Below are 72,089 nucleotides of genomic sequence, written 5' to 3'. Positions count from 1 at the left end.
ATCTGGCAATTGACGTTGGATAAAATAATAAAATTGAATAAAAATCCTCGGCTGTTGGCATTCCCCGTGGACCTGAAGGTAATTATAAACTACACATTGGTCGTAACGTGAACGCTAGGGATTGAGCGAAAAGAAAGACTTCCTTGTTGTTACATACACGGAGCAATAAATAGATGCTATACTGTTTTCTTAACCTAATGACTTCAAGATATATATTACACTTGATGTACAGATCATGTTAAATTATTAGTTGCGCTTGTATTGGAAAGGATATCAGTTTGTAAGATTTGAAGTATGAAAAAGCAATTGATTAAGTGACGACTTGCCTCAAAGGTAGAATTGATACTCCAACTAGATTGACAAGCTATTTAAACAATTCAGAAAGGTTGAAGAAGAAAAGAAAATGGGTCCAAACAACATAATTATGAAATAACACACGACAATCAGCTAATGCAGACGCAAGTAATTACTTTAAATTAAATTTCCCCACACCATTTATGGGCATGTTTTGGCTGTACAATACACGCCATAAAAGGACAAAAATCCAAATTTGATTTCATATGAAATGAGCGGTTTTTGTTTGAACGTGTTAATCACCATGAAGGATACTTGAAACTTTCCTTAAACCCTGAAGATATTGCTGAATAATATAAACTTAAATTGACATATTATACTGGTATCTAAGGACTGATAAATGTGTAAATTAAAGGGATTGTAATTTGCTTTCAACAATATAAAATGAAACTCTGCTGAAACTCAGATTCTACTGGGTTGGCTGCTAATGCATAACACTGAGTATCAGCGAGAGTAAAATAAAAGAGTGTTGCATAAAAAGCAACACCGTCATGTGCATTTCTTCTTGATTTGCATTTGGTCGTTGTGCGGGGGTTTTCTTTTGCGAAGGAGCTGCACTGTAAACATTCATCACAGTTAGTATTCATTTTAATCTAAAGGGAAATCACTTAAATGATGCGCTGTTAAATGATGGTGCCAGGATCCCAACTATTAAAGTTTATCCAATATTCGCACTGATTCTTATTGTTGATGTGTCGTCACCATAATTCGGGATAAACATCTTGAACCATCGCAGTTATCTTTGGTAGAGTGAGTGAGTGAGTTAATATTTAACGTCACATCGGCAATATTTCAGCCATATCGTGAGGAAAACAATTTATACAATAAAAAGTAAAATAATTCACCGGAGGTGAATCCACTAACCTTCCGTACTCCGGCTGACCCTGTATTCACGTGACCACAGAGGTGGTCCTCTCGAACATGAAGCCAAGGGTCAAATGAAGCAATTTTCATATATTACAAATATGAACGTCAATGACATGCTGAACTTCATACAGGCGAGAAGTCATGCAGCATGTTATATACAGGCGCGTTTCTATGAATCTAAGGGATCTCCTTAACTATGCGTAGTAATTTACAGCGTCAAGTGCCAGGATCCTACCCTATTAAAGTTATTTCGAAACCAGCATTGTTGAACTTTCATATAGGCAAGGAGTCACATAGCACGGCACAGGTATATGTATGCGCGTATCATTGAAGGTTCCCTGCAAACAGTGGAAAAAACGTGGACTCGAGTTCAAGAGTGCCCTCACAATCTCTGTTGAAAAGGTAATTAGCTAATTACCTTAGACTTATTAATACGACCTTTCCGTCCGGTGTCATTTCAAATCCAAGTCCTACATCTGATCACGCAGCACATTCATGTAGGAAGGTTGTTACTGGGCAGAATTAGAAGACGAGTTGACAAGCTTATTACGACTAACGTCATCCTCCGGCTCTTGCCACTTCACACCATTGTTGTAGACATTTCCAGATTCTATGTCGGTTTACTTGGATGGAAACTACTATTGAAACTGCTTGTTAGAGGGCCTGTTTCATCAGAACCTTATGAATGTGGGTGGGATAAGTAGCAATGGTTTTCCGATCTTGAAGGATGAAAAGGTTAATGAAGAGATTATTAGTATCTTCCCACATTTGATGCCAGTGGTTGAAATATAATCACTAATTAATTACCTTTCACTGTTTTTTTTAAGTTCATTGGTTGCAATAAATGGGGTTTGACCTGAGAATATTCGACCTTACTTTAAATGCGGTTAAGTTTCACGTTCGGTCTGAAGAGACACTTACCGAAAATCATGAACATGATGTACATGATACAAGGTGCTCATATCGATTGATTGAGTTTAGTTTTACGCCGCAATATTCCAGCAACACCACGGCGGGGGACACCAGAAATGGGCTTCACACATATTGTTTCTCGAACCCGAGAATTCGGCGTGACGAGCGAACGCTTTAACCACTAGTCTACCCCACTGTCCTTTAGTTGCTCATACTTGATAATTTAGTTTTATGCATAAATAGTGTGTGAGTGAGGGCTTATATTTCAAACAGCAGGGGGTCACATATGGTCAATAATGTGTATACATTATGATATTTAACAGTGAATTGGGTTTTACGACACTTTTAGCAATATTCCAGCTATATCACGGCGAGGTACACCAGAAATGAACTTCATGGTGAACGTTTCAATGATAAGGCGATCGCTCCTATCTTGACATGACTGGTGATTCAAGGGGACAAATTGGCATTACAACAAGCCTCATCCTCCGGCTCTTGCAACTCCACACCATTGTTCTAGACATTTCCAGATTTTATGTTGGCATGCTTGGATGGAAGCTGCTATTGAATCTGCTGATTAGAGGACCTGTTCCATCAGAGCCTTATGAAAATCACAAAGATAAATAGACATGAGTGGGTGGGTATCTCAGTGGGCTAGCACTATAAAACCAGCTTAAATCTTGGCTAGTACAAGCAGCCGCACATACACATACACACGTATGCACGTCGTCATATGAGCGAAATATTCTCAAGCACGACGTTAAACCCATTTTCACCTCACCTCACATGAGTGGGTGGGTTACGTAGCAATGGTTTTCCGATCTTGGAGGATGAAAAGGTTAATGAAGAGCTTATTAGTAACTGTAGACATTTGATGCCCGTGGTTGAAATATTATCACTCATTAATGACCTTTTGCTGTTTTTTTTAAGTTAGCCAGAATTAATTAGTTGTCATTGGTTGCAATAAATGGGGTTTGACCTGAGAATATTCGACATTACTTTAAATGCGGTTAAGTTTCACGTTCGGTCTGAAGAGACACTTACCGAAAATCATGAACATGATGTACATGATACAAGGTGCTCATATCGATTGATTGAGTTTCCCAGAATATCATCAGTTGTCATTGGCCTTAGAATTTTCGACCGTATTTTAAATGCAATTAAGTTTTACGTTCGTTTTAAAGAGACACGGACCGAGCCGTTAAAACAGTTTAACATTTTAACTCAGTTTTGAGTGCTTTATGTATAACTGACTGCCTGGGTGGACTATATATTGGTACCTTGTGACTTGTGCCTTTGATTGTGAAAAGGGATGTACATGATACAAGTTGCTCATACTGATTGATTGAGTTTAGTTTTACGCCAATTTTAAGTTCCAGCAATATCACGCCGGGGGACACCAGAAATGAACTTCATGGTGAACGTTTCCAGGATAGGACTATCGCTCTTGTTTAGTAATGGCTGGTTAGTGCAAGAGGATCTAACGTTCTTCATCCGGGATGAAAACAATCATCAACACTGGGTAATACTTTGTGTACTCATGTGCTGTTTTCTTATTTGAGATAATAATAACGTGGATGGTGCTTTGTCAATGCTGATGTGTATACATTGAAGTCCGTGACCTCACTTCACATGTATTTTATAAGTTAGCTTAACAGATGCCCAAACCAGGACTTAAAGGGGTATTAATGAAATGTTGCAAATGTATGGCTGCCAATTTGCCAAAGCTACGCCAATTGCTATTTGATGAGTACGCATTCAAACAATCTTCATATCTCCCTGGATTGTTCACAAACCAAGATACAGTAAAGTTACCATCTTTTCCTATCGGGTACCCATTTACTGCTAAGTGAATAGAGGCGTATTGGAACAAAGCCTCTCAGAGACATCACACTTACCGTCTTTCAGTGTGAGACAGGACCGAATTCCTAGAACACCAGTTTTAAAGAACACGAAAACACGTGCCACATCACAATAAACTTTTCTGATGTAAAAAATAACCTTCTAAGAACTCCTGTAATGTAGACAAGTCAAATCTAACTTTAGGTGGCTGTAATGTCAAACTTGTTGGTCTTCAAGCTCTGTGAATGAGTAACAGTGTCGTGTACCACAGGACGAAGACCTACTTCAACTTCATTCAGACGACCACGAAGCAGTGTTACCGTGTCTTGCGGTCAAATCGGAATTGCGGAAACTTCATTTGGTCATCGTTTTCTTGCAGGGGGCGTTTGTCAATAATCCAAGAACACTTGGAGTTCGTCTTGCTATGGCGTCCACCGGAACCAATCTAAACTGTTGATAGAACCTTGACTGGTACCTATCAGACAGGATCGAGCGTAAATCAGATTTCACAGAGACTTGTTTCAATTAGATCTGATCCCTTCTCGTTCACAGGACTCTCGGAGGGATTAGTCAGTGAAACGGACCGGTCGAGACAACAATGGGAGACACTCCAGAGAATTAGCTGATTATTCGACCAACCTATTGCCTATAAATACACATATATCGTAAGTTCTATTCATCCGGCTGTTAGTGTTAACCTGATGAAAACGTAAATTCTGTGCGTTCGGCTATCGTTCGTAGGAGCATCCTGGCATACTACGGAACCAAAAAGGAATGCTGAATGAAAGCAGTTATCGTTGTATGAGGAGGTACTATAAATGTCTGGAGCTTCTTCGCATGTTACAATGCGAATAGTTATCGGTTCGACTCGTTTACAGGGGGCCCAGTTGTCAGGGACGCTGCCATTCGCTGTGCAGAGTTGCATGCCCTGGGTAGATCGTTGATTTGAATCACAGCTCGCCCTTGTTTCTATTTTCCTCTTACTGTATCCGTGCGCGTGGGTTTTACCAAAGCGTTTAATGCTTGATACCTACATCACTGCATGCTTACCCCCTCACCAAGATGACACAATGGAAAATAACGGGAATACTGTTCAAAGTGGTGTTGACCCCAAATCACTGGATCCATTTACTCTCATTCTTAACTACTAAGAAAATAGCAAACCGAAACATGAGTCTCATTCGCTTTGTTTTATAGAAATACGTCATATATGATTTACCAAGTACTTGCGATCAACTAGAGTTAGTGAGTCATTTATATAGTCGCTTTGGATTGTTACTGTATTCTTTATACTAGTAGTTTAATGTGAGAGGAGTGAGTGATTGAGTTTAGTTTTACGCCGCGTTTAGCAATATTCCAGCAACATCACGACGGGGACACCAGAAATGGGCTTCATGCGTTGTTGCCATTGGAGAATCGAACCCGGTTCTTCGGCGTGACAAGCGAACGCTTTAACCACTAGTCTACCCCACTGTCCTTTAGTTGCTCATACTTGATAATTTAGTTTTATGCATAAATAGTGTGTGAGTGAGGGCTTATATTTCAAACAGCAGGGGTCACATATGGTCAATAATGTGTATACATTATGATATTTAACAGTGAATTGGGTTTACGACACTTTTAGCAATATTCCAGCTATATCACGGCGAGGTACACCAGAAATGAACTTCATGGTGAACGTTTCAATGATAAGGCGATCGCTCCTATCTTGACATGACTGGTGATTCAAGGGGACAAATTGGCATTACAACAAGCCTCATCCTCCGGCTCTTGCAACTCCACACCATTGTTCTAGACATTTCCAGATTTTATGTTGGCATGCTTGGATGGAAGCTGCTATTGAATCTGCTGATTAGAGGACCTGTTCCATCAGAGCCTTATGAAAATCACAAAGATAAATAGACATGAGTGGGTGGGTATCTCAGTGGGCTAGCACTATAAAACCAGCTTAAATCTTGGCTAGTACAAGCAGCCGCACATACACATACACACGTATGCACGTCGTCATATGAGCGAAATATTCTCAAGCACGACGTTAAACCCATTTCACCTCACCTCACATGAGTGGGTGGGTTACGTAGCAATGGTTTTCCGATCTTGGAGGATGAAAAGGTTAATGAAGAGCTTATTAGTAACTGTAGACATTTGATGCCCGTGGTTGAAATATTATCACTCATTAATGACCTTTTGCTGTTTTTTAAGTTAGCCAGAATTAATTAGTTGTCATTGGTTGCAATAAATGGGGTTTGACCTGAGAATATTCGACATTACTTTAAATGCGGTTAAGTTTCACGTTCGGTCTGAAGAGACACTTACCGAAAATCATGAACATGATGTACATGATACAAGGTGCTCATATCGATTGATTGAGTTTCCCAGAATATCATCAGTTGTCATTGGCCTTAGAATTTTCGACCGTATTTTAAATGCAATTAAGTTTTACGTTCGTTTTAAAGAGACACGGACCGAGCCGTTAAAAACAGTTTAACATTTTAACTCAGTTTTGAGTGCTTTATGTATAACTGACTGCCTGGGTGGACTATATATTGGTACCTTGTGACTTGTGCCTTTGATTGTGAAAAGGGATGTACATGATACAAGTTGCTCATACTGATTGATTGAGTTTAGTTTTACGCCAATTTTAAGTTCCAGCAATATCACGCCGGGGGACACCAGAAATGAACTTCATGGTGAACGTTTCCAGGATAGGACTATCGCTCTTGTTTAGTAATGGCTGGTTAGTGCAAGAGGATCTAACGTTCTTCATCCGGGATGAAAACAATCATCAACACTGGGTAATACTTTGTGTACTCATGTGCTGTTTTCTTATTTGAGATAATAATAACGTGGATGGTGCTTTGTCAATGCTGATGTGTATACATTGAAGTCCGTGACCTCACTTCACATGTATTTTATAAGTTAGCTTAACAGATGCCCAAACCAGGACTTAAAGGGGTATTAATGAAATGTTGCAAATGTATGGCTGCCAATTTGCCAAAGCTACGCCAATTGCTATTTGATGAGTACGCATTCAAACAATCTTCATATCTCCCTGGATTGTTCACAAACCAAGATACAGTAAAGTTACCATCTTTTCCTATCGGGTACCCATTTACTGCTAAGTGAATAGAGGCGTATTGGAACAAAGCCTCTCAGAGACATCACACTTACCGTCTTTCAGTGTGAGACAGGACCGAATTCCTAGAACACCAGTTTTAAAGAACACGAAAACACGTGCCACATCACAATAAACTTTTCTGATGTAAAAAATAACCTTCTAAGAACTCCTGTAATGTAGACAAGTCAAATCTAACTTTAGGTGGCTGTAATGTCAAACTTGTTGGTCTTCAAGCTCTGTGAATGAGTAACAGTGTCGTGTACCACAGGACGAAGACCTACTTCAACTTCATTCAGACGACCACGAAGCAGTGTTACCGTGTCTTGCGGTCAAATCGGAATTGAGGAAACTTCATTTGGTCATCGTTTTCTTTGCAGGGGCGTTTGTCAATAATCCAAGAACACTTGAGTTCGTCTTGCTATGGCGTCCACCGGAACCAATCTAAACTGTTGATAGAACCTTGACTGGTACCTATCAGACAGGATCGAGCGTAAATCAGATTTCACAGAGACTTGTTTCAATTAGATCTGATCCCTTCTCGTTCACAGGACTCTCGGAGGGATTAGTCAGTGAAACGGACCGGTCGAGACAACAATGGGAGACACTCCAGAGAATTAGCTGATTATTCGACCAACCTATTGCCTATAAATACACATATATCGTAAGTTCTATTCATCCGGCTGTTAGTGTTAACCTGATGAAAACGTAAATTCTGTGCGTTCGGCTATCGTTCGTAGGAGCATCCTGGCATACTACGGAACCAAAAAGGAATGCTGAATGAAAGCAGTTATCGTTGTATGAGGAGGTACTATAAATGTCTGGAGCTTCTTCGCATGTTACAATGCGAATAGTTATCGGTTCGACTCGTTTACAGGGGGCCCAGTTGTCAGGGACGCTGCCATTCGCTGTGCAGAGTTGCATGCCCTGGGTAGATCGTTGATTTGAATCACAGCTCGCCCTTGTTTCTATTTTCCTCTTACTGTATCCGTGCGCGTGGGTTTTACCAAAGCGTTTAATGCTTGATACCTACATCACTGCATGCTTACCCCCTCACCAAGATGACACAATGGAAAATAACGGGAATACTGTTCAAAGTGGTGTTGACCCCAAATCACTGGATCCATTTACTCTCATTCTTAACTACTAAGAAAATAGCAAACCGAAACATGAGTCTCATTCGCTTTGTTTTATAGAAATACGTCATATATGATTTACCAAGTACTTGCGATCAACTAGAGTTAGTGAGTCATTTATATAGTCGCTTTGGATTGTTACTGTATTCTTTATACTAGTAGTTTAATGTGAGAGGAGTGAGTGAGTGAGTTTAGTTTTACGCCGCGTTTAGCAATATTCCAGCAATATCACGACGGGGGACACCAGAAATGGGCTTCATGCGTTGTAGCCATATGGAGAATCGAACCCGGTTCTTCGGCGTGACAAGCGAACGCTTTAACCACTAGGCTAGTCGGGCCGGTATGATGCTCAAGAATTAGATGACTCCACCGCTCTTATCCCCGAGGACTACTGGAGGAATATACATTGTTCTTAAATGTCTTGAGGGTTTCTCTTTGCTTATTAAACGCCGCACACAGCAATATTCCAGACATATAAAGATGCGAGTAAGTACTCGAGTCGATAACATAACGCACAATAGGATGGAATGCAACAAGCAATATCTATTCATTTGATCACATAGGGGATAATGTGTATGTCTGAGAATTTATCATGTACATGGCTGTAGTTTTCTTGGAAGTTGTAACCCATATAGTGACATAGATCAATACGTTCAACGAATAATATTTATTTATTTATTTATTTATCTCCCCGTCCCTACCTTCCTTCCTTCAGTTAGTTCGTTTGATAGTTTTTAGCTATCCGTGTAGTGACATAGATCAATACGTTCAACAGACAATAATATTGTTTATTTATTTATTGATCATCAATCCATCCATCCATCCATTCATTCAGTTAGTTCGTTAGCAAGTTAGTTTTAAGCTACTAAAAGCGGAATTTCCCGAGCTTTCTTCATACAAGTATATTCCGAGTAAGAATGGATATCTCAAAGAAAAACTTTACTTTTCGTGGGAGGCCATAGGCGCTGATTAAGTTGATGCATGTCATAGAATCCCTATAGCGTAGATCGTGGACATAATGCCAATCACTGGTTTGTTTGGGTAAGACTCCAATATTCACAGGCCGTCGAAATACACCTGAAATATTCCTAAGTGGTGGCTTAAACTAATCACAAACCCACAGGTATACTTGTACTCTAACGTTGGAGAAGGTGTAGAGAAATCACAAACATATTACTGTAATACATGACGACGAGAACTCTATGTTGGGAATGCTATACGCCTCCAGGAACAAACAGTTTTGTACATCGTGGCCGTGGGATTGTCCAGGACGAATCCAGACATCAATTACAACAGTGGCAGTGAGGTCGGACTGTCTCTTGACCACATAGTGACCATAACTGTGGGCATCGTGGAACCGATAATTAATACGGTTCTTAACCGATGGACAATGTGTGATACTTCACTGAGGCGCCTGTCAGGACGGCGTCTAGACGGACTAGACTGCGCCATCTGTAATTACTCCGTGGAGTACATCTATCCTTCTTCAGTGTTGTATGTAATGATGCTGATGGGGGATTAGGAACTGATACAGAAATGTCTTCATCATTTTCTAAGTCTGTTTGATAAATGGAGACAATAACAGCCTTGGCTGATATTTAACACAACCTTTGGAACAAAGTGCGCGGTAGCCAAGTGGTTAAAGTATTTGCGTCCACATGGGTCCAGTGTGTTAAGCCCATTTTTGGTGTGCCCCCAGCGAGATATTACTAAAAGCTGCGCAAAATCCAACTCAGTCGCTCACTTTAGAAAGTGGTGATTGTAACTTCCTTTGTGTAGCTATCTTTATGTGCTAGCGATTAGGTTCCTTGTTCTGTGAGAGTGGGTTCCAATACTGGATTGAGTTCAACGACAAAATATACTAGAATTGGTACTTTACCTAAAGCTTATAATGCTGATTATAACATGTATGACATATGACCAGAGAAGCACGATTTATGGATGTCAACTTCTTAATTGTGAATAACACGACGTTTCGGAATGTATGCTTACTCCTTCATCCGACTGACTGAGTTTGGTTTTACGCCGCTTTTAGCAATGTTCCAGCAACATCACGGCGGGGGACACCAGAAATGGCCTTCATCCGAAACGTCGTATTATTCACAATACAGAAGTTGACATCCATACATCTTGCTTGTCTTAATAATGTGCATTCCACTTCTAAATGCCCTTCAAAGATTTGACATATGATCATTTCCTAAAAAGCATTGTGTATTAATTGGTTGATATTTTTGTCGACATATTTCAAGTCAATGTATCATTACTGTACAGACCTTATTTTAGTCCGTACTGATGTGGTGCTGTGATCATTCTATCTGTTTAGCGTCCACATGGCATGGTGCTGAGAGAAGGTCAGAGTAATCTTAACGGCGTGTCATATACCTTTGATCCAATGTGCGTCAGTACGCTATGCAGGTAACACAGGTGAGGTCAAATGAAGTTCCATGGTGCGTTAATTATCACAGTATACTGACTCCGAGTCGGTCCTTGTTTTTATCGAGCTGACGCCGACGCCAAGACTTAGTAACAATACATTGGCTTTGTTTTGCTAAGAGCTCTGATCCAATGCTCTATCCACTAGATAACACACACGATCAGCCTTTTAGATTTGAGAAGAATGTCACACACAACTACAGTCCGTTTGAGACAGAATGATACCGATGAATTGCCATCTAACACAAAAACAAATAGACATAAAAGAATCAAACCAACGCGGACTGCAATAAAAACAACAGACCAACTCTAGAAAAAAAGAGCATAATTTTTGTCACAAAAATAAAAAAGTTGTTTAAGAAACTGTCATCATTTATTTGTGCGTTTTCCAAGTTTGTTTCAAGGGCGCATTGGCAACTAAGGGAACAGCGCGAAAAGCGAGATGCACGTGCATTAGTGACGTCAGAGACATGTGATTACTGCTGATTGACAAAGGGAGAGAAAATGAAAGTCTATAATTTACAAAGTCTATGATTTCTTCAAGGGTGAAAATGACAGGGGGTGACCCAAGTATGCAATTACTAAGTACATACAGCGCACTGCCTGTGCAGCTGGGGTTAGTGTCATCTCGCCAGCTCAAAAATTTGTTGAGAACCCGTTAACGCACGTGCATCTCGCTTTTCGCGCTGTTCCTTTATTTGCCAATGTTGCCCTTGTAACAAACTGGGAAAACGCGGATGACGTAATGTTTTCCTCTTTTCGACAATGCTGACATGACATCATGTTGGCGACATCACAATGACGACAATCGAATCAAGCAATAATCCGCTATAATCCTGAGAATTTCTGAAAATAAATGCCACTGAATATTTTATTATGCCAATGTTCCAAACCGAAGAAGATCAAAAGGAATCCATCCGATATTTATCATGCAACATGTATCAAGACGACTGCACTAAAGCGATAACCAATTGCCCAATTTTCTATCAAAATGCACATATTTATTCCAGTTATGAAATGAAGATGTCAGTGGAAGACAGATTTGTCCCTTAACTAGTACGCTGCATCTGTGGAGGTTCTTATTTTGAATGAATTTTGCTGCACCTAAAATCTACTGGAGTTTTTTTGTCGTTACTGTGCATGAATCCTACTCCGTGATCATTCAGAAGATATTCATAATTGAAACGTGATAATAGGTGTTGTAACTTCAAAATACAATAATACAGTGTATTTGCTAGAAGCTATGTTGGCGTATAAAACTGACGTCAAGATAGTTCACCCTCATGTATGGTAATCACTTGGACATTGCAGTTAAATGTCTCTAAATTATAACATGGCAGTTAAATGTCTCTAAATTATATGCATGCATTTATTTAGCATTTGGGAAAAAATAGAAAACCCCAGTATTATATAGAATTAAATCGGTGTCATGGATAAGAAACAGTTAATTCATAAATAAATAACCAAAACGTTTCAGATTATGAGAACCTATATTTAACAACATCGTGCCAATCTTGTGATTGGTATCATTACACTAAATAAAAACACTCGTAAAGACCCGGGTTAGAATTGGTCATCAGCCACCCATATTTGTCGTAAGAGGCGACTAACGTGATCGGGTGGTCAGGCTCGCGGACTTGGTTGACACATGTCATCGTATCCCAGTTGCGAAGATCGATGCTCTTGCTGTTGATCACTGAATTGTCTGGCCCAGATTCGATTATATACAGACCTTCGCCATTTAGCTGTGTGGCGTAAAACAACAAACAAATGAAAGTAAATACAAACTTTTATAGAACTTTTACCACAATTAATAGAAATCACTGCTGAAAGCACAGTTTATTGTAAATTGTATATCACGACCATGCGCTTATGAATCACTGTCAAAAGGTGATGACGCCAGGCCCTAATTGAAAGTTGAGCAGGTTTTGACTATCGACCCATTCGGTCAGTGCGCAATGACACGCAGTCAAGCACGTCACAAGCCTGATCCAATTGGTTTGACCATCATGGCTTGCTGGGGACCAGTTCTAATTCGGATCCCCCATGGGAATTCACAGCAGTAAATTACAGAGTAGAGGTCCTTTCAGTGAAGGATATTTGTCGGGATGTCGTAGCTTCCTGTTTGTGTATGGTGTGTTTACCCCATACTGGTAACAGTAATCCATGACAAGGATTTATATGGAATACAAACAGTATGACCTGTAGTTCACCCCAGCTTAATGATTGTATGCTAAATTGAGTGCATGTCAGACTAGTTGCTCTCTGCGGGCTGACAACTTCGCCGTAGTGTAGAATATTCATGACGCCATGCTAAATGGTTTGTTTGAATATTATACATCTCCAAAAGTATTAAATAAGATAGAAAATATAGATGCAAATTTGAATGTATATATTTGCAATTTCAGAATGTATTCAGATACGCATTTCCTGCCTATATTGAATACTTAATATTAATCAGTTTTCCTGCCTTTGCATGTGTTTGTGATGGGTCCTACCGGTGAGGGAAAGTACGCTGACCATTTAGCGGACACTGATTGCTGGTGGTTAATAAACACAAACTCATGATAAAATCTAATCAAAGTCGACTGAATGTAGCAGATATTTTTGTGAATGTGGATATGGTTGTGTTGCTTTTATCATTATGCTTTTGAGCATATCTTTATCTGAAGTGGAATTTTAAAAGCTTTAGAAAGTTGATTAATGATGAGATTCCAGTTGGTGAATACGTTATCAGGACATTTATTTAATTACTTATAACAGGGATGATTCATATCCCAACAACACTACATCAACATAATGCATAATTCAATGATTACTGTGCGTGCACTTTATTTATACACGGAGACAACAGATGTGACAAATGTATCACAACATCGTCGAATGTCGGTCAAACGGAAAATTAATAATTGTAACATAACTTGTACAACATTATCTACAAACCGAAACACGAGTCTCATTAACCTATTCAGACAATGACCTACTTTTCACCTGACCCGAATTTGCTCGTGTGAAAGTGAAAAGAGACACCACAAACAACTATGGTTACACTGAATTCCAATTCGTCATACGAAAATGGTATTTAGAGTTCATTTTATGTTTTAAACTTTAATAACATCGTATTTCGATATTTTATGGCGAGGTGTGGGGAGCATGACCTTAACTAAGACGTCACAGACTGCCCCTGTTTGATGAGGTCGTAAAAAGATTCACAATTCATCTGCGTCACTGGTTTCACCTGTCACCTTGCGCTTATTCAGTGTATTTTTGTAACGCACAATGTGATTTATATAGTATCGAACCCGTACCAGACCGCCAAACGTTTCTAGCGGCAGAGCCTCGTTTTGAGATTTCCACGATTTCCAGATTTCCGTTTGTCAGAGCACGCTGTACGACAGGGCACGCTGCACGACGTGTTTGCAAGGATTAGAAGGAGCGTAGTGTTGCAATATACAAGTGCTTAGATGTATAAAAATATACTGATTAATATTTATGTATCCAGTTGAATGAATTGGTCCCAAAATTCTGGACTGGTTATTGTGCTAAGTTGCGCATAGGACGGAACCCAGTCAGCAGGAAACGAGACTATTGTGTAATCAATGTTTTGACTTGGTAAAAATCGTAAACATGTTAGGCCATCGATAAGCTAATTTAAATGGGAATGCGACAGATTGAAGCACCAAGGTGAAATGCACAAAGTATTTTCCTGTTTGGATTTATGCAATCTGTTTTTCTATGCTTGTATTCAAATAAACAATTGTTTTGCCTCTGCATGTGTTTATGACGCGTGCTATTGGTGGGACAAGATAAATTCACCATTTTGCGAACACATGGCATCACCACAGTGACTGTCTAGTGTACCAGAACTACAGCCTCGAGCAACTCCTGCAAGTAAATGTCCAGCATTAGTCACTCATTGCTGATTTGTGAGCAGCGGCATACTCGCTGTTTGATTAAACTTCAAATTTTAATTCATTCATTCATGGGGTATATAGCCTAGTGGGTAAAGCGTTCACTCCTCACGCCGAAGACTCGGGTTCGATTCCCAACATAAGTATAATGTGTGAAGCCCATTTCTGGTGTCCCCCTGCCGTGATATTGCTGGAATATTGCTAAAAGCGGCGTAAAACCAAACTCACTCACTCACTCTCCAAGACCATATTAAAAAAGTATACTTGTCATTTCCTTGGCTATACCATACAAGAAAAAAGAGAATTAATCCCTCACAATTATTGCCAGTAATATAGATGTCAAGTTTCTAGTTTTGTTGAGTATACATTGAGGAACGTTTTCGTATTTATCTGTTTGTGTTCAGTGACTGATGTTTGACCCCCAATTATAATAAGTCCATGTCCGTACTGTATATTAAAGTAGTCCCCCGATGTATTATCCAAAGCTGTTCACAGCCGTACATCATAAAGAGATGTTCCCTGTCCATATAGTATAGCAACTTTAGAGTGAGTGAGTGAGTGAGTTGATATTTAACGTCACATCGGCAATATTTCAGCCATATCGTGACGAGAATATTTGATATGAAATGAAATATATGTATATTATAAAAAACTGCCGACGAAGGACAGTAAAACAACTAGAATATCACAGATATGTATGTAAAACTAGTACTTAAATCTTAAACGTTTTAACTATAGGGGGAAAACAATACAGTATAAAAATGGGCTATTTTTGCCATACAGATCATCATACCAAGGACCATTGGGACTTACATTACTTTTGCTACCTGCATGGACCCTAGTTGGATTTACACCATCCCTTCAGCCATTGGCGACAGAAGAGAAAACTAGCCATAAATTAAAAGCAAACATATTCTACGATTAAAAACGTGGCAAGCCTAAATTTACTCTAAATGTGTTGGGACAGCAACTTTAGACCTGGAACTGATCAGTAATCGGTAAGTTAAGCTAATGTTGGTATGTAGCATGCATTTCATGGTGAACGGTACAGCTATGCTGGGAAGCCAATTTCTGGTGTCCCCGGAAATATTATTGCTATTATTGCTAAACGTAAAACTAAACTCACTCACTCATTATGCTAATGCTGTTACGTAGTATGTATTTCGTGTCGACCTGTACAGTTATCGCCTATACACAAGAGAATGTATGAAAGAGTGTGTGTGGTTTTATGCCACTTCTAGTAAAATTCCAGCACTATCACACCAGCGGACACCACAAGTGAACTTCCTAAATTGGACCCATGTAGGGAATCGAACCATGATCTCCAATGTCACGAGCGAACGCTTTAACCACTAGGCTAACCCACCTCCCCATAATCAGTGGTTGATAGAAAGAGTAAAGGTGTTTAGTGACACATAATATACAATCTCTCTTAAATGAGCGAGCGACTTTACGCCGCTTTTAGCAATATCCCAGCAATATCCCGGCGTAGGATACCCTCACACATTGTGCCCATGTGTGCCCGCGTCTTCCGTGTGACGACCGACATCCAACCACTAGGCTACCCCACCGTCCCTATAATGACTGACTGACTGACTGAGTTTTGGTTTTACGCCGCTTTTAGCAATATTCCAGCAACATCACCTCGGGGGACACCAGAAATGGGCTTCACACATTGTACCCATGTGGGGATTCGAACCCGGGTCTTCGGCGTGACGAGCCAACGTTTTAAACACTAGGCTACCCCACCGTCCCTATAATGAATCTAAGGGATGGTGTTCCCTGGTTTTCCCACATCACAGGCCTTATATTTACTTAGCTATTAGGACGGTCATGAAAATAAGAACATATTCTCATACGTATGCTCCATGTGGACTATCCTGTACCAACATGTATGGTAAAATGAATATGAAATGAAGCCTCGAAAATCCGGAGTCCATAGTCTATTATTCACGGAGTCCCGATGAAAGGGTTTTTAAGTATAAAAGCGTACATTAAATGAGTTACATCGAAACTCGTCAACATCGATATATTTCTAAAACCGACTTTTCCAGAGAGTAGTAAATATTTATAAAGCTTGGATCAATGCTCGTGAACGTGTGTTGAGTAAAAGTGTAAATGGAGCAAACTCCGTACATCGAATTACGAGAATCGTTTATCACATCCCAAAGTAAACACTGATTCAATTATATAATGAAATGAAGCTTATATTTGTGTTTATAGATGGCCACTCTCAGCGCTTTAAATATCAAACGCGATCAGCATATTTTAACCGTCACTCCAACGCTGATCTGGACTGCCTGCGTCATTTTGTAGCGGTGCTACGAAAGAGGCTCCCATTTAGGTTATCCCCCGGGTAATCACTTGAGTAACGGCCCCGGAGAATACACCGGCGTCAGAGTATATTCTCGCTACCACACAAACGATTACAGCGACGGATTCAACGCCTAGCTGTACACCAGCTTTATCAACACGGCTCATAGCTTCCCACAGCCCTGGTTGCAATCTCAGGGACAAGCATCCCCCGTGTCAGCATCAGCAGCTGACGATGCTGGTCACAGCGACTTGGTTAAAATGGATTTAAAGTTGGGAGGTTTGAGTGACATTTTTCGCAGGCATTGGGCGAACTCTTTATAAACATATCAACTTATTTGTTCGGCCAATTCAGACTCTCCTATTGGCTCGGTTCACGTTGCTTGAAACTCACCCCGGATCTCATGTGATTGGATATTACATGCAAATACGAGAAGACACACCTTCCACGGAGGGAGGGTTACAGTGTGGTCACAATTACGTTATGCGTTCTGGATAACACAACTGTTTGGTTTGTTTCAGTGCTCGGCGTTGGGTTCGACGAGGAGGATACCTGTTGCTTGGTGGAAACATGTAGGAATTACTCAAAGAATTACAGGAATCGTATATAGTGATCAACATGTGGAGACATGCTTCAGGGGAAAATGCTATAATGGAACCATTCTGAATCTAGTGGAGAGTTGAGAAAACATGTGTTTCTTATATTCAAGGTAAATTGAATTTTTGAATTTTCGAATATGAGTTTAAAAACCTAAATTAACGAACATTTAATGAGGCAAAAGGATTGTTTTGGGTGTTTCAGTGTACAGTTGAATCAGAACACCAATCATTTACAATAGATTAAATAACATAAAAGTGTTTGCCCCTGTGGTTTACTAGAGATCGGAATTGATTAATTGTGTGCATGACATAGTTCACACAAGTCAATACTTGGATATAAGACACACTACAATATTGTCTGTAAACGTGAAAATCAGACACAACCTGAATGTCAGACACACTACAATTAGGTGGATACAGTGTGTAAACGAGGATGTTGCTCTCGCTACATTGTTGTGTGTGAAAACTTTGATGTCACACTAACTATAGTCAACTTCATCTTGTGTCTAAACGTGATGTCAGACATATTGCAATTAAGTGGATACAGTGTGTAAACGTGGACGTTGGTCACACTACATTGAAGTGTGTGAAAACGTTGATGTCACACAACTACCGTCAAGTTCACTTTGTCTCTGAGCATGGATGTTGACAAGCTACACCAAATTGTGTGAAAACGTTGATGTTTAACTATATAATGTTTACAAGTCAACACAGTGCGTAAACGTGGAAGTGATACATTACATTGTGCTATGTCAGTACGTGGATGTCAGATTCATTACCGTAAAGTCCCTATTGTGTGTAAACATGGAGATCACATTAAGTACAGGTTGGTGGGTTGAAACGTGAATGTCAGACAAACTACACTCTAAAATATATTTGGTTTGATGTCACACATATTACAGTCAAACCGATATTGTGTGTAAAAGTGGACGTTAGACAACTGCACTCAAATATACAATTGGTTTGATGTCACACATCAATATTGTGTGCAAATGTGGAAGTCAGACAAACCCTGATGTAATGTGTGAAAAGTGGATGTCACAAACTACAGTGGAACCAATGTATGTAAACGTAGAGAAAACACAAACTACATAATACTGTGTGTAAACGTGGAAGTGACACACAGCGGATAATGCACTACGCTTTACGTGTCCGACTATTGTGGAAGCAACAGGTATTCAGTGTGTTCAGTTATCAGTGATCTTTGTGGAATACCAGGGGATTAGCCAGTTATGAATTATCGGATATAATGGGATGCATTTGAATGCTTCATCTCTATCAAAGGTTGGAACAGTAAAAACATTGCCCACGGAGTTGATGGTATCAGGAAGTTTTTATGAACAAGGCAATATGAAGTATACCCCAGTGAGCATAAACCGTGTCCTGTGGGTGTGTGGAACGTATACATACTGAACAGTGTTAACTGAACAATGTCTGGAGTAAGTAGTGTGTCCGTTGTTCTCAACGCGAGCAACGTCAGTGACGTCGTTGTAACCAACTTCTCCATCGAAGACTACGTCCTCACCAACCTTGGCCCGAAAAACATGGGTAGCACAGCCGGCATCCTCCTCACCATCATCTACAGCCTCATCTTCATCTCTGGTACCATCGGCAACGTTTGCACGTGCATCGTCATCGCCCGCAACTCCAACATGCAGACGACGACTAATTACTACCTCTTCAGCCTGGCAGTGTCCGACCTAATGCTACTGCTGTTTGGTGAGTAACTGTTTGTGCCATTTTTTCTTATACTACTCAACTTTAAATAGGGATAACCTACCTTCCCGTGATTCTGGTTCGGGCAATTTGTCAAGTGTAAACGTATTTAATATAGAAACAAATATATATATATATATATATATTCAGGGTTCTACCTCGACTTACAAACATGGGGGTTCCTGGGACCCCCAATTACTACTTTTGGGGACCCTTGCATGTAATGTGAGGGCCCTGTGAAGTAACAGTGTAGAGAACTATGTTTTGATCATTCTTTAGGGCCAGGGCCCCGTTCCTCAAAGCGACCATAGCGCTACGACTGTCGTAAGTCTATGTTAAAGTATGGGAGTTACGATCATCTTAGCGCTACGACTGTCGTAAGTCTATGTTAAAGTATGGGAGTTACGATCAACTTAGCGCTACGACTGTCGTAAGTCTATGTTAAAGTATGGGAGTTACGATCATCTTAGCTCTACGACTGTCGTAAGTCTATGTTAAAGTATGGGAGTTACGATCAACTTAGCGCTACGACTGTAGTAAGTCTATGTTAAAGTATGGGAGTTACGATCATCTTAGCGCTTCGACTGTCGTAAGTGTATGTTAAAGTATGGGAGTTACGATCATCTTAGCGCTACGACTGTCGTAAGTCTATGTTAAAGTATGGGAGTTACGATCACCTTAGCGCTACGACTGTCGTAAGTGTATGTTAAAGTATGGGAGTTACGATCATCTAAGCGCTACGACTGTCGTAAGTCTATGTTAAAGTATGGGAGTTACGATCACCTTAGCTCTACGATCGCTTTGTGGAATGGGGCCCAGGAATGAATCATTTATCACGTGGACTGGTGGATGAAATGCTGCTCGCAAATGCTCTGAAAGACACATCTAAACACTCAGCAGAGTCATAGATGTGTTGTGGGTACAGTGAATGATATTGTGAAGTCCATTTTCTACATTGGTGCGTACTTGACGAACATTGGCGTGTCGCGTTAAACCCTGTTATATGTCATTGAAACATATGTATTTGACATAAATGATTATCCCTAACAAAGGTGAATAGTATTATGGTACTATCGTATACACCTTCTCGTCGGGCATGGAGGCAGACAGATGGACATATACGCGAATACACAGGAGTGAGTGAGTGAGTTTGGTTTTTCGCCGCTTGTAGCAATATTCCACCAATATCACGGCGGGGGACACCAGAAATGGGCTTCACACATTGTACCCATGTTGGGAATCGAACCCGGGTCTATGGCGTGACGAGCGAACGCCTTAGCCACTAGGCTACTCCACCCCCCACCCCCCACCACCCAATACACAGGAACATGCTGCAGTCGCTCATGATCATCACGTGGTATTCAATCTTCAACTGGATAAAAAGGTCGACAAATGACAACAGATGGTTTATTGGATGTCTTTTTTGTGCACTTTAAGCATGCAATGCATCCGATCTAGACCACCGTTCGTAAAAATAGCTATAATTATCTACACAGGAAACGCTTTGGGAAGAATCATACGTCGCGTTCACCTTGACTGGTTAGTTCACGTTATTGGAATATTTTCCCAAACCATCATGGATAGCCACCGTGTCTAAATAAGCGACGCAATTATTCTGTTAATAAACCTCCACTTTTACGTATGATCACGCAAGGTGGTTGACCTTGTGAGTAAGTCATTATATACGTCAGAGCTTGAGAGGCAACGGTGTTTCTATATATATATATATATATATATATATGACGTTACAGTTATTACACCAGTTGTCTCCCTTTGGTGATTGTGTCCTGCCCCTCTGGTAACACCCGTTGTGAGTGAAAGTAATGAAAGTGAAAGTAATGGAAGTGAAAGTAGTGACCGCTGTAGTAGTGTTTAGTATATATAGCGGGAGGTGGGGTAGCTTAGTGGTTAAAGCGTTGGCTCTTCACGGGGAAGACACTGTGTGAAGCCCATTTCTGGTTTCCCGCCTTGATATTGCTGGAATATTGCTACAAAAGGCATAACACCCCACTCACTCATGTTCGGGTATTGGTCGGAAGTCTTGTGGTTAAATCGCTGTCCGCTGACAGTGTTTATCCATTACTATCAATAGTAATGATGTCAGGTGTTCGCAGAAAGGGTCCCACCGGAGGCATTCGTAACAAACACATGCAAGGACAAGTGAATGTTCACCTCAGAACATACCCGTGAAGATCCGGATTAGAATTGATCTTCAGTAACCCATGCATGTTGTAAGAGGCGACTAATGGGATCGGGTGGTCAGGCTCGCTGGCTTGGTTGACAGAAGTCATCGATGCCCAATTGCGCAGATCGATGCTCTTGCTGTTGATCACTGAATTGTCTGGCCCAGATTCGATTATATACAGACCTTCGCCATTTAGCTGTGTGGCGTAAAACAACAAACAAATGGAAGTAAATACAAACTTTTATAGAACTTTTACCACAATTAATAGAAATCACTGCTGAAAGCACAGTTTATTGTAAATTGTATATCACGACCATGCGCTTATGAATCACTGTCAAAAGGTGATGACGCCAGACCCTAATTGAAAGTTGAGCAAGTTATGACTATCGACCCATTTGGTCAGTGCGCAATGACACGCAGTCAAGCACGTCACGCGATCCTTTACAAGCGGACTCATCTGTTGTACATGCCCTACCATTGGAACTATACACTATATTGCATGTGTCTGTGTACATATTAAGTTGTGTTGTTGAGAGATATTTATTGAGCAAATACGGGGCGGTGGGGTAGCCTAGTGGTTAAAGCGTTCGCTCGTCACGCCGAAGACTAGGGTTCGAATACCCACATGGGTACAATGTGTGAAGCCCATTTCTGGTGTCCCCCGATGTTGCTGGAATATTGCTAAAAGCAGCGTAAAACCAAACTCAGTCAGTCAGTCAGTCATCAGTGGGCAGAGGTCACATCAACGATAAAACGCCCTCTATAACATCCAAGGGAGACTACCCTTTACACGACGTTTGTTGCTGCTTGTTTTTCATTTCTTTAGGGTGCAGTTCAAAAGGTTAATGTAGGATGAACAGATTAAAATCCTCAAGCTTAAAGACATGTCCCCCCAGGACCAAACGTTCTTAAGTACGAAAATATTGACAAAGAAATTCTTTGTCAAGTTTGCAATGAGTCATAGGCTGGTGATAGGGCAGAAACTTCAAGGTCAAACTGCAACAGTCGTACACGTTTGTCTTGAACTATGATGTGTCGAATCATTTAATATGCTAAATTCAGATTTGGTTGATGGCAAACCGTATTCTAACCCCGATGAATCGAATTCCGTTATATCGAACTCGATGTGAAAAGATGTTACAACTGACCCTGATGGTTGAACTTATTTTTTAAGGCACAACATTTATCAAGCATATACGCGTGAAACATGAAAGACAGTGAGTGAGTGAGTGAGTTTGGTTTTTACGCCACTTTTACTAATATTCCAGCAATATGGGGCACCAGGAATGGACTTCACAGATTGTACCCATGTGCAGTATCGAACCCGGGTCTTTAGCGTGACGAGCGAACGCTTTAACAACTAAACTACTCAAACCATGAAAGCCAGAAAAGTGTTGATTTTAATAAATATATTGGATAAGTATATGTTTCCTGTTGTCTGACGGATAGGTCAGTCGCTAACACGGTCGAGGTGGTTTTTGCTCTGATTTAATGCCCACGACGGAAAAGCTGTAAATCTAAACCGAGCGGCAAAAGAAAGAACAGTATTACCTATTTTGTTGTTAATGAGACTTAAAAATGAAAACAATGTTTGGACATTTGGTAATATCCATTTACTCATCACTCATTCAACTCTCAACAAGTCTGTAAAACGTAAATTCTAGCTGTGTTGTTTCATGTACAAAGAAATTTGTTCAATAATGGCAGGGGTAAGAAATAAATTTGCAACCACCTGCCCCTTACCATGCTTATTTGTGTAACAGGAAAACCGACAACTTTTATCGATTTTCAAAGATTACACGTCTAAGACATCAATCAACAGGTGTGTGTCATGCCAAGTTTCTTGAATGTTTAAAAAATTATATATTTGAACAATAAAAACAAATTTAAGTATTCGTTGAATGATGACCAAGCGCCTGTAGAGTTCTCTTTTTCAGATAAAACGATGTTTTCATTTAAACTTGAACATATGCTAGCTTGAACTGAGAGATATTACTTTTGAGACTCCATAATAACATTTAATGGTTGTTCATTTACTTTAACGGTAAATTCCTTGTAAAGGTTTGGACACAGGTGCAACATATTTCTACAGCGATAAGTGGTCTTAAACAGTCGAGACAGATACAATGTATTGAATTTAGATTACTTTTCTTCAGTGAATCGTCTGGCATATAAGTGGGTGAGAATTTTCTATTAATTGTACAAGTCTTGACAAATACAAGCGATTACTTGGTCTAGACAGTAAGGTCTTCCCTACCATGTCTTGAGCACCACCAATAACTTATTACTACATATGAACTTGTATAGCGCACTGTACAGGCTTCGGATTGATACTGTGAAACAAATGCAAAGTTGACATGAAGCTCGTCATTTCGGAAATGAATGCGGCAAACATATTTCCATATTCATAAGCAATCTCTGAAAGATCCATGTACGAACCCTTCCTTATCATAAGCATCTGGTAATGAGACACAATCAAATAGTGATGACGTGGTGTTCTCGAAAAGCTGAGCGTATTCCGTTCTACCACTGATACCCCACCACAAACACATGCAAAGGAAAGTCAATTTCTAACGTGGAAAACACTAACACGAGGCAATGGAAATGGCTGCATTAAACATTATTTTGTCATTACTGCGTCAGATTCAGAAATGGACATCGCCTGTCCACGATCCAACCTCTAACTGTGAGCGATTTCCAGCGGTTTCTCACTAATGACGCATTTAGGTGCAGTGCGGATAACCGAGGTTCCTGTCTGTATACAGAAATACTCATCTTTACTATTTACAGTAAAGGGACTATAGTGATTACTTAGACTTACATCAAGTATGTCAAATGAATATATTGTACAGAAAAAAACGGTTCCTAAATAATATTTATGAAATATATAGAAATGGAGCCTAGAGATTTTCTTCGTTTTCAGAACCGTGCTTATGTATAGGAGAAACCACGACTACGAGGGTTTACTAGAGATTGTTCACAATGTTCACAATCTCTAGTACACCCGACTAGGAGTGGTTTCTCCTGCTTATCAACCGTTTTAGCGTAAATATCTTTTAAAATAATATATACGATCGACATCAATGCGCCCCGAGCAGAATAACATTGATGGGACAGCCCGCAAATGATGGAAGAGCCGGCGTCAACTGGGATGCGACTGGCCGCCAACACCTTGCCTTGCACGCGTAATGCACGTGCTACCCGTGTCCTGCACGTGCGCTGCCCGCAATACCCGTCCTGTGAGGACACACGTTTCATACTGACAAACAATCTCTTTTTTTCACAGCGATTCTTCATAGCCCAGTGGATAAAACCGCCAAGTTAGAGAGCGAAGGGTTGCAGGTTCGAAACCAGTTATCGCCACTATATATTGGAAGTTTTCAATAATGTGATATTTTACGATCAGTGATAGCAAGACAAAGTTGTATAAATCATGAATAATATCCTAGGTTTAGAAATGATCAGTGCAGAGGTCTGGGAACTCACTTTACAATTCACATCCCAGAGATTTACAATACACATCCCGGGTACTTACAATACACATCTCTGATTATATAGTCTAACCATATGATACGATTTCGAAAAGACTGTCTGAGATGACCCGTTATACGTGAGGTAGGTTGATAACTAGACTTGCCACATATCTAGACTAGCATGTGATGTAGTGGGTATGTTGTTACAGGGTCTGTACAAATTATTACAACCCATGTCGTGATGAAAGAAGAAATCTTATCCCTACACAACTTTGTATGAGAAACTTATTCGAGACAACCGGTGTCAAACGTGTGTCTAATTCCACGTGTCCGATTTGCTACTCCATGGTGATGACCTAAGGTCAGAACGTGACTGACCACACACTGTTACAGTTATTCAGAGATACATTTCCCGTACTTAATTCCACTGACTGACTGACTGAGTGTGGTTTTACGCCGGTTTTAGCAATATTCCACCAACATCACGGCGGGGGGACGCCAGAAATGGGCTTCACACATTGTATCCATGTGGGGATTCGAACCCGGGTCTATGGCGTGACGAACCAACGCTTTAACCACTAGGCTACCCCACCGCCCGTACTTAATTCCAGTTACCTATGTTTGTGTCGAAGTATGGTTTTAGAGTGTTCCATTTAGAAGTTGGTATGATGAAGAGGAACAATTTGTTTTGGATAGACAACATCTTTATTTATAGATGCCTTGAACGTCGAGGAATCGTAGCTTGTTGCCCATTTCTTCTTCCATTGTGAAGTTCATGCATGGATGTAAGTGGTTGAGAAGGCAGATGGGATCGTCGGTAGGGTTAATTATGACGTAGGTATCGTCTACGTTCCTGAACCAGCATATGGGTGTAATGGGTGAGGTAAGGAGGGCCTTATCTTCTAGTTCTGTCATGTAGAACATGATATTAATTGTTTATGTTTTATAAATGTATTATGTTTTATAAATGTTATGCAAATCTAGTTCACATTATCATCTTCGCCTTGACAATCCACAGATGAAGCTGAAACTATTTTATGTGGCGCCACAATCTATTCGTGATAAGGAAACCGGAAGACGTCACTCATCAACGTTGTGTTATGTATTAATGCGCCACCTCCGTCATGACAAAATATGCACCAATTCAAAGCTAAAATTTGTAGGGTGTATAACAACAGACAACTATCATATACACTTAACTTACAACCTTGTCAGATGAAGGTTTATGGTACTGGGTTTAAGAAAATCCGTTGCAATATAACTGTGGAAACCTCAGTTTTGTTGAAGTTGTTCATTTAGTTAGAACCTATATATTATCCCCATCCGGATTAAGAGGGTTTCACTGTATTGGCACCTGGGGTAATGCTATTCGCTATGTATCCTGCCTCATTTCAAGCTCTGAATCAGAATCATTTCTGGAAACATGCATGCATATAATTACTTTAAATGAACACCAATAGTGTATACATGGTCTGTATGAGAATCCATGAACAACACTATTTCTCTTCTATCCATCCTTTTCTGAAATGTAAAAGCCCTAAACTATTGTAAGCAAGTCTAGATCTTCCAAAGGATCAGGGTTAATTATTATCTGCAGAAAACTTCCTCACTTCAGGGGTCGGGTTACAAATCTGAATCTCCTATCTCACTGGAGCTCCTTTTCAATTTAAATGGAATTACTTGTATACACAATTATATAATCTGACGTACAAAATAAAGTACACACCTGGTGTTTTGGGATTATTTCAAAAGTGTTGTGATTTTGACTGGCAACTTCGCAATTCGGCACGATATATGTGGTGTTTTGGCAACATATTACGAAAGTATGTGACTTATATATCACTGCAAAAAGTCTTTTCAAAACCTTTACGTCTTTTTGGGAAGTAATCCAAAAGCGTCAGGTGTGTACTTTCTTTTGTACGTCAGTTTATTTTCAGCGACTAAGCATTAGTCTAAATGTATTACACACACCCGTCACCATCGTATTCTATTGATTGCTTTCAAAGTTGTATTTTGTCAGTTGACGATAATTAACGTTGTTTCTTGCATCAACAGCTGGCAACATATGGTAGAGATTTGAATGATATACGAAATAATTTAAAAACGACCCTTATTATAAAGGCGCCATTGATATCGATTTCTTTATTGCTTGACCGAAATAGGTTCCCGTAGTCTCACGATCAATTTTTTGTTAAATCACGAGGATTATTTTGATTGTTTCATGCATTGATTTGGGATTTTGGGCGTTTTCAAAATGATTGATAATATTTTTACATTGTTTAAAACTTCTGGAGTCATTAGTTAAAGCCAATTCAAGTGTGAAAATGAGTGCTTTGGTGCTCGATATGGCGTGACCATACGTACAGCTGTAACTGATGTGTTTCATGGTGGCTGATCCGATATTTGATAGAAACGATTATCTGCAAAGGACAATGTACAATAGTGGCCCATGAGATATGAAAAAGTCATAATTTCAGGAATTAGAATAACAAATACAAACGATTATGATAGTTGAAAAATGTGATTTTTTAAATGAGAATTATATCTTTCCAGCTGTTTGGAACTTGTAACAGCACTAATAGATAGGAAATGCTGACATGTGTTCAGTTGTGTGTGTGTTTTCAATTATACTTGAACATGTTGAAGTTAGGGTAGTGGTGAGTGGTCATGGCATAGATCCCAGGTCACAAATCAGTTGGTTGGAGTCCTTGGATGGGTGATCGTGTCTGGCAGCTTGATTCCTGAGAGTTTCTAGAACTTCAGTCATGCCCCATAACGAAGCACACGTGAAACATGTGGTCTCAACTTGAGGAAGTGAGTTTGTTCATAAATTGCCTCTGTTCACCCAGCAGTGAGTGGGTACCCGGTGGGATAAGTCATATGACTGGTAAACTTCTAGCGACTGATAGGCGGGGTGATAATGTGTTAGCACCTTGAATATGCACAAGTGCGTGGAATCTGTCCCTTAATCCATTTAATAGCCATTATTGTATTGAAAGAAAATCTTGATGAAAATTGCACAGTCTAGGATCTGTAAATACTAACTGTTTCATTTGAAGTTCGAAAAAACGATTCTTGAAATAATTTAAGCAATACTTGACAATTTGATCAGTCAGAATTCTAAAACTTGCAAGCGTACAGAAGAAAAATGCTATTTGTCAGTATTTGATCTTGTCTTATCATTTTCATGCCGTCTTTTATTCCCAGTTCTTCGTAGATTTTACATTTGATTTTGTACCTTAATCATCCTGCCACCCACGTTTTCAAATGTCAGATATCATAGAGGCAGCGCCAACAGGCTGGCGAGTAGATGGCGGACTAATTGGATTCATTAGTTGGGGAAAAGTAATAATAGAAATGTAACAATAGATATGTTACAATTGTAATCATATGGAGTAGCCAGAAGCACACCGCATCACAAAGCACTTTCACGTGTGATCCCAAAGATTATTTGATGTACGTGCTTGTTAATAATACTGAAACACGGCCGAGAGGGTTGATGTGTTTCTGAGAAAGAAAAATTTCGATATTGACTTTAAAAAATCATTCAATCATTTTCCTCTCCTTTAAAGGATTTTTTTTAGTCTCGAATTCTACATTCCGAACGAGGAACAGTGATGGATGTATCACTGAATTGGTAAGATTATTTACCCATAAATCTCCAATCAGGACGGCGTCAGGTATGATGAAAGCCAATTCAGGGCCAGTCGACATGTAAAATATAATGAAATATTGGTGTGAAAATTGCCAGACATGTTGAAATGGCAAGCAACTAGTCACTTTTTTTATGTTTGCAAGTTTTGGACTTTAAACAATAATTAGTAAAATGATTAATAACGTGATTTTTTGTATTTTCGAGAGACAGTTTTCAGCTATGAGCCAAAGTGTGATCCGAAAACAATTGCTGTATCAACTATTTCTTACATGTGTTCTACATCAAATAACAAAAGTCATTTCCAAAACCATGAAGGGCTCATGTCCTTCCGTGTCCTTAGTTTTACAGGGTACGGTATACGCACTGTCCGTATTAGAGAGCTTATCGTCTACTAATGCAAGTGTTGAACTTTATACAAGACAACCCAGACAGAAACAGATGTCCCTTGCCTAAAGAACGACTGTCCCATGTCTAATACATCCCTGTAGTCCGGAACCCTTACATTCCGAGCACATGTACACTATGGAACACGTCTCAATGTCATGGGCGGTGGGGCAGCATAGTAGCTAAAGCGTTCGCTCGCAACACCGAAGACCTGGGTTCGATTCCATACGTGGTTACAATGTGTGAAGCCCATTTCTGGTGTCCCTTGCCGTCATTTTGTTAAAAGTGGAGTGAAATTAAACTCACTCACTCACTGTTCATCCGACTCATTGTTAATCCGGAGAAATGTTAATCCGAAAGACATTATAGGGAACATTTTACATGTGGGAGTATCTTTATGAGTGGCTCCAAAAGTGCCAAATATACTTTTATTTCTGTTGGTTTCATGTAACATTTTAGAAGTGGAAGTGTCATTATAAGTGGCTCTAAAAGTGCCACATATTCTACCAAATGCTTTACGTTTTGTGGGTTGGAATGGTTTAACTTGGAGGAATTAAGTGGCCTCAAATGGACCAATTTTTATTTGGACTTATTAGTAGAGCCTCTGGCTCGGAGTGACCATTTATTTTTGTTTGTTTCCTAATGGGACGCAAGATATCAATTTATCACAAAGGCCTATGTCATATATTTTGTAGGACACAGAGACATTCCAGTCAAGGATCTTAGTTATTGGAGGTCACAGTGATTCTAATCTCAAGTAGCTCAACTATATCATGTTTTTGTTTCATTTTGCAATAGATCATGTTAACACATGTTTATACTGGAGTTGAATCTGAATGAATCACTGACATACAGTGATAATAAGTACATACTGCATTGAAGTTGAAGTGCATTCTGATTAAACAAACACCACTGGCCATTAAAATCATGTTATACTATTACCTGCATCGTTATGTTCGCAAAACCTTGTTGCAATACATTCCACGTTAAGGTTCTATATCATTGTATTTATCTGTAAACCACTGGCATACACACATACACAGTGGGGACAGGGAGTCTGAAAGTATGGTGTAACAGCAACTAAGAAGATGATGTCGCACACAGAGAGCTATTATGAATTTATGATGTACGCACTTGGGCAGAAACCTTGTAGTCAACATATTACAATATGTATTGCAATATCTCTTAAATTATTGCAATATATCGCAATAGTGAACTGTGTAAATATTTTAATGAGAGTTTGTTAAACAAGTTTTTTACTTTTAGGACATGAATTCTGCAAAACCCTCACGGAGTTGGTCGGATTTTTTATATGTTTATGAGTTTTCCAGTTAGATTGCAATTCATCGGTCTGCTTTTGAGCCAAACAGACTATAACAGCTGGAGGGATGGTATAAAATCCAGCTAGGGTCCATGCAGAAAGCGAATGTACTGTAAGTCCCCATGGTCCTTAGTATATTGATCAGGGGCGGTGGGGTAGCCTAGTGGTTAAAGCGTTGGCTCGTCACGCCGAAGACCCGGGTTCGAATCCCCACATGGGTACAATGTGTGAAGCCCATTTCTGGTGTCCCCCGCCGTGATGTTGCTGGAAAATTGCTAAAAGCGGCGTAAAACCAAACTCAGTCAGTCAGTAGTATAGTGATCTTCCTTCAACTGTTGTCAATCTATAGCCTGTTTTCATATTGTATTGTCATCTGTAGATAAAATATTTTCACACACTAGTTTTACATTCATAACTGTGATGTTTTAGCTGTTTTACTGTCCTTCGTTGACAGTTTTTTTTATCATTTAGATATATTTATGGTGAATGTAAGACTTGTTGTAGTCACGGTATGGCTGAAATACTGCCGATGTGACTTAAACTTTTAACTCACTCACTCACACTAACTCAAACGTTTACCACCTGAAACATTTTGGCATAGTCTTTTGTGGATACTAACAATAACATCGGTTTCATTTCTCACATACGAAACATTTACATTAAGCTTAGTAAAACCTTCCGTTTTGCAACAAAGAAAAACACCCTGGAACCATGAAACCTTTAAAGATAATAGAGAAAAGGAGACGACAGGTCTAACAACTAACACTGAGTGAAAGCCATACACGCATTTTATTAACTCAGGATAAGCTTTCCTTCGATGATGTATCTAACGAATACATCTTTCACGAAACAGTAACTTTTTATATTGCCCTGGTGCAATTTAAGTCTTTAATCCCCATATACTCACTTAGGAAATCAATACACAGAGTGGGATCATTATTCATTGGGACAGGAACGTTGCTTCTGCTCAAAAAACAATTCATTCATGACTTGCCATGGATATACTGGAAGAAACGAGATATCTAGGATTTCTTTCATAGTAGGAAAACAATAACGAACTCAAGATTCTGAACTCTTTTTCTTATAGTGAGTGACTAAGTGAGTATGGTTTGACGTCGATTCTTGCAATATTCCAGCAATAGTTGGGGGACACCTGAAATGTGCTTAACACACAGTGTACCCATGTGGAACATCGAACCAGATCATGTGTTTGACGAGCGAATTGTTTCACCACCGGGCTCCTTCACCGCCCGCTAATATGGATCATGTGTGATACAGTCTTTTAATTTAAATGTATTTTTGGTGAATGTGAGTTTCTTTAACTGTTCTCTTACGAAGCAGCCCGTTGACTTATAGGAAGAAGAAACGGATTTCGTTGATGATGATGATGATGATGATGATGATATTTGATGAGACAAATTTCACTCTTAATCACACTCAAAGCTGTATATTATTATTCTGTCAATGGGTCAGTCTGCACTTAATTTTCATCCTCGTCTCCCTGGACAGTATACATCCCCGCCGCTTCTGATGGATAGTGGGTCAACAGACGTATTATTACTATCTCATCCTACCGGGTACCCTTTCACTGCTGTTTGAACAGGGTCATATTCAAAAGCAATGTCAATGTGCTACATGACGTTGTGCTTCATTGTAGGGAAGGACGGAAACCTTAGAAACTCCGGGGAGAAGCTACTGAATACGGTTACTCATCCCGTACATTCATCATCAAGTCTTTTTAACATTTTTGTAGCATTTTGGCAAGCTATCTAGAAACTCTAGTCCCAAGGACGGACACTGTTTTGCCAGGAAAACATCTAGTTCTTGTCACACTTTATTTCCCAAACGTGGTTCTCAGATATGTTACAAATTAAAATGTCAAGACAATTCTGAACGAGGTAGGTATCTGCCATTGAAAAGGATTCCTTGAAGTCTTGTGTCCCTTAAAGGTTAACTGACAGGCAGTGTCGTTATGCTCCATGTTTATCGTGTGTAAGTGACGCCAAACCTGTCTGTGTTACAGATCTACACGTGTTTCCTGTCAACTACCAGGAAACGCGTCAATTATAGATGTATGTGTAGTCAATGTATTGGTGGATGATTGTCTCGATTCACGAAACTATGACATGGGGATCAATTATTGCAGGGCCCAACATTTCAGAAAAGCTAAGCTATGTAAGAATAGTGTGGCCATCTTATATACGGTTACGACTCTTTTTTTTCCCGCGTGGTGTTTGCAAGAGTTTAAGCGCTGTGATGAGATTTTGTGTGCCATTTTGCCACCTGATTGTCTGCTTGTCTTGACATACTGATGTGCGGAGTGAGATAACATACAAACAAACAAACATTGTGCAAATTGTATTCGTGGTTGTTGCTGTCGGTAGAGGGCAGGACATGCGCACACTTTCGCGAACACCCGGTGTCAACACTGATTTTCGTTCGTTCGTTCATTCATGAAACAGGGTTCTAAATGTAAAGAAGTGTTGGCGTTAGCTCTTCGTGTCAAGGGCAGTGGAGTCGCCTAGTGGTTAAAGTGCTTGCTCGTCATGCCCAAGATCCAGGTTCGATTCCTCAAATGGTACAATGCGTAAAGCCTCTTTCTGGTGTCCCCCACCGTGATATTGCTGGAATATTGCTAAAAGCGGCGTAAAATACAACTCACTCACTCTTTGCGTCAAATACCCGATTCCACTTTCGATTCCCTCCACGGTAGGTACACTTTGTGAGGACTTCGATGTGATATGACAGGAATATATCTGAAATGGCGCCAAGAAAGTCGAGGAAATACGAGGACATTATTCACTGAACATTCTATAACATTACTGTATTTTCATAAAACAGGGTCCAACCTGTCATTTGACTTTCAGTAGGCTGGTGGTTCATGTTTTAGTTCGGCATGTAGAAGGCCCGGCTTCGATTTTGGCTACAATGTGTTATACCCATATCTGGTGTCTCCCACCGTGTTTTGGTGGATAATTGCTATGAATGTCGCAAAAGACTCACTGGCGTGAAAAGAAGTGGCGTAAAAGGAGACTCACCAATGCGTACATAGCCACTAATCCATGCAGAGGATAACATACGAGTCTCCATGTCCTGATTACGATTTGTAGGAAAAATGTCTTTTTCCGAATTTAGTATGAGAATAAGTAACATGAGCAAGAAAGCAGTGATACACTGACACAAAAAAAGTGTCTTCTCATTACCGGATTCTTTTTTTAACAAATACAAACACAACATCACAAATAAGAAACATGGCACCATCGTCTGATGGATGTAAACCTCGTGACATCAACACCATGAGCGGAAGACGTCTCCATCCTCAACGGCGCCTGGTTTACAATGTATGAACAATGGGAAACTGAATCGTGTGTTGTGAAGTCGGACTCGAGTTTTCATTAAGATTGTCTCATTGTGTTCAAGAACACCATGTTGCCATTCCTAAATTGGTAATCGCACATAATCTGATCTGTATTTATAATAATCCCATTTCACTTATACCAACCATAATAACGCTATCGCTATACCAGGGCGGTGAGGTAGCCTACTGGTTAAAGCGTTAACTCGTCACGCCGGAGACCCGTGTTCGATTCCTCACGTGGGTACAATGTGTGAAGCCCATTTCTGGTGTCCCCTGCTGCGATGTTGCTGGAATATTGCTAAAAGCGGCGTAAAACAACACTCACTCTATCGCTACGGCACCAGGTGTTCACTAGACAGGTCTACATACATAGGTGTTCATGCCATTGGTTTTAACAAAAACATATTTATTGGAGTTCACGAAGCGGATATTACATTACAGTTGTATTTACGAGACTGGTGTTTTCTGAATCGTAATATCTGTTCTGATTGGCAAAGTCAAAACCTCAGAGTGTTTTCCAAGAAATTTAACACATGTTTCAAGCATATCGATGATCTGAGTTTTGTCAGGCAGCCAATTTACACACCTGAACCAGTAAAAGTGGAGATGAGTAAACCCGTCTCGCTCGTTACATATTTAGAACTACACACAAAGGTGACCAAATATTCTTCACAAGGGTGTACATCAGGAAGGATGGCTTCAACTTTCTAATCATCACCCTATCCAATAATCATTGAGCCGCTCAAGCCTTTGGTGTCCACATTTCACAACTTTCTTAGACACCTTTGATCATGTTCTTTCTACCAGGATTTCAAAGAGGTATCATACTAATCATACGCAAATGTTGTTTGATCAAGGTATAAAGCTTCGGAACGTTTTATGGTAAACATGTGCAGCCTATTACAGCTTATTATATACATTTATATCCGATGCAATATCCTATTGTGACTTCTAGCCCATTTTTCTTAGGATTTAAGATGAGCAGTTTTCTTTGAGTGTATTTGCAACGAATTCTACCGCGTGGCAGGACACCTATTCTCCGACACGTGTTATCATCATTATTTGATCGTGCTTAATTCGTAAACACATGTTTATGGCATAATCAGACATACAATCGATTGTATCATTTTGTAAGTGGCCTGTTTTGATCGCTTTGTTTCATGACGTGAAAACGGTTTCCCATCCTTTCGTGTTGTGGGTGAATATAAAGGTCAGAAATAAACAGATGTTTCTACTTACAAGGGTTATTATCAACCTACTTGACATAACACTGATCGAGATTGTGTATAGTAAATACTCTCACGTAATTATAGCATCATCAGATAGGTATGCTTTACACTGACATTCATATACATCACAAAAATGTAAAAAACATCAAAATGGATTCAATTGGATCAAAAATGGATTCATGATCTACAGGTCATGTGGCCATGTAATTTACGTTGAAGCCAGTGGTTTGAACACAAATAATGATACGTTTCGGTAGGATCAAAGCAGATTGTAATAACACTTGTGCATCTATTCTGCCTATGGTTACTCCTCGTTAAATCGAAATCCACTGACTCGAAATATATGGCAATGTAACCGTATGAATTCATTGAAATTAAAGCGTTATATTATAATAATACACATCTCAAAGTTGTCACAACACGGGTCATCATACAATAGTTCGAACATCGGATAAATCGATGTACAAAAGTGGCTCGGGTGAAGATGTTTTATATAATATTGCTGTAGAAAAACTCTTATATGTAATGTTTTTTCGTTCTGACAAAATCAGTTGCCTGCACCATACATTATATTTATTGAGATACATTTGTATGTGTTTTGGTACGTCAACATCTTTTTATGTAATAGTGTAAAAACAACATGTCCATAAGTACCAGACACCTCTGCTAAAAGTAAGTCCCTTGAACAGTTCCATAGATATCATTAACATGTGTTTGTGAATCCCCATAAATACTGATTACCACGTTGCATAAACACACGAACAACTGCATCGATAACATACAGACACCATGGACATCAACGTCTGCAGTTGATTAACATCAACCCAGGAGCATCATCTGTATCCTGCACTGAACCTCAAGTTTCGCCAGTTTTGGAAATATTGACTTTAAACGGCATATTTATCTACGTAATGTGCAGAGGTTGTGTGTGACGTGTTTGATATCACACCAACATCATTAGGATATCCCAAGAGGCAGTTTATAGCATCAGAAGATAATAATAATAATAATAATGTGTCCATTTATATAGCGCCAAACTCCACACTAGGTATGCTCATAGCGCTAACAATCAAGGCCATTTTTACCCCGGATAACCCAAGCTGCCTGTTAGAAGGTTATAGTCATATGACTTTTTTCCACCGGGTACCAATTTTCCTGCTGGGTGAACAGAGACAATTTTGAACAAACTCACTTGACTAAGGTGAGACCACATGTGTCACATGTGCTTCGTTGTGGGGCAGGACTCAAGTCCTAGAAACTCTCAGGAGTCAAGCTGCCAAACACGGTCACCCATCCAAGGACTCTCTGAGCTCGACGCTGCTTAACTTCACCGATTTGTGACCTGAGCTTTAAGCACAGGACCACGCGCCACCACCAGATACGTGTGTCAGCCCACCAGCATTAGGATATTACCAAGAAGCAGGTTCTGGCATTGGCAAGATAAGATACCTGTAGGTCGGTCTGACATATGTATGCTTATCACAGGAAACGCGCTACATTGGGTTTGCGCAGCTCAAACAAATAAACACACACACACACACAAAACAACAACAACACAAAACACACAAACAACAACACAATGCAAACAAAAAACACACACACACACACAACAAAACAACAACAACACAAACAAACACACACACAAAACAACACACACAACAACAACAACAAAACAACAACACACACAAAACAACACACAACAATGCAAACACAACAACACACACACAAACAACACACACACACAACAACAACAACACACAAACAAAACAAACACACACAATGCAACACACACACAAACACAACACACAACACACACAACACACACACACACACAAAACAACAACAAACAAAACAAACACACCAGAATGCAAACAACAACACACACACACACACACAACACACACACACACACAACACACACACACAAACAAAACAAACAGTTACGCTGTGTCAATATCCATTTCTACAAATGGGCCCACCAGTGAAACACTTGTTGATTAATATCTTGAAGTAAATGGATGGGAAAGAGCCAAGAAGCTTTCTTGACGAACTACTTTTGATTGCTACTGTCTGCACAGAGCGAGTCACAGTTAATTTTTTACTGATACGGAACCAGTTTTTCAGGGCCTGTTGCCAAGGAGACGACACCGCGTTGTCGTGAGAAGGATTACACGCGTCCTACATTATGAGTTAGCAGCTGCTTGTATAATTAGGTTAAATCAGAAGATATGACTGTAATATATAACTGTACTGATAGCGTGAGTGGGTATTGTAAATATACCTTAGTATTTCTTGAGATGTACATTCGGTTATAACATTCATGCCAGATAACACCATCAGGCGGTGTGTAACGTTGTGGTAAGTGTTCGCCAGTTACGCCTCAGATCACGGTTCTTTTCCTCACATGGGTATAATGCTTTAAGACCATTCTGGTGCTATGGCAAGAATGTCAGCATTTTGAAAAAAAGTAGTTTAATAAGCCTTTATCAACGCGCTCATTGCACATCAATTACCAAATGATGTGTGTGTGTGTGTGGAACGGAAACATTGCGCTAAAGACTGGATTTACATACTTCCTTTATAACATATTTTTGTTGGGTTGAGTCCCACCCGAGTCAGGCACCTAATCGCAAGCACACAGAGTACTACGAGTAGTTCTTGTACTCGTAGAATCCGTACTTGACTAAGAAATTGTAATCCGAAATATAATATATGTTACCTTTGACCACTCTATCTGGCATTGTGTATTCACGCTTCCTTTATATTCTACACCACAGCTCGTAGAATTGTTGCAAAACTTACAAGGGATGCAGAAAGAAAATAAAGTCTGTTTGTCACATTCAATCGTCCAGGATTAATGTGTGCACTATTTTACTACTGTTCAAGCAAAGCCGTTCCGACTAGAAATTCATGTTATTACAGATTGAGTACAATTATATGTAGCTTTAATAAACTTCAATATGATGCTGATCACATTTATTAGCTTCTATTTTACTTAAATTCATGAATGTTAAACAATTACAAATTGGTACAAATCACATGTCCTGGTCTTAAGTAAGTAAGAAGTGATAATAACAATGTTTTGTTACTGTTATACGTTGCTTGAGCAATGCATTGTTTCAACAAACATTAAATGAGCGAGCACTGCTGTATAATACGTTGTTACAGCTCCTCCAAGCATTTACATCGGTGTTCTAGTTGAAAAACGTTTGCAATTTAAGCGAGACGTAACAGACAAATGTACATAGTTGCAGAGGGCGAAGTGTTGAGATACCAGTGTGTACGTTCCACGTCTCTGAGACAGAAAGGAAGATTGTTTACGATTTCGTATCTTTGTTTGCGTATTCTCTCTTCCTCTATACTCTATTAAAATGCGAGTTTGGGATTAACAAAGCTATGAATAATTAGGATTTCACCTCTTTCTGGGGTGTCGGTTTAGTTAGGGTGTTAAGCCTAAGTGGAACAGGAAGAACTGATAGTTTGATCTTCTTCAAAAGAGTTAAGATAGCCGACAAAACAGAGTTTTAACGATTTGAGGCAACTTTCTTGTAGTGCCAATCAGCAAGAGACTATTAACCCATTAAACAGGATTTTAGCATGGGGAGTCATATCACATCTTCTACATAGTGATGTCAGCGCGCAATTGTCGACAGGGGAACCAGTTCAGAAAGATACGCTGACGAATACGTTGAGTCCAAACTTCTTTAGTTGGCTATACAATCCTTGATAAACAAACTTCAAGACAGCTCTTAAGTGAGGTGCGCTGAGTGCCAGCTCATACCCATGGCGTTTCCTACCAGCCGCACTATCCTGCTCGCGGTCGTCCCTACACAGGCAGTCAGAATGAGGAATATGAATGAGGATTGAGAATGAGAATTAAGAGATGAGCGTCACATGATTCATTGCAGTTAAGACTTACATGTCTTGGCAACATAGTTTATGGCCATTGGAAATATCTGAACGATGGATGTCCTGAATTACTCGCTATGACAGTGATCGTGACGCACACTGTATAAACATTTGAACATCTGAAACTCTGGTTTATATGAAGAATTAAGTCACGTATGACATTGAAATGACCAATAGGGGAAAATGTGGTTGTACATGCCATGCGATTAGGTTACAGCAGAAAGAAGACTCGCAAATGCAACAGATCGGAATGCGAAACAAGCTTGATTTCAGTCAGAGAATAAGCCAAGAATAACTGACACGGGAGCAAACAGACAAGTGGTAATAAAATAATATTAAGAAAAATATTTATGTTCTTCCTCATAAGAGATGAAGCTAAATCATTTGTAATGATATCGTCAATTTTTGCAGATTGTGTTGCCATGGATACGCACATTGACCAGGAAAGATCTATAAGAAGATCCATGTACTCGGTGTTCTACTCGGTTAGAATGTATCTACATTATACTCCTTAGGAACACAGCATTACAAATATAATGCGCAGTTTATATGTCCATATATGCTGTTATTTAATAATATGTCTTATAATATGTCAATAGAATATGCTTCTTAGGAAGTCATCGTATCTTATTTAACACGCTGGTTAATGTCGATATGTCCTATATTGTATGTTAGAAGCGAGAACACAAATTTGTGTTTTTTACACCAGAAGTCTAACAAAACAAGGAATACGGATTGTTATGCAATGGGAGCCCGCCGATGTCTATTATCACCATGTATAACGAGGTAGAATCTGAACACCAAATGATGAATCGATTTCTTGTTACGTTTCTTTATCCCACGGCAACACAGCGGTGATTTCATGTGAAGAAACGTGAAAGCAATTCCAACCCACACACTTTCTGTTATCATATACTCCATATGTAATATCTTCAAATGAGCTGAACTGTTAGGCAGAAGAAAATATCCATCCATATGTGATTTCTATCTGACAGTGATTCAGAAACAAACAAGACGTCTTTATTCGATGGTGATGTAATTGCTAAAGGCGACATACTCTGTGTTTTGAAACATAAGTTAGCACGGTTTCGGTCACTGGTTTAACCAAGTAATGTTCTGTTGTATTTTTATATTTTTGATCAAATCCAATTTCTATGGGAACATATTCAATTTCCAGTCAGTTAACAAAACACATTCAGTTTTGGTACGTAAGGAATTATATTCTCCAACACTATCTGATACTTGTACCGTGAATTCTCCACACTATAGTCTATCTGATACTTGTACCGTGTATTCTCCACACTGTAGTCTATCTGGTACTTGTACCGTGTATTCTCCAATACTATAGTCTATCTGATACTTGTACCGTGTATTCTCCACACCGTAGTCTATCTGGTACTTGTAGCGTGTATTCTCCAATACTATAGTCTATACGATACTTGTACCGTGTATTCTCCACACTGTAGTCTATCTGGTACTTGTACCGTGTATTCTCCACGCTATAGTCTATCTGATACTTGTACCGTGCATTCTCCAACACTATAGTCTATACGATACTTGTACCGTGTATTCTCCACACTGTAGTCTATATGGTACTTGTACCGTGTATTCTCCAATACTATAGTCTATCTGATACTTGTACCGTGTATTCTCCACACCGTAGTCTATCTGGTACTTGTACCGTGTATTCTCCAATACTATAGTCTATACGATACTTGTACCCTGTATTCTCCACACTGTAGTCTATCTGGTACTTGTACCGTGTATTCTCCACACTATAGTCTATCTGACACTTGTACCGTGCATTCTCCAACACTATAGTCTATACGATACTTGTACCGTGTATTCTCCACACTGTAGTCTATATGGTACTTGTACCGTGTATTCTCCAATACCATAGTCTATCTGATACTTGTACCGTGTATTCTCCACACCGTAGTCTATCTGGTACTTGTACCGTGTATTCTCCAATACTATAGTCTATACGATACTTGTACCGTGTATTCTCCACACTGTAGTCTATCTGGTACTTGTACCGTGTATTCTCCACACTATAGTCTATCTGGTACTTGTACCGTGTATTCTCCAACACTATAGTCTATCTGATACTTGTACCGTGTATTCTCCAACACCATAGTCTATCTGATACTTGTACCGTGTATTCTCCACACTATAGTCTATCTGATACTTGCACCGTGTATTCTGCAACACTATAGTCTATCTGATACTTGTACCATGTACTCTCCAACACTATAGTCTATCTGATACTTGTACCGTGTATTCTCCAACACTATAGTCTATCTGATACTTGTACCCTGTATTCTCCTCACTATAGTCTATCTGATACTTGTACCGTGTATTCTCCACACTATAGTCTATCTGATACTTGTACCGTGTATTCTCCAAAACTATAGTCTATCTGATACTTGTACCGTGTATTCTCCACACTATAGTCTATCTGATACTTGTACCCTGTATTCTCCACACTATAGTCTATCTGATACTTGTACCGTGTATTTTCCAACACTATAGTCTATCTGATACTTGTACCGTGTATTCTCCAACACTGTAGTCTATCTGATACTTGTACCGTGTATTCTCCACACTATAGTCTATCTGATACTTGTACCCTGTATTCTCCACACTATAGTCTATCTGATACTTGTACCGTGTATTCTCCAACACTATAGTCTATCTGATACTTGTACCGTGTATTCTCCAACACTATAGTCTATCTGATACTTGTACCGTGTATTCTCCAACACTATAGTCTATCTGATACTTGTACCGTGTATTCTCCTCACTATAGTCTATCTGATACTTGCACCCTGTATTCTCCAACACTATAGTCTATCTGATACTTGTACCGTGTATTCTCCACACTATAGTCTATCTGATACTTGTACCGTGTATTCTCCAACACTATACTCTATCTGATATTGTACCGTGTATTCTCCAACACTATAGTCTATCTGATACTTGTACCGTGTATTCTCCACACCGTAGTCTATCTGGTACTTGTACCGTGTATTCTCCAATACTATAGTCTATACGATACTTGTACCGTGTATTCTCCACACTGTAGTCTATCTGGTACTTGTACCGTGTATTCTCCACACTATAGTCTATCTGATACTTGTACCGTGCATTCTCCAACACTATAGTCTATACGATACTTGTACCGTGTATTCTCCACACTGTAGTCTATCTGGTACTTGTACCGTGTATTCTCCAATACTATAGTCTATCTGATACTTGTACCGTGTATTCTCCACACCGTAGTCTATCTGGTACTTGTACCGTGTATTCTCCAATACTATAGTCTATACGATACTTGTACCGTGTATTCTCCACACTATAGTCTATCTGGTACTTGTACCGTGTATTCTCCACTCTATAGTCTATCTGATACTTGTACCGTGTATTCTCCAATACTATAGTCTATCTGGTACTTGTACCGTGTATTCTCCACACTATAGTCTATCTGATACTTGTACCGTGTATTCTCCAATACTATAGTCTATACGATACTTGTACCGTGTATTCTCCACACTGTAGTCTATCTGGTACTTGTACCGTGTATTCTCCACACTATAGTCTATCTGGTACTTGTACCGTGTATTCTCCAACACTATAGTCTATCTGATACTTGTACCGTGTATTCTCCAACACCATAGTCTATCTGATACTTGTACCGTGTATTCTCCACACTATAGTCTATCTGATACTTGTACCGTGTATTCTGCAACACTATAGTCTATCTGATACTTGTACCATGTACTCTCCAACACTATAGTCTATCTGATACTTGTACCGTGTATTCTCCAACACTATAGTCTATCTGATACTTGTACCCTGTATTCTCCTCACTATAGTCTATCTGATACTTGTACCGTGTATTCTCCAAAACTATAGTCTATACGATACTTGTACCGTGTATTTTCCAACACTATAGTCTATCTGATACTTGTACCGTGTATTCTCCAACACTGTAGTCTATCTGATACTTGTACCGTGTATTCTCCACACTATAGTCTATCTGATACTTGTACCCTGTATTCTCCAGACTATAGTCTATCTGATACTTGTACCGTGTATTCTCCAACACTATAGTCTATCTGATACTTGTACCGTGTATTCTCCAACACTATAGTCTATCTGGTACTTGTACCGTGTAATCTCCACACTATAGTCTATATGGTACTTGTACCCTGTATTCTCCAATACTATATTCTATCTGGTACTTGTACCCTGTATTCTCCAACACTATAGTCTATCTGATACTTGTACCGTGTATTCTCCAACACTATAGTCTATCTGATACTTGTACCGTGTATTCTCCAACACTATAGTCTATCTGATACTTGTACCGTGTATTCTCCTCACTATAGTCTATCTGATACTTGTACCCTGTATTCTCCAACACTATAGTCTATCTGATGCTTGTACCGTGTATTCTCCACACTATAGTCTATCTGATACTTGTACCGTGTATTCTCCAACACTATACTCTATCTGATATTGTACCGTGTATTCTCCAACACTATAGTCTATCTGATACTTGTACCGTGTATTCTCCACACCGTAGTCTATCTGGTACTTGTACCGTGTATTCTCCAATACTATAGTCTATACGATACTTGTACCGTGTATTCTCCACACTGTAGTCTATCTGGTACTTGTACCGTGTATTCTCCACACTATAGTCTATCTGATACTTGTACCGTGCATTCTCCAACACTATAGTCTATACGATACTTGTACCGTGTATTCTCCACACTGTAGTCTATCTGGTACTTGTACCGTGTATTCTCCAATACTATAGTCTATCTGATACTTGTACCGTGTATTCTCCACACTGTAGTCTATCTGGTACTTGTACCGTGTATTCTCCAATACTATAGTCTATACGATACTTGTACCGTGTATTCTCCACACTATAGTCTATCTGGTACTTGTACCGTGTATTCTCCACACTATAGTCTATCTGATACTTGTACCGTGTATTCTCCAATACTATAGTCTATCTGATACTTGTACCGTGTATTCTCCACACCGTAGTCTATCTGATACTTGTACCGTGTATTCTCCAATACTATAGTCTATACGATACTTGTACCGTGTATTCTCCACACTGTAGTCTATCTGGTACTTGTACCGTGTATTCTCCAATACTATAGTCTATCTGATACTTGTACCGTGTATTCTCCACACCGTAGTCTATCTGGTACTTGTACCGTGTATTCTCCAATACTATACTCTATACGATACTTGTACCGTGTATTCTCCACACTATAGTCTATCTGGTACTTGTACCGTGTATTCTCCACACTATAGTCTATCTGATACTTGTACCGTGTATTCTCCAATACTATAGTCTATACGATACTTGTACCGTGTATTCTCCACACTGTAGTCTATCTGGTACTTGTACCGTGTATTCTCCAATACTATAGTCTATCTGATACTTGTACCGTGTATTCTCCACACCGTAGTCTATCTGGTACTTGTACCGTGTATTCTCCACACTATAGTCTATCTGATACTTGTACCGTGTATTCTCCACACTATAGTCTATCTGGTACTTGTACCGTGTATTCTCCACACTATAGTCTATCTGATACTTGTACCGTGTATTCTCCACACTATAGTCTATCTGATACTTGTACCGTGTATTCTCCACACTATAGTCTATCTGGTACTTGTACCGTGTATTCTCCACACTATAGTCTATCTGGTACTTGTACCGTGTATTCTCCACACTATAGTCTATCTGATACTTGTACCGTGTATTCTCCAATACTATAGTCTATACGATACTTGTACCGTGTATTCTCCACACTATAGTCTATCTGATACTTGTACCGTGTATTCTCCACACTGTAGTCTATCTGATACTTGTACCGTGTATTCTCCACACTATAGTCTATCTGGTACTTGTACCGTGTATTCTCCAACACTATAGTCTATCTGATACTTGTACCGTGTATTCTCCAACACCATAGTCTATCTGATACTTGTACCGTGTATTCTCCACACTATAGTCTGTCTGATACTTGTACCGTGTATTCTGCAACACTATAGTCTATCTGATACTTGTACCATGTACTCTCCAACACTATAGTCTATCTGATACTTGTACCCTGTATTCTCCAACACTATAGTCTATCTGATACTTGTACCCTGTATTCTCCTCACTATAGTCTATCTGATACTTGTACCGTGTATTCTCCACACTATAGTCTATCTGATACTTGTACCGTGTATTCTCCAAAACTATAGTCTATCTGATACTTGTACCGTGTATTCTCCAACACTATAGTCTATCTGGTACTTGTACCGTGTAATCTCCACACTATAGTCTATATGGTACTTGTACCGTGTATTCTCCACACTATAGTCTAGCTGGTACTTGTACCGTGTATTCTCCAATACTATATTCTATCTGGTACTTGTACCGTGTATTCTCCAACACTGTAGTCTATCTGATACTTGTACCGTGTATTCTCCAACACTATAGTCTATCTGATACCTGTACCGTGTATTCTCCTCACTATAGTCTATCTGATACTTGTACCCTGTATTCTCCACACTATAGTCTATCTGATACTTGTACCGTGTATTCTCCACACTATAGTCTATCTGATACTTGTACCGTGTATTCTCCAACACTATACTCTATCTGATATTGTACCGTGTATTCTCCAACACTATAGTCTATCTGATACTTGTACCGTGTATTCTCCACACTATAGTCTATCTGATACTTGTACCGTGTATTCTCCAACACAATAGTCTATCTGATACTTGTACCGTGTATTCTCCAACACTATAGTCCATCTGATACTTTTACCATGTATTCTCCACACTATAGTCTAGCTGGTACTTGTAGCGAGTATGATAGTAATGCATGCTCACTGATGCTAACGCAGAGGGGGCACCTTAAATCTATTTGACAATGAATTCATTCTCACCACAGGCAATGGTCGATAAGGACTCTCCTCAAAGTGACCTCTTCACACAAACATAAGCGTAGGTTATTGGATGGAGCCAGCACTGGCCATGATACGGTAATGCCTGGCAGTCACATGGAGGTCAATGAAGACGCCATCCCAAGGTTCCGTCTTGCACATATATCATGGTCCAGTAGGCAATTCCCCAAATGAGAAGAGAAAGAAGCGGTGGTCGAGCGAAGGATATAATAGTCCCATATGTGCCAGAAATCTATTCAGTGCATTGTGACCGGTAATATTGATTCTTTCAGCCATGCTGCCTTGTACACAGGGAAAGAAAGATCCGAAATGAATACACATGTCACTGATGGAACAAAATATTGGTTAATAAAGGGAGAATATGCCTTTCACTTACTTTATGGGGCTCATCTGATTCTGGGAAGCATGGAAATTCGTTATCCTTATAATTAATATTGCACTTACAATAATACTGAAGTACTGGATAATACTGTACTTCGGTGTTATTCTGCCAATACTGAAGTGATCCTATGCAAAACGCATATTTGCAGTTCAATCTATACAGCTTAGAAATATCAGTCACCATGTCGAGATATTTAAATCTTGACCATAAATCAAGCTGATGTCATTTGCTAACTACATGTATTACTTTCTTTTCGCAGGCAATTATGATCTCGCTTTAGCATGTTGCAAATATAAAATTCATTAATCTTATGCATTACACATTACACTGGCATACACAACAAACTCGTCGTGAAAATTACAGTTTAATTAGTTATGACACCAGGTGTTCATCATAGATGGCGACTTGATGGTATATATGTATGACGGTAACCTGCCCTATTTTGCAGGTAATACTAACATAGCAGTACGACAGTAATTAAAGATAGATATATATTTCACATTTTAACGTGGGACCTTCTTTGGACTACATGTATTTAGAAAACGGACACTATGACATTTCTAGACGATTCCACGTTTTCTTTTTAATAGAAAGTAGTTATTTTTTTATCCATTTATGTTTAAAACTTGAACGTGCGGTAGTTTAAACTTCATGTTTTTGCAATCTCTGGGGCGAAATGTTTTTCCAGTACATCCAGTATCAAATGGCTTGTCTCTTACCTTCGACAGCTTATGTATCTTCAATCTGCATTCTCAGCAGGGAATCCATGCTGTCTTTTCTGGCGCTGAAAGGTTTGCGTTCACTCTGACATTTCCTACGATCTGATAACCATGATTCATTGCTGGCGGGAAGCCACTTGCCAAAGTGTGGGACAGGAAAAAACTCTCTGGAGTCTGTATTGAGGGATTGTACAATGTTCTCCATATATTTGTTTCGTTTGTTTGTAGTTTACCGCATCGCTCAGTTATATTCCAGCTATAAATTATATACCGGTCTTTATATAATCGAATATGGACCAGACAATCCAGTGGTTGCCATCACGAGCCTCGATCGACGCTTTTGGAATATGATGGCACATGTCAAACAAATCAGCGAACCTCTTACGACAAGTTGGGTTGAATGGGTTTAGACCAATTCTAACCCGGATTCTTGTACAAGCAAGTTTTTCCATACAAGCAACGGCGTATTCGCGGTTGTATTTACGACAAGCATAACCGAGACTGGTGTGAGTGAGTGGAATTTGCATCCGCAACATAACATTGTTGAAACAACATAGCGAAAGCGACAATACCTTTTCAATATCATAAGAAATCACTGCTAAAATTAGGGTCAACTGTACGATTACGACTTTATGTCCTTAGGAACCATTGTAAGGTAATGGTGATTCCAACTGAAACTGGTTTGGTCACGGGTTATTCACTTTGTTGTTTAACGCCACGCGCAGCAATATTCCAGCTAAATGGCGGCGGTCTGTAAATAATAATTGTCTGGACCAGACAATCCAATGATCAACATCATAAACATCGATCTACGCAATGTGTCAGTCAAGTCAGCGAGCCTGACCACCCGATCCCGCTAGTCGCCTCTTACGACAAGCATGGGTTGATGAACACAAAACAAGCATCATACGCGATCCTCAAGAAGCGGACTCATCTGTTGTAAATGCCCTACCATGGGAACTATAAACCATATTACATGTGTCTGTGTACTTATTAAGTTGTGTTGTTGAGGGATATTTCTTGAACAAATACGGGGCGGTGGGGTAGCCTAGTGGTTAAAGCGTTCTCTCGTCACGCCGAAGACTAGGGTTCGATTCCCCCTTGCGCAGTGTCAATAGGAAAGTGGAAAGTGTCAATAGGAAAAATCTGACAAATATTGCTGAAATGAAAGAAGGGGTGGTCCGATCTTGGGACAGCATGGACCACGACTTTCTAACTTCTTTGATCAGTAGTATGCCCCGCCGCATTGAAGCCTACATTGCTGCCCATGGTGACTTGACAAAATAGTAACTGTTCATCTGTCTTTGAATCTGGAGTGATGTTCTGCTAATATTCACATTTAATACGTGAGTAATGAGTGAAAAATTTTTTTTACAATCTTAAATTCTAAATAATTTCTGGTTGTACTGTATGTATGAATGGCATATAGGGTAATGTAAGTAGTTATATTACTTGAAACTCTATTTTCATGTTTCTGTTGCAGGCTTACCGCCGGAGTTGTACGCCATATGGGAGTCGTATCCATGGAGATTTGGGGCAGCCTTCTGTATACTTCGTCAGTCTGTGATGGAGATGACGTCATATGCGTCGGTCCTGACAATCACAGCCTTCACCGTTGAGCGTTACTTGGCCATTTGTCGTCCACTTCAGGCACACCGTATGGCGGGTCTGTCCCGATGTCTCCGGACCATCGTCGCCATCTGGGTTGTCTCCATCCTCGTGGCCCTCCCCTTCTCCATCCACACCCGCGTGTTCCACGAGCTGCACCACCCCATCACGAAAGAACCTATCCCAGAATCCCTCATCTGCAACATCCGGATTGAGTGGCGGGGACGGATGACGTACATGTTCCAGATCTCCACCTTCCTGTTCTTCGTCACTCCCGTCGCCGTCATCATCTGCCTCTACATCCTCATCGGCATCGCGCTCAGAAAGTCACAGTTAGGACGAAGAACGTCGGAAGAGTCAAAATACGGCAGTGGCAAACTTAGACCTCCATCACAGCCCAAAAGAGTTGTAATTCGTATGTTAGGTAAGTAGCAAGTGTTTTCTTTGTGAGTGAGGAAATTAATTATTTTATCTATATAGCATCGTTTTGTTTTACGCGCTAAGAAAGCTCGAAGTGATGTAAAACCTAGACGTTCACCACTCCTTGACTATGGTTAAAGTGTGACTCGGTCCCTGGTGCGCCTAAGGGACATAATTCTGCATATTAAATCGACAGTGATGCATTAGCCGACTCAGTTACAGATATGACGAGTAAACGGGGCACATGCCGCTCAATTATTCATAGTTTTATACGCAAAATATTAATATATCATAATATTGCAAACAAATTATAGATCTCATTGGAAAGAGTCGTAAGAAGTCAAATTTCTACTGACTAAATATGTGAATCCTTTAGCTGTATGCCTGGTTCCTTTGATTGATCTACTTCGTTATTCCTGCCCTGCTGTGCGTGGTGAATGCTATGACCACGGCGACGCTATGTCCCAGTGTCCCCGCAGTGATGTCGCAGCCCATCCAACGTCTCTACTCCCGGTAATGACGTGGTTGTAAAGCCCGGAACGCCTTCACAGGGCAATTACAAACTGACAAATAACCCGTCAAGAAGGAATAAAGAAATAATTTGTTAAGGCAAGGGATCAGCGGAACATGAAAGCTAATACCAAGTGTAGCTGGTGACTTGTTAGTGGCGAAGTATCATTACAGTACTTCCCTCGTATCATACGCTTCTTGTCCCTCTTCTTTTCTTTATTGATGAAGTAAGCAGTTCATATAAATCAATATTTTTATGCAGTCTTGCATTTCAAAAGGCGGTTCGGTGAGGGTAGGCTAGTGGTTAAAGCGCTCACGCGTCACGCCGAAGACCCGAGTTCGATTCGCCACATGGGCACAATGTGTGCAACCCATGTCTGGTTTCCCCCGCGGCGATATTGCTGGAATATTGCTACAAGTGGTGTAAAACTAAACAGACTCACTCACTCACTTTCAAAAAGGACACAGAAACCATTAAAATAAACAAAAACAAACATAAAAAAAACAAAAAACAAAAAGAAAACAAAAACGAACAAACCCCCCAAAAACAAGACACAAACAAAACAAACCAACAACAACAACAACAAACAAACCATTAAAACAGCAACAATCACAGCATATTTATATTTCTATAATCTATTCTTTGCAACCTAGAAATTCACATCTTCTCGAACGCCTGTAATCATCACTCTTGGAGGGGCGGTGGGGTAGCCTAATGGTTAAAACGCTCCCTCGTCACGCCGAAGACCCAGGTTCGATTCCCCACATGTGTGAAGCCCATTTATGGTGTCCTCCGCCGTGATATTGCTGGAATATTGTTAAAAGCGGCGTAAAACCACCCCTCACTCTTGTGATACTGATTCATGAACACTTAAGCCAAGATTTTCTGAATGTGGAAAAGGTTTTGTCCTTGTATGTACACGTACTTTCGTCCATCTCGTCTTTCTTTGTGAGTCATGTTATTTTGTAATTAGTGACAAAAGGTTACCAAGCAGTACACAAACGCTTGTAAACTTCAACGTAACATTGGGATTTCCTTTCTGCACACGATATTGGTGAAAATTACCAGTGAGAGCTGATGAATAGTCATTCCATTAAAGTTAAAATAGCCCTGTAATGTTTACCTCGTTTCAGGATTAATAATCGTAACCTTTAAATGTCGTTTACACATGGATTAGATATTTATTTTATCTCATTAGAAATCTATCATCGCTTGTTTACTCACGGTGGACAAAAAGCGTAAATAGAAAGTGAAAATAGAAACGACAGGCCCGTTAAGGAATCTTACAACGTAACTCTTTGTGCAACATGTGCCAAGTCAAGATCATAACAGCTTCTCCCAGGAATAGCTCGAATAAACATCCAGGGAATTGGACATAAAACACAGTCATGACGGAAATGTGTGAAGCAAGGACTAAATACACGTGGGTGTGCTAATGGCCTTTTAAGATCCAAGAGAACGTTGCTGTGGAGGTCATGTTCGGTGATGATTACAACGTTGACGTTGATGACGTTCAGACAGAGCTTATGACACTCGTAAACACTTGAGGAAACTATTCCCATGCATAAAGTGGTTGGATAGAAGATGCTATGATGCTGCTTCTCATACGAAGTCTCATCAAGAACACTGTCTGGATGCAATTACAGATATATGATGTAGATGTTTATGGTCGATTCTGATGGATTGTTTACCATGAGCTTTGCTGCTTAGTCTGTAAAACTTTCCTGTGAGAAAGAAATCATTCTTTTTGCCATGCGCCCGTCATGTTAGTAGTTCGTTGGTTTATCATTGAACTGCCTTACTCAGGAATATACTCCAGCTTTATGGCGGCGGTCTGTAAATCGAGTCTTGACCTGACATTCCTGTGATCAACAGCATGAGCATCGATCTGCGCATTTGGGATACGATGACATGTGTCAACCAAGTCAGCGAGTCTGACCACCCGATCCCGTTATTCTCCTCCTACAACAAGGATTGGTTACTGAAGACCAATTCTAACCCGGATTTTCTCGGGTCTTGAAGATATTAAGATTTATTAAAATGTTCCAACGTTATTGTCAGAGTATAACATAACAATATAATACGTGTTTGTGTAGGGTGTCTGTATGTGCCTTTGTATGCTTGTGGTGGTGCACCTATTATGTAAATATGTGTGTATGTGTTTGTGTCTTGGAACGATACTGGTGATATGACCCCAAATTTGAGATTCGAAGCTGAAGCTAGTTGCATGCTTTTGAACGATCCATTGGGTAGGAGACGCTCACTTCATCATCAGCTAGAGCCATCACTATTTGATGCTAATTCATAAACACAGTGTATAGTCATACTATACTCATTGTATAATCGAATTCTTACAATGGACCAAACGAAATCGTACAATGGACAAAATGACTTCGACTATACAATGATATGACGGCAACAGCCAAGTTCTCTCAGCCAGTAATTAAAGGGTCATTTTTAATTTTGTACATCTGTATATCAAAACATTAAAATGAACGTGCCGGTTTTTGTTGATATCCAGTACATTTTGTTATCATTAAGGAAGCACATGTTATTCAAAATAAACTCAATAACCCGAGAAAGCTACAAAGACGTCATTTTCCTTATTCTTATCACTACCCACAATGGTTTCTGGAAGATAGTGTTATCAGGAGGTAATGGCTGCTGAAAATTGCATTTAAAACGAAGATAGACAAAACATCATTACGGTGTATAAAACCTCATTACCAGATATTTTAAGCAGTGTTGAACATTAAAAGCTTTTAATGAAGGACGTTGCTCCTCCGAAATTTAATTCAAGTCCTAAAGAGCGTACTTAGTAATTTAATTCGTGATCAGATGAAAAGTACTAAGACAACTCTATGACGTAAACCAATGAGAGTCTAAATCTGGAGATCTTCATGTCAGGAGTAGAGGGTTATTAAGAACAGGCACCCTGTTGGGATTCGGGGAAGGAGAGCCTCCAGTATCTCATGTTGACTCAAGAAGACCAGAGTCTGTAACTTAGCGTGAATAGAGCTCTGTCTAGATATACCAGTGACTGACTGAATGAATGAAATCTATTCTTGAGTTTGAGTTGAGAAAGGAGGGAATGAATGGTTACAGATGTAAGAATGACTAAATCCAACAACTGGCTCCGCACCTACACCCCTACATTCTAGAGGTGATTTGGTATTATACGGGATCACAACGATGTAGCCTCAGTTGTGTTTCAATGGCTTAAACCATCCTCTGATCGTGGTTTTTATTTGCCCCTGTGGGATTCCTGGTCCATTACCTGTATCAATCCAAGAGGGTTCCACTAGTGGGAATCATGTAACATATGATTTCATGTCACATTAAGCTGCTCAGTGATTACAACTGAAATAATATCCAAAAAACTATTTAACAATAGCCCTCTTAACATGTAGAATCTAACGAAAAAAGCCTACCCTTTCAGAGATTGAAAAGTTGATCGATAATTTCCCACAGGAATCTTCAGAATGGAATGAAAAAGCCTGACAGAAGCACACATTGCAATGCAATTGATTGGCAGATAAATATTACTGATAGGTTAATACAATGCACCAACGATTGGAAAGTAAACTCATTATCCTTGTTTCAGTTGCTGTAACCGTGGCCTTTATTCTGTGCTGGGCGCCTTTCCACTCACAGAGGTTGATGGTTTTGTACGTCTCCATGTGGACTCCATTGTTGATGAAAGTGCAGAGTACTCTCTTTTACATCTCAGGTAGGTAGGCCACATCAAAGAAAAACAATAATGTACATGATGTATTCCGATTCGCCTTTCCATCTACCTGATCTAAATAACAATGGCTCGTCACTCTCCTTATCCACTGCGGAACATTTTACCTGAATGACGATGACGAGAAAACTGAAGTTTGAAAATCAAAATCAGTTCCTAAAACTATCGGCAGATCACTAGGATCACTGGATCGTCAGGTCGATCACTGGTTTGTCTGGTCAGAACTCGACGTTTCTAGGCCGTTGTTGTATGCCATTGTTCCGATCCGCAAAGCGCTCGTAGTGCTAGGACATTCGTATATCTATGCTAACCTTGGGAGTTACGACAGGTTGTATCGTTGCTTTGTGGATCGGGATCCAGCTGTACTACTGTGTGGCACTAAGCATCAAACAAACTATACTATGCAACGTGTGTGAGTAGCAAATAGTACAGGTGGAGCAGGACAAGGCTATCCGTTTGGCGAACACCGCGTAGTGTGTTCAGTGAACCATTCCTATAAACTTTCACCAGTGCTTTACGGGTGATGCCGTTACGACCATTTGATGTTCACTATGTTTAAACTGTGTTTTCACATATGTCCTGAGAAAACCCAAGTTGTGCAAACAAATATATCTTTCACATATATTTAAACCTTGTTTTGAGGCAGATATTGAAACCATATCCAAGTAAAGGTGCATCATGGCCACCCTCCTCAGTCCGTGAGGCTACCTTGTAAGGTTGATTAACCTATACGAATACTTTCCTTCTTACTATTTGTCTTTTACTGGCTTTTATGTTATTTGATAAAAACATACCCTTTGATGTGACGTTAATATAGTTTTATGAAATATCGCGTGTATGAAGGTTAACAGCTGAGGGGCATGCAGCGCACATCTTTAATAAAAAACTGGCACCATCTGGCACTATTTGAACCGCATAATATTAAACTTAAAATATTCTTTTATGATTGTATGATTTTTTATGGAAATGGCTTGTCTGTTTTATTATTTAATTAATATTAAGTCGAAAATATTCACTGTGCATTATGTATGAGATATTATGATTCAACTGCGAACACGATACTTAGTATCCGATGACCTTCAATATGAGAATACTACATCTATTTGATAAAAATTAAATTTCAGAGTGTCAAATACTCAGTAAATCGGATAAATATTAATTGTTCGTCTCTTTCTTTATCGTGTTCCTGATTTGTTGCAGGTGTCCTGTACTTCGTGAGCTGCACCGTTAACCCAATCCTGTACAACGTCATCTCACGCCGATACAGATGTGCATTCAAGGAGACAATCTGCTTCTGCTATTACAAACGTGGGACATTCTCCTACACCAGCAGTGTCCTGAGAGGCAACTCAGAGAGACCACTGAAACAACCAACGGTTATTAAAAGGGATTCTAACTCAACATTCCACAACAGGAACTCGCTGTCACATCCAGTGGTCAACGGGAACGTTCCCGAAATCCTTAAAACCAAGTTGCTTGATGATTCGTTTGATAGTAAAGCTAGTCGCTTGTCAAGAATCAATGGCGTGAACGATGTAAATACTTGCAAGACCTGTGGCGATCGCCAAAATGGTTATATGACATCGGAAGGGACAGCGCTGTTGACAAAGGGATTTTGTGCTCTGCAACAGTCTCCATTAAATGATGTTTTAAAAGGTAACGGATCAGTTGTCTAGCAGGATTCTGACCTCTTGTATCAACTGTCCGTCTTTTGAAAGAGATATATAGTGAGACATGAGAGTTTCAACATTCCAAATAATCCGAAGGATCCAACACAAAAGGTTTTCGGTTGTTGACCTTTGTTGAATGTGTCCTTGACATATCCACCAGCCTGATTGACCTAATCGATTCTGAAATGTCTCTTCGCTGGTTTTCTCATTTAAAAGTGGCTGTTTTTTTGTGATAACTGACTGGAATTGGGAATTCATTGTCACGTAGATTGCATCACGTAAGTAGAATGTGCTGGTATGGTACTGATTCATGGTGATGCTGTGACAACCATTAAGCCATTTCCCCCTTGTCCAGCTGTTAAGTGTGGACGCCGTGCTCGAAGAGGATCTACGCTTCCCACTACCACACTGTGTGAACCTGGGATTCTGCTCCTGGAATATTTTTACGTGGGGAATGACCTCGATCCGACGAAAAATCTTCATGACTTAGATAAAAAAAACTAGACAAGCCTCATAACGGGATATCGAGTCCCGAGGACATAAAGCAAAGAAAAACAACTTCGTATTATTGAAATACATGTACCCTACCTTTGTCCTTCGTGGATTCTCAGGTGATTTTAACCATTACCCCTAATAATTTTAAGCCCATCTTCTGTCAGAAATAGCAATTTTAAACATTATTCCTTTTGACATATAGAGTTGAGATTATCAACTGACTTCTTCCAATGCAATGTTAGTACTTCATCTTTATCATTGATTCTACAGCTTCTTGAATGCCACTCTAATATATCACCCCTATGATGTGTGCTGTATTTACTTCTGGCTGTCGTGCAAGGCTGTTTTACTTTAAACTGGGAGAACCAAATTAAAAGGCATGTATTCATGTTCAAAATCAGTGTGGGAAAGTTTATCTTCGTCAAACCGTTTTCTCCATATCCTGCTCAAATCAAGACATTATCACAGTAAAAATGAAGAATATTTTGCATTGAAATATTATACAACGTTACAACCATGGCCCCAACTGGAACTAGAATTGGCCCTAGCTTTGCTGGGTAGATGTAACTTAAAGGGTCGTGGGTAGAGGGTCAGCGACGTGATTCAGTGCATATGAGTTCATCACTCACTGGGTGTGTCATCCAGATTGAATATTTACAGATTTTCATCATGTAGTAACGGGCGAAGAGTTGAAAGTAGCAGCCCCAAAATGTAACCATGGGCTGTGTAAATAACCTTATACTTGTGCTTTGTTGATTTGTTTGACATATTGTACAGTTTATTCCAAGGTAAAATATTGTTCAACTGATCACTGTTTCACTTCTATTTCATCTTCCCTGTAACAATATTCAAAACAGCATTGGAACATTACAGTAATACTCATTCTCAACAATTTATAGTAATATTCATATTAGGAGCAGTAGGGTAGCCCAGTGGTTAAAGCGTTCGCTCATCACGTCGAAGACCCGAGTTCGATTTGCCATATTTCTACAAAGTGTGATGCCCATTGCTGATGTATCCCGCAGTGATATTGCTCTAAAATTTTTAAAAGCAGTGTAAAATCGTACTTACACACAAGCAATATTTACGTATATCATTTTCTCAAATACAATTAGGAATCATGAACTATAAATATTAGTACTAAGAATAATGACACGTGTTGACAAATAGACCGTATACATCTCCACAAAACGTGTACATATGTTACAACTGGCATATGCGGCACACATAAATATGGCGTCATTCGTGATTCTGACACGGTCAAGGAAGGTTGCTTTCTCTCTGTGGACCATCGATTCTGTCACTCTTATTGAGGTTCGTGCACGAGTCTTATTGAGGTTCACGAAACAATGCATCGATTTGCAACTCCTCATCGCGATACATACGATTCGTTACATTAAAAGTTACTCTGCGCACATTCATTCTGGTATTGAGGAATGAAAATAAGTATTTAATGTTAGAATTTCAGAATGACATCATAATATGAAGAGGTTATCACACGTTAGATACACGTAGTCTTCACCCGAAAAATATGTGCAACATGTACAAGTCAAAATATAAGGAGTTGCATCGCCAATCATTTTTGTGACTTATACATGAGATCTAGAAATGTGTTGTCCACATGCTTACCACGAAACCTTCGGAAAGCTTCACTGAGACCCTGAATGTTGAAGAATCGGATGATGGCATATATCTGTAATGGCCAACGGTAATACAACACACATGCTGCAACATATTCCCTGTATATAATCTGTGGGGTCAGTGAGTGCCCTAGAACCTCTGGTCAGGTTACCTAGTCTTAGTGCTAAGAGTTAAGCTACCTATTACGGGCTATCTTCATCCATAATAGGTCTGGTCAGGGGGTAAATCACACTGACAGTAGGGAAATCCTCCCATTAGCACTAACGATGCTACTGAAGGACGCTAACTGTGCTTCTATATAGGGACTGATGTTGTTGGCCAGGGAACGCCGACCAAAGGACAGCAAAAGTAATTATCATGAGCGATTTACTACCGAATCGGAATCTATACAAAACCAATTTCGGGTGACACAAATAAATTATTGTCTAGGCTCTGGTTTATTTACATTTCTGTGCTGTTTCGCAACACTTTTTGATCTACTGAGTACACAGACCAGACTAAGCCTGTTTCCAAGTTGGAAAAAAGTATTTATAACCAATATTGTACTACTTATTTCTTATTTAATACCAAAAAAAGATGTATATGGCGGCATATGCTGGAAGAATGTTTTCGGATATTCATCGTTCAGAAATGTATCTTGAAATGCAGCTTTGTTCTATTTCATAGATGAGCAACTCACATATATTTTGACAAGGGTCATTGTCAAGTGACGTATTGGAAATTTGTTTTTTGTAGGAAAAGGTAGCATATGTTTTTTGCTTTCTTAGACTTTAACATTATTAATCATTTCTATTTGAAGCAAAATATGCAATCATTCTTTTTGTATGTAATTGTCTGTCCAACACAGAATATATCATGGACAAACCATCCATGCACACTATTGAGATACTTCAAGATGAAAAGTTTTTAAATCATATCAAGTGCGTTTTATAAGTTAAATTGGAATGGGATGTTGCGATCGTTCACCCAGACACTAATGTTTCATTTCAATCAAGACGTGATTTGCAATCCTTCAAATAACCTTCACAACGTGTGTATTTGGCTTGTTGGGTTAGACCATGATGAACGATACTAGGAAACTGACAGTAAGTTAATTTGATGGGATGATTTGTTAGGTGAAGGGACCTCCATTCATGGGTGATAACAACACTATTTGTCAAGAATGGTTAACGAGAGAGGAATGGCCGGTTATATTGCTAAGTGAGAAGGATCAGATCTACCGGTTCAAGGGGCTGAAAGGCGTCTTATAATAGCCTCTTGCATGAATTGAACGGAGGCGTGATTGTAGGAAAATATATGTGTAAATAATATGAACAAAATGTGAGTTATTGAGACAGTGGAATAAAAGTTAGCAACTTTTATCTAAGTCACTGAAACATTTGAGAATATTTGATTCAAAATCATTTTTTTGTGTGAAAAGTTTTAAGCAAAATAGAGAATAATTATACAGCCGCGAAACTTCCTTGGTAAGTAATGTGAAATAACGTCCAATTAAAAAAATGTAATAAGGATACACGTAAACAAGGACACGTTAGATGTATAACAATATGTTAGTGAGCTGGTTTAGTTTTACGCTGCACTCAACAATATCCCACCTACATGGCGGCGGTCTGTAAATAATCGAGTCTGGACCAGATAATCCAGTGATCAACAGCATGAGCATCGATCTGCACAATTGGGATACGATGACATGTGTCATAGAGCCTGACCACCCGATCCCGTTAGTCGCCTCTTACAACAAGCATGGGTTACTGAAGACCAATTCTAAGCCAGATCTTCACGGGTTATCACAATATGTATTCAACAGACCGCCTTATGTAACGTCACAAACAACGGTATGAGCGCATGTAATCTACTGCTGAATGTTTCATCGGGCAACCTGTTGAGTTGAGACCCATTTAAAGGACCGTCCTTTGGGCATCCTCATCGTTGAGTTAATGGAACGTCTCAATACGTCATGCCACTATTCACAACCGCCGAGTGTCATCAAGCTAATGGAATAACACGAACGCGAGGTGGCCGTGTGCTTCCATTGCCACAGGAACATGAGGGCATCATTTTTGTATGTGTTTCACGTAAGCACCAAATTCTGAACATGGGTCGGTCGGTCGGGGACACACACACACACACACACACACACACACACCCTAAAAAACCCCCATCAAAATAAACAAAAAAAACCTTAATAAATACATAAATTATCTGAATAATGTTCTTGATTCTCATTTATTGTAATTCCTATTACAATTTCTCGCGTTCATTGGACCTGTGGCAGCGAGTGATTAAAACCTAAACGTTATATATAATAAGGCGGTTTGAGGTTCGAGTCGGCGGTGTTGGGATGAAAAAAATGTTTTTGTGGGGGTCGGCAATATAATTAGAAGGGTCGGCCGGGCGATAAGAAACACTAAAAATGCTGCCCTTATTTTGTCCACGCGTGACAACGGATCCACAAAGGGTGCTGGATCCGTGTCACCCATCTCGGAAACAGGCACCAAACTACCGCGACCACATCCAAGGGAACGGGTAATTAACCCAAACACATCATACTTAAACTTCCGATTACGTGCAGAGCAATTATTGAAGGGTGAATGTTAGACATTGGCTACTCTATTTTACTCAAATAAACTATCTAAATTATACTATCAAGAACGCCTTTGTATTCCCATCATTACAGGACAAAGTAAACACTATTACGTTGTTTGCACAAATACATGTTTAATATTAACAAATAAAGGAAAACCGGAGAGAATGATTTGATAACATTTGGTTTCACGGTACACAAACCATCTACAGATTTGAAAATAGAAACAAATCACAATTAAATACACAATAAATAAATGAAGAGCACAAAGCAAGTGACATTAAAGAGACGGTAAATAGACCATTGACAAGTTGATATTTTTGATATACCCATTGCAAGTTTTAATCTGTTTAAGCAATCCCAGAATATACAGAAAATAAGCGTTCGTAACGCAACATGTATGGGCTGTCCCAGTTCACATATTGGTATATAACACGTTCTTGGGGGAAAAAGGACAAAGTAAAAGAAAACGAGATTGTCAGTCACACATCTACACAATTTAAGGCGGGGCGGTGGGGTAGCCTAATGGTTATATCGTCCGCTCGTCACGCCGAAGACCCGGTTCGAATCCCCGCATGGGTACAATGTGTGAAGACCATTTCTGGTGTCCCAAGCCGTGATATTACTGAAATAGTGCTAAAAGCGGCGTAAAACCATACTCACTCACTTGCTCATCACTCGTGGATATTGATTCATCAACATATGGCATGGTGATTTCGTACAATCGACTTTGGTTGTAGCAATTCCTGTATCACCAAAGCACAAGTAATATAACTAACGTATGTTGATTTGTTTTTTAACATTTTAATGTCTTACTGTTGAGCAAGAACGTAGGTGTTGGCTGATGTAGACAGACATATTTATTTCGATATAAGTCCTCCAGGCCAAAATACCCTTTGGTGTCTAAAGGGAACAACACCTTATTGTAGATATATATCGAATGTTAACTGCTAACTTGTCTAGACATATTAACTTCAAAAGAAATATGAGTGTGTTAAATGACATTGTATAGATAGCTCATCAACAGTAAGTAGACTATTAACATATCTCTGTAATTAAGACAAGTGTTATTTGTTCTATTCAGTCCTCTTCAACTTGGATATTTGGCCAGTGGAAAATGGGGAGAAAGTAGCTTTCTCGCGAGTCATTGGTTTCTTTTGTTGTGTAATTTTTGAGTAACGTTATACAGGACTATACATACTCAGATTTGGGCAAGAAAATCCAGTGATGGACATCAATTAACTCAACAGTATAACATAACATCACCGGATCTGACGAACTGATCCAGTTAAAACAGGGTAGAGTGAGTGATGTATTGTAACGGGTTGATTTCCAAGCTGGAGGAGCCGTGTGTACTTCGGGTAGCCTAGTGGTTAAAGCGTTCGCTCGCCACGCCGAAGACCCTGGTTCGATTCCCTACATGGGTGGACAATTTGTGAAGACCATTTCTGGTATCCCCAGAAAAGCTAAAAGGGGCGTAAATCCATACTCACTAACTCACCAACTCACTATTTTCATGGTTGTACATGTTTAAGACCTCTTTGCATGACATTTTGTTTATGACGGAAGCCATCGCTGGGCCAGGGTACCATTTTGCCGTCATCTTGTTTCATCAATATTTGATAGAGATTCGTAAACACATGCATATGGTATTTGGAAATCTTAGATGTGATTAGAGGGACGGCAAATTCTGTTTACCTTAAATGCTATCGTATTACCCCTTTTCTGACGTTTCCATTTTATGTTTGCACGTTCTCGGATGATGAAGTTATCTCCCGATCATTACTTTAGAATGACATTTCGACAAAAACATGTTGCTGATAATAATGACCCTTTTGGACTTGGAGTTCACAGTTACAAAATATGAAAAAATACGTCTGCAGGTGGCATTGGTGTATCTAATGTAAAATGGATTATGACTGAAGGTCACTGCACGTTCAGGGTCAATACTACATAACATGTATTGAATAACCAATTGAGTGAATGGCAGAAGAGGTCATCTGCTATCTTGTGTCAGTGTTATATAGTAATTCAATGGGACTACATGGCAGTTCCTGATTACAACTATTCAACGTTCGTTAAGCGACATGTCATATTCATGACAACGTTACAAAACCAGTCAGTGAAAGTGGCCAGTAGGAGACATGCTGTGATCACATGGGCGCATTAATGAACACACTATATTCAGATTGTATCGGGGCTCACGGACGGCTGGATTTAGGTAAGTCAACATTACTAAGCATCGTTTATGACAGAGGCATACACACATTTGATTACTAAATAGTTTATTGTTCCATGGGGATGCATGTATGCATGTTTGTGTGTATGTGCGTGTCTGTGAATGTGTGTATGCATGCGTTTGCGCGAGAGCGCGTGTATGTGTTTGTTTGCGTGTTTTTGTGCATGTGTGTGTCAATGCATGTGTGTGTTATGCATGAGTGTATGTGTACTCGTGTATGCATGTTTGTGTGTGTGTATGTGTGTATCTGTGTTTGTATAACCATATGGGACGGTGGGGTAGCCTAGTGGTTAAAGCGTTGGCTCGTCACGCCGAAGACCCGGGTTCGAATCCCCACATGGGTACAATGTGTGAAGCCCATTTCTGGTGTCCCCCGCCGTGATGTTGCTGGAAAATTGCTAAAAGCGGCGTAAAACCAAACTCAGTCAATCAGTCAGTATAACCATATCTTTCAGAAATATCTAGAAGAACACAGTTTGTACCCTCTTTTGCTCCTCAAACACACAGTGTTAAAATCATTCATTTCAGTTTCTGCCTTTAAGAGAAACATCGTGAGACGCTCTAACTCGTGTAATGTTAATTGGACCGTTGACATAAGTCAAGAACAGCGATGAATTCACAAATACGTAGTTTGATGAACACTCAAATGCAAACAACACGCACATTGTTATAAGCTTGTTTTATGAGGGTCGAGATATAAAAAGAATGAGATAATGAGTTGGGTCCGATATCCTGATAGTTAATCAATTATAGCCACGGAATGACTGTGATGAAACCCTCCAAATCTGATGTGATACTGACATGATGGAAAAGGGCAATTACCCAGATTTGTAAGATACGTGTGTAAAAAATGTATAAAACCGAAGTATGCGAGGAAAACGTGTACTTGAAGATTGCTCCAGTAAATTACCAGCACAGCGAATATGCCTGTAATGTGAGATACTGTATCTGACCAGGCATAAACCTAGCGATTATAGGACCATCGATCTATGCCTTAACCACGCCGTTCTAGTACCACGGATGAGAGTCGGAGTTCACCGGTGGTAAACATTCCTTGTGCTGTTCACCAAACTAAACAGCAGTGGTCAGCGATCCACGATTGAGTGCTATGTCCTTCATACCCTCGTGTATTACCCTCGTGTATCACAGGTGGTCACAAGTGGTCAGCTATTTTTGTATTTTACGAAGACCGTGAGATCTGAATGAGAGGCATGCACACATGCATAAACTGACAAGAACGTATACAGCCATGTGTGCTGGTGAACACAAACGGGGCAAAGGTTATGTAATGGTGCTGTTTGTGATATTTGATGGTGATGTTTGTGATATTTGATGGTGATGTTTGTGATATTTGATGGTGATGCACCCATGTTTGATGGTGAACACAAACGGGAGAAAGATTATTTGATGGTGATGTTTGTGATATTTGATGGTGTTGTTTGTGATGATATTTGATGGTGATGTTTGTGGTATTTGATGGTGATGTTTGTGATATTTAATGGTGATGTTTGTGATATTTGATGGTGTTGTTTGTGATGATATTTGATGGTGATGTTTGTGATATTTGATGGTGATGTTTGTGATATTTGATGGTGTTGTTTGTGATGATATTTGATGGTGATGTTTGTGGTATTTGATGGTGGTGTTTGTGATGATATGTGATGGTGATGTTTGTGATATTTGATGGTGGTGTTTGTGATATTTGATGGTGATGAAGGTATACACCCATGTTTGATGGTGAACACAAACGGGAGAAAGGTTATTTGATGGTGATGTTTGTGATATTTGATGGTGATGTTTGTGATATTTGATGGTGTTGTTTGTGATGATATTTGATGGTGATGTTTGTGATATTTGATGGTGGTGTTTGTGATATTTGATGGTGATGAATGAATACACCCATGTTTGATGGTGAACACAAATGGGAGAAAGGTTATTTGAATGTGATGTTTGTGATATTTGATGGTGATGTTGGTGATATTTGATGGTGTTGTTTGTGATGATGTTTGATGGTGATGTTTGTGATATTTGATGGTGTTGTTTGTGATGATATTTGATGGTGATGTTTGTGATATTTGATTGTGATGAATGAATACACCCATGTTTGATAGTGAACACAAATGGGAGAAAGGTTATTTGATGGTGATGTTTGTGATACCTCTATCATATTTTGGTCATGTTTTCCCTCTCTGTCATATGCGTACGTTACAATATGTCACCTTGCATCATAATTTATGCATGGTACGTCCCTGCGTATATTCTGTTCCTGTGTGTCAGACATGTACTACCCGTGAAAATCCGGGTTAGAATTTGTCTTCACCCTCCCATATGCTTGTCGTAAAAGGCCACTAACGGGATTGGGTGGTCAGGCTCGCTGACTTGGTTGACACATGGCATCGTACCAACCAACCAACCAACCAACCAACCAACCAATCATACATTTACCATATATTCCCGTGCATCATACGTACATGTATATGATATGTTAACCAGTTTTACATGTACCGGGGGGGTATACCATTTGTTCCTGTGTGTTATATGTTCCCGTGTATCACATATGTATCATATGTTCCAGTGATTTTACAGGTAAACAGTTGACATGCCTTTGCATGTGTTTGCAAGGGTGCCACCGGTGTGGAAGGATGCGCTCCAAAGCCACGAGTACATGATAATGTTTCGTAATAACCCTTGCGCAACATAAGGTCAATATTGTGCAGCCGAATCTTCTTACGATTATGGAAAAGATTTTGTAGCTTTTATTTACAGTTTTAGAACGCCACCCTCTGATTACATGGCGGGTCCGCGACCTAGAATCTTTCTCTTGTGTCAAAGAAATCAATCAAGTTCTTGAAATCAAGTTATATCAACGGGAAGTTTCTTCGTGTTGTGTTCATTGCGAGGTATAATAAAATGCAACTTGTAAGCCATGATTCGTGGGCAGGTAATCCGATCAGCAGTTGGCAGCATCTGCTCTGACAAGAGTACTAAAACATAATGAGATGCATTTGAATTTTTTCCTGCGAGGGAAATTGTGTTTAATAATTGTTAAAACCTGAACATAATTTAATTTGATACAAGCTGAAGGCACATTTCTAAAAACGTTACAAACAGGAGTACGATTATATTTGAATTTTGAATGAGAAAAAGTCAATATTATCAACAAGGGAGAATGAAATTGTCACAGGAACCCGTCGGTTAATCCGAAAAAAGGTTGACTGAGGGTTTTTTCAGGTCGCATTCCTATAGTTGAGCTACGTAACAATGTAATGACGTGGTTAATGTAGATGGAAGATTCCTTTGAGGCAGGTCGTAGAAGGTTACCACTTTTGTAAAACCCACTTGAACGGTTTTGGCGCTGATAGAACGATCATTGTAACTAGGGTCAATCTGGGAATCGAACCCATGTCCAACAGGTCTTGGCACCACAATGAGTGAGTGAATGAGTTTACTTACAGCTATATGGCGGCAGCCTGTAAATCATCGAACCTGGATCCAGGGATCAACAGCATGAATACGATGACATGTGTCAACCCAGTCAGCGAGCCTGACCACCCGAACCCGTTAGTCGCCTCTTACAACAAGCATGGGTTACTGAAGATCAATTCTAACAGGGATCTTCACGGGTCCTGGAACCACAGAGGCTGGCGGGTTAGCTCGGTAGTAATAGCGTTCGCTCGTCCAGTTGAAGGCACGGGTTCAATTCCCACATGGGTACTCATTTCATGGGTCTGCCTCCGTATTATTGCTGAAATATTTGCTAAAAGCGACGACAATAATGCTGTTTTAAGACAGTGCTATACCCTGTGTACATTGTTCACTAAGGATGTTTACCTGTATCATAAATTGTAGCTATGTAATGTTAAGGACGAATTGCTTGTTTTTTGAATTGGTGCTATGCCATTTTCTGTTTGTAATGAGTGAGTGAGTGAGTTAATATTTAACGTCACATCGGCAATATTTCAGCCATATCGTGACGAGAACATATGTGACATTGAAATGGAATAGATGTATATATAAAAACCTGTCGACGAAGGACAGTAAAACAACTAGAATATCACAATTACAACTAAAACTAGTGTGGAAAATTAAAACTAATAGCAGAATTTGGACAATACAATATAAAAAACTGGCTATAGATCGCCAACAATTGATTCTGTTTGTAAATAGTAATGTAATGAATATATATACTCGATTGGACATTGTGATTAAAATGTCCATGTATGCAGACTTGGTCTCGTTGTTATATGGCTGAGATAATGCCGATGCGCCGTAAAACTCAACTCAACTGTACCTCGTGTAACAATGTTTCATATGATATACATTGTACCTGTAGAGTTACCGAGGGGTGAGGTGAGGTGAGGTGAGGTGAGGTGAGGTGAGGTGAGGTGAAGTGGGGTTTAACGTCGCACTTACGAATACATGTATTTCGCTCATATGACGACGTGCATGCATGTATATGTATGGCTGCTTGTACTAGCCCAGACTTAAGCTGGTTTTATAACCCGTGACCCAGGTTAGAATATTGATCTTCAGTAACCCATGCTTTTCGTACGTTTCGATGTAGATTCTTACATCGCTATCAAGAATCGTTATCGTTATAAGAATCTACATCAAAATGTCGCTTAATGCAATAAACAAGAAGTAGTTATCCATAAAGTTGTATGTTTCATTTTTGACTCACCAACTTCCGATCAAACAATTAGGATGATGTTGTACAGCTGAGCAATTCTGATGCTAAGATACAGTGCTATGGTAAAGTGGACAGTTGCACACAAAACTTGATGTGGATATATGTTCATGGAAGTGTAGGAGTTCAGATGGTCCCTTTGGTGGACGTCTCTCGGGTAGAAGGGATCACGATTATCAGATGCCGATGGTCCGACATAAACTACTCTAAAATCGGACTTTGGGACAAAACCTGTTCATCCTTATGTATTATTTTAGTTTCTAGTGAAAAGTTCAATAATCAGACTTTAAAAAATATTCTACCATTCACGACACAGGATGTTATACATTCAAAATATGCATTTGTTGAGTCTGTTGTGTTTTATTGTCGTTAATCTTATTCACACAAAACGCTCATGTTTTAAACTCAGATACATTTGTCGTCCGGATGACCTAAACGCACCCTTGTACATTTTACCCTCTCCAATGAGTACGAGCTTACTTTTCATTTTGTAAAAACAATAGTGCAAAAAATGATATTATGAGATGTAAGAAATTGGAAACTGACCTTTAAGATCGTGTTTTTTCTTATGTCCTGGATGTGTAATTGGGCTGAGATTTCAGTGTTTTGCTTCTATGTAATGGCCATCTAACTTTCAGATCTGTCACTGTGATGTGCCTGTATTACTTCACAAAACAGAAGGGCAAGATGGTAGGCGTACTACATGCACGACGAGCGGGGAACGACATCGAGATGCTACCGATGCTCTACGGATGCTGGATCACGTTACAGCTGACAAGGAAAGATGTACGACGTACCTGCGTAGGCGATAGACATGTTCTTGACTCGTCAACGCATACAAGCCACGGCTTTTATAGAATGTACTTTACACGTATATTTTGTCGAGTGAAGTGCACTGATCTGAGCACTTTACTGTACGAGAGGCTGTTGACTTCCATCAGATTCCCATTGTATATATGTGTTTTGAGCCTTTATATGCATTCCTATATCGCTTGGAGTCTGTTTCTGGTTATTCGATTCTCCTTTGAATTGTATGCAATAAAGAGGGACTCCAGTCACACATTGCCACATTGGCGCTGTCGTAAATGAAAACAACAAAAACGCATTTCCATAGTTATAAGGCGATTCTAATTTCCAGGTCCATCATAAGTGTGTGTTTATGAATCAGTTTCAAACAATGATGATACAATGTGTAAGAGAACAGGTGAGTGCATGCTTTATAACTTGTGGCACATGTCATAAACACATGCGTAGGCAAGTCAACTATTCACCTTATACACGAGGACACTGTGTTACTGGTCCTAAAAGGTAATTGCATCAAACATTCTTTTATGTAGTAATGGACCAAATTTGGAAACGTCATTCAAACAGGTACCGCCAGTGAACATCATCGATCTCTCAAGCACCATGCTGTTTATTCAGTAACCATAGTCAGATGCAAGATACAAAATACGGAATAAATTCCTGACTTATAGTGAGCGAGTTTAGTTTTACGTCGCTTTTAACAATATTTCAGAAATATCAATGAGGTCCTTAATTATTACAGAAACGAACACTGATTACGTGAGATGATGTCCTCTAAAACGTTTAAGAAAGTCAAAGCTCTCTTTGAATTTAGTTTTGGTAGAAAGGGCAGGCTCGAGTGTACGTCAACAGTTGTCAAATGACGACACCAAACACTACGGCTCCAGTGCTGGATACAAAGGGCAAGTTGATTATTATTATTTGGCAGTGTGTGACTATTATTATTTGGTTTATTGTGTAACAATGTTCCAAGGGTAGAGGGGCGGTGGGGTAGCCTGGTGGTTAAAGCGTTCGCTCGTCACGCTGAAAACCCGGGTTCGATTCCCCACATGGGTACTATGTGTGAAGCTCATTTCTGGTGTCCCCCGCCTTGATATTGCTGGAATATTGCTAAAAGCGGCGTAAAACTAAGCTCACTCACTCACGGACTCCAGGTGTAGAACATTGCACAAGCGATATTCAGTGAGGGCTGGTTGTGTGTTATTTTTAGACTCGAACTGGATTTAAACAGAAAGATCTAGAAAGTGCTGTAAGGAGATTATACCAGAATCATCAGCTTTAGAGTAGAATTTCCTAGCATCTTTTTCTTAGGGATATAAGGGCTTAAGTCTCATCTCACATTACACATCAAGCCATAGGAAGACAAGCGTTGTCTTTGCCTATTCTATAGCCTGGGATACTCCGCTTTAGACTTTTTTTCGGAAATTGTATTTTTATTAATGAGAGGTGATAATACCATCATCGCATTGCTCTAGTGTTGTCTTTGAAATTGTACTGTTATATGGATACCTTTATATTGATTTTTATTATTTTGTAAACTCATTTTAGAATGTATTTGTTGCTAAAATCACAATTCTTTGTTGCCTGTTGGCTTCACACCTACATTTAGTACCCGGTTAACATTTTATCTTCAACTTGGGAATCAACACGCAACAGTACCTGGTTAACATTTTATCTTCCACTTGGGAATCAACATGCAAGAGTACCTGGTTAACATTTTATCTTCCACTTGGGAATCAACACGCAACAGTACCCGGTTAACATATTATCTTCCACTTGGGAATCAACAAACAACAGTACCCGGTTAACATTTTATCTTCCACTTGGGAATCAACAAACAACAGTACCCGGTTAACATTTTATCTTCCACTTGGGAATCAACATGCAACAGTACCCGGTTAACATTTTATCTTCAACTTGGGAATCATCACGTAGAACCCGGTTAACATTTTATCTTCAACTTGGGAATCATCACACAACAGTACCCAGTTAACATTTCATCTTCAACTTGGGAAACAACACGCAACAGTACCCGGTTAACATTTTATTTTCAGCTTGGGAATCAACACACAACAGTACCCTGTTAACATTTTATCTTTCACTTGGGAATGAACACGCAACAGAACCCGGTTAACATTTGATCTTCAACTTGGGAATTTTATCATCACACAACAGTACCCGGTTAACATTTGATCTTCAACTTGGGAACATCACACAACAGTACCCGGTTAACATTTGATCTTCAACTTGGGAATCATCACGCAACAGTACCCGGATAACATTTTATCTTCATCTTGGGAATCAACACACAACACTACGTAGCAGCCAATGTTCAAGTGAGAGAATTTTGACCAGAATAGAACTGAGACTGCAGCGATTAGAAAACATTGTTGTGAAACATTCGACTGACTGTTATGAAATGAAACAGTTGCTCGTAATGTCTTAATGTTTACGTAGTGTTTTAATCTATTCTACTCACCATTTTATCTAGCAATGTCAACGTCATTTTATTGAAAATTCGTGTCAAATTGAAAAGTAGTGTCACCTTAAACGCATCTGTAATATAACATGACAACATGGGACGTCCAAAATTGTGCTCACTTTTCCGAGAATCCATCTTTAATGAATATTTTGTCAAAATGCTGTTCTCGGATTAAAGAGAAGAAATTAACAAAGACAGAATTATCCCAGCGGTTAGATTAAAAATCTATACGTGGCTTTGTTAATCTGACAGGTGATGATGCGGAAACGGTAACCTCCTTCTGAAATATCGTTTTTATCTCACAAGCAATGCCACCATGAGTTGAGTTCAATACTGAAAAAATATTTCTCCGAAATAAAACATCTTAGTACTGCTGCAATTCATGTCATGAACCCGTCAATGAGTTTCTTCGGATGTGTGCAACACATAAATACATACTCGCATCCGTAAATAGCTTGGACACTCACCATAAGCACATGGAATCGTCACTACAGAAATCTGTCCGTTATTATCTCGTTCTTCTGCCAAAACGAAGTGCTGATTTCTGAAATATCACAACAGGTATATCTGTTTAATATATTTCCATTATCATTTGTTTTTTAAGTGTTGATTTTGTCGGTCAGTTAACTCTCACCCTGAATCCTATCTATAGATAAAGAATCAATCAATTGTTGCTCTTTAACACCGCACTTAGCCGCAATTCAGCTGAATGACGGCGGTCCGTAAATAGTGACTGTCCAATGACACACCATCACTCAAGGCACTGGGCATAATCCAATAAGTCGCCTCTCACGACAAGCATAGGACGCTGGAAGCCTACGTCAAACAGGCACAACAACATGAGATACATGTTTATCCGACGAGTTTTCTTTAAAAAAGTTCACTAACTATGTCTAATACAGATTGCAGTTTTTTGACTTGATGAAAACCCGCTCAAATGGTGTTCCGTTTCTGACGCGTATGAAGTACCACGTGAGACTGACATGTACAAGTTCAAGGCATGTATACAATCTACACCACAGGGACATGAAAGAACCTTGTCATTGCACTCCAGTGATAACATCTGATGTAACGTGAGAGTGATTACGACGGATTTTAACAGACATTTACACAGCCAAAATAAGGCTTAAACTGTCTTAGATAAAGACAACTGCGTGACTATTGACTGACAATGTTGAATTATTAAGGGCATCGTTCTTTGCTTCTCAGTTGCAATCGTCAGGTTATAGTGCCAACTTAACCTTGATGTGTTCCATATATTCAATGAATACACTATTGGACATTCTCTCTCTCTCTCTCTCTCTCTCTCCGGTTAGTTGTGACGACAGTATGTAAATAATCGTGTTGCACCTTACAATCTTGCGATCGACATTATGAGCGTCTATCCGCACAAATTAGAGGCACAAATTGCAAGCAAGACATCAAAGCTGACTACCCGATTGCTTTAGTCGCCTCTTACCACAAGCGTTGGTTTCAGACGATACGGTCTAACACGGATACTCACAGAGGCAGTGTTAATTTGTTTGTTTTTTTGAAAACTAAAAACTGATTTTCAGGCCACGAATACTTTCAACTGGCTAGAGGGAAGTATGTTTAGAGGCATGGCAGTAGGACAGTTCATTTAGCTGCGATTCTGCTTTGATTTGAAGTTTGGGATTATATGATGACAGCTTAGTTCCAAACGTTACAATTCTGTGATTCACGATACAAAAACAAACCATGGCTTACACAAACAAAGGTTTTTCGGCCCTTGGTATAGGAAATAATCTAACGTATGTTGCAATCGTATCAGAACTTAATGCCAAATTGACTTGCGGTGGTGCAGCATCCTGTATAAATGAACCGTTTCAAGCAGTCGCAGATGCACAGTTTGACAGGACACCAGACAGAGAGACGACAAATGTGCCGTTTGTACGGACACTGAATCACGTTGCTGTCAACATTTAATGATGTGATGAGTGCGTGTTACCAGGCTTTACCATTCTAGCATTTACTGAAAACTACCTGTTAACATCCATCGCTGTTGTATGATACGATTGACAAACATTTATGTTACATGTCTTTTCAACATCAGGTGCAGTGCCCTTAGAGAGCGGGACTAGGTCCAGATATAGTCCCACATATACTGTATGAATCAAAGACACCATATGACACCACTCGTCTCTAAAATGAAATGAATAATGTATTTCTCTCAATAATACTAACTATCAGCCCTCAGGGAAGCTACCACATAATATATTCCCCCCAAAGTACGTATTTAGATTATAATATTAAATTAAAATGTTCGAATGAATTAATGCAACGTTGCATTAAATCGATTCTCGCGCCCTCTACCGGCAGAACATTATTTCAAGAGAACCCTATAGAGTTACGTCCCTTGAAGCGCTCTCTACGAAT

General features: G+C 39.6%; 1 protein-coding gene across 1 annotated transcript; it reads left to right on the top strand.

The window, feature by feature from the left end:
• The first annotated feature begins 16,953 nt into the window (after positions 1-16,953).
• Positions 16,954-56,061, top strand: LOC124287650 (neuropeptides capa receptor-like). The gene is made up of 4 exons (XM_046724153.1): positions 16,954-19,202; positions 48,290-48,838; positions 52,950-53,075; positions 54,291-56,061. Exons 1-4 carry the CDS (start codon positions 18,914-18,916, stop codon positions 54,764-54,766), a joined length of 1,440 nt encoding a protein of 479 aa, XP_046580109.1. The 5' UTR covers positions 16,954-18,913; the 3' UTR covers positions 54,767-56,061.
• The last annotated feature ends 16,028 nt before the right edge of the window (positions 56,062-72,089 follow it).

The sequence above is a fragment of the Haliotis rubra genome, unplaced genomic scaffold (assembly GCF_003918875.1).
Source record: "Haliotis rubra isolate DU_JTF1 unplaced genomic scaffold, ASM391887v1 Scf403, whole genome shotgun sequence".
NCBI classification, from domain to species: Eukaryota; Metazoa; Mollusca; class Gastropoda; order Lepetellida; family Haliotidae; genus Haliotis; species Haliotis rubra.
This window is presented reverse-complemented; position numbering and strand designations above follow the sequence as displayed.

Excerpts from the sequence above, each read along its gene's own strand:
- LOC124287650 (XM_046724153.1), top strand. The coding sequence starts at position 18,914 with ATGTCTGGAGTAAGTAGTGTGTCCGTTGTTCTCAACGCGAGCAACGTC. Across the intron at positions 19,203-48,289 it reads CCTAATGCTACTGCTGTTTG|GCTTACCGCCGGAGTTGTAC; the intron begins GTGAGTAACTGT and ends TTTCTGTTGCAG. Across the intron at positions 53,076-54,290 it reads TACTCTCTTTTACATCTCAG|GTGTCCTGTACTTCGTGAGC; the intron begins GTAGGTAGGCCA and ends GATTTGTTGCAG.